At 46.4% G+C, this 72,089-nt stretch overlaps 1 protein-coding gene across 1 annotated transcript; it reads right to left on the bottom strand.

Moving 5' to 3' along the window:
• Positions 1 to 41,121: 41,121 nt before the first annotated feature.
• On the bottom strand, positions 41,122 to 71,740 carry LOC143172173 (COUP transcription factor 1-like). The gene is given in 5 exon segments (XM_076361426.1): positions 41,122 to 41,219; positions 50,019 to 50,258; positions 50,261 to 50,533; positions 71,301 to 71,691; positions 71,693 to 71,740. Coding segments are annotated over 5 exon segments (1,050 nt in total).
• Between the last annotated feature and the right edge of the window lie 349 nt (positions 71,741 to 72,089).

Here is a 72,089-nt window from a genome sequence, read left to right as displayed (position 1 = left end):
GAAATAAACTGTGCAGACTGGGAATAGCACAGACATTTGAAGTTCATTGAAAATATAGGAGGACATCATGTTTCCTGTTCTTGTGTTAAACTTAGCATATTGATTTGTATTGCACAGCTTGCAGCATAGAAATATGACATACAGATATGGCAAGGTAAGCTAACCATGTGAATTTGTTCAATACTGCGGGATTAGCAGGACTCAGAACTGTGCAAATACAGAGACTTGGCTTCTGTAAGTCTTTATGACTTAATTAAAATTACAAGTTTTTATTTTATTGGCTATAAATACATAAGCACAAATAATCTGCAGAATCTATCGCTTTATATGATTTCTTATTTTCACAAAGTAAACACTCTAACTTAGCCAGAGTACCTAAACAAGCAGAACTGGAATTAAAGTTAAGGATCAAATATGTAAAGATAAAAATTCAACAAATGTAGTTAGCTACTGTTTTTTAGATTAGTACATAAAATTCAGAAAGGGTATGCATCAGTGTACAAGGGAAGAGCTACGGATGTCATCTATCTGGACTTCTGTAAGGCCTTTGATACAGTCCCTCATAATATTCTTGCTGCTAAATTGGAGAGAGATGGATTTGATGGATGGACTGTTAGATGGATAAGGAACTGGCTGGATGGCCACATCCAAAGAGTTGCAGTCAATGGCTCAATGTCCAAGTGTAAACAATGAGTGGTGTCCCTCCCTCAAGGGTCCATACTGGGACCAATACTATTTAATATCTTCATCAACAACATAGACTGTGGGACTGAGTAAACCCTCAGCAAGTTTGAGGATGACACCAAACTGAGTGGTGCAGTTGATTTGCTAGAGGGAAGGGATGCCATCCAGAGGGACCTTGACAGGCCCATGGGAACCTCCTGAAGTTCAACAAGGCCAAGTGCAAGGTCCTGCACCTGGGATGGGGCAACCCCCAGTATCAATACAGACTGGGGGATGAATGGATTGAGAGTAGCCCTGAGGAGAAGGACTTGGGGATACTGGTGGATGAAAAATTGGATAATGAGCCAGCAATGTGTGCTTGCAGCCCAGAAAGCCAATTGTATCCTGGGCTGCATCAAAAGAAGCGTGGCCAGCAGGTCAAGGGAGGTGATTCTCCCCCTCTACCATAGTTGACCAAGGGAAGCCAGTAGATGGGGTTTTTTTGGATTTTAGCAAAGCTTTTGATGTTGTCTCTCACAGTATCCTTCTGGACAAAATGTCCAGCATACAGCTAGACAAGCCCATGATACATTGGGTGAGCAATTGGCTGACGGTGGGCTCAAAGGGTTATAGTAAATGGGGTTACATCAGGCTGGCGGCCAGTCACCAGTCGGGTTCCCCGGGGCTCAATTTTAGGGCCAGTGCTCTTTAATGTTTTTATAAACGATCTGGACGCAGGAATTGAATGTACCTTAAGTAAGCTTTCTGATGATACTAAACTAGGAGGAGCTGTGGACTCCCTCGAGGGTAGAGAGGCCTTACAGAGAGATTTGGATAGACTAGAGAGCTGGGCAATCACCAACCGTGTGAAATTTAGCAAGAGCAAGTGCCGGATCCTCCACCTGGGACGGGGTAATCCTGGTTATACATACAAATTGGGGGACGAGAGGCTGGAGAGCAGCCCCGCGGAAAGAGGTTTGGGGGTTTGGGTTGATGGCAGGTTGAATATGAGTCAACAGTTTGCCCTGGCAGCCAAAAGGGCCAGCTGTGTCCTGGGGTGCATCGAGCACAGCATAGCTCGCCAGTCGAGGGAGGTGATTGTCCCACTCTACACTGCACTGGTGCGGCCCCACCTCAAGTACTGTGTGCAGTTTGGGGCGCCTCAATATAAGAAGGACATCAAACTATTAGAGTGTGTCCAGAGGAGGGCGACCAAGATGGTGAAAGGCCTCGAGGGCAAGACTCATGAGGAGCGGCTGAGGTCACTTGGTTTGTTCAGCTTGGAGAAGAGAAGGCTGAGGGGTGACCTCATTGCAGTCTACAACTTCCTCAAGGGGGGCAGCGGAGGGGGAGGTGCTGATCTCCTCTCTGGTGACCAGCGATAGGACACGAGGAAATGGAATGAAGCTGCGTCAGGGGAAGTTCAGATTGGACCTTAGGAAAAGGTTCTTCACTGAGAGGGTGGTCGGTCCCTGGAACAGGCTCCCCAGGGAAGTGGTCACGGCACCAAGCCTGTCAGAGTTCAAGGGGCGTCTGGACGACGCTCTTAGTCATATGGTTTAGTTTTAGGTAGTCCTGCGAGGAGCAGGGAGTTGGACTCGATGATCCTTATGGGTCCCCTCCTACTTGAGATATTCTATGATTCTGTGATTCTACTCCTCTCTTGTGAGACACCACCTGGAGTACTGCATACAGCTCTGGGATCCCCAGCACAAGAAAGACGTGGACCTGTTAGAGTGGGTCCAGAGGAGGGCCATGAAAATGATCAGGGGGATGGAACACCTCTCCTATGAAGAAAGGCTGAGAGAGTTGGGGTTGTTTAGCCTGGAGAAGAGAAGGGTCTGGGGAGACCTTATTGTGGCCTTTCAATACTTAAAGGGGGCTTATAAGAAAGACAGACAGACATTTTACCAGGGCCTGTAGTGACAGGACAAGGGGCAACAGTTTTAAACTGAAAGAGGGTAGATTTAGATTGGACATAAGGAAGAAATTCTTTACAATGAGGATGGTGAGACTGGAAGTGTCTTACCCAGAGAAGTTGTGGATACCCCATTGTGCTGGTTTTGGCTGGGATAGAGTTAATTTTCTTCATAGAAGCTAGTATAGGGCTATGTTTTGGATTTGTGCTGGAAACAGTGCTGATAATACAGGGATGTTTTAGTTACTGCTGAGCAGGGCTTACACAGAGTCAAGGCCTTTTCTGCTTCTCACACCACCCCACCAGTGAGTAGGCTGGGGGTGCACAGGAAGTTGGGAGGGGACATGGCTGGGACAGCTGACCCCAACTGACCAAAGGGATATTCCACACCATATGATGTCATGCTCAGCAATAAAAGCTGGGGGAAGAAGAAGAAAGTAGGGGACATTCGGAGTCATGGCCTTTGTCTTCCCAAGTAACCATTACGCGTGATGGAGCCCTGCTTTCCTGGAGATGGCTGAACACCTGCCTGTTGTAGTGAATGAATTCCTTGTTTTGCTTTGCTTGTGCGCACAGCTTTTGTTTTGCCTATTAAACTGTCTTTATCTCAACCCACAAGTTTTCTCACTTTTACTCTTCCGATTCTCTCCCCCATCCCACCGGGAGGGAGGGAGGGAGGGAGGGAGCGAGCGGCTGTGTAGTGCTTAGTTGCCAGCTGGGGTTAAACCATGACACCCATCATTGGAAGTGTTCAGGGTCAGGTTGGATGGGACTTTGAGCAACCTGATCTAGTGAAAGATGTCCCTGCCCATGGCAGTGAGGTTGGACTAGATGATATTCAAAGATCCCTTCCAAGCCAAACCATTCTATGATTCTATAATTCTATGAAAACTGATTTTAGCTATAATCAGCTTCTTAACCTTGTGAGAACTAATGTAAACACCACTTACCAGTGATTAATTACGTTTGCTCTGTTACATACAGCAAAGTGCAAAGCTAAAAGTGTACAACTACAATAACACGTTGTGACCAGATTATTCAAGGGCATTGCAGCCATCTGAGTTTTATCTGCACTCTTTGACTTCTTTTTTAAAAATTTAAATTGGATTATGAGCAGTGAGCATCAGTTCATCACTTTTAAGCCTCATTCCTCTGTCATACTGCTGTCTCATCTTCAATTCCACTTAAATACAGCAGGAGAGAGTAAGTGTTGATTGGACTGATATAGTCTTGGATTTGTTATTTTTTAACTATTTCAGATTAACTTTATCCTAATTGTTTATCTGTAATAAATCATACCTGTTCCCTTCCTCTATGATGAGCATCTTCCAGAAAGTTTTGTAAACCCTTCTGGTCAATATATAATTTCCTTATCAGACACCAGTCTCTAGGTGGGATAAATGGGATACATTTTTTTTTTTTCATATTATGCATATACATATTAGGCAAGAACCAAAAAGCTGAGATCCAAAACTGACTCTCTGCAAAACCCATGTGTCCTAATTTCCAGTGTGCTTTGGTTCATACACTCCCTGTAGTTTACCAGAAAATTTGCATTTCCATGAACTTCAAAACTTTTAGGAGACTTCTAAGACCATGATGTTTCAGTGTATTTTAAGTGTCCCTCATCTATGCTGATCCATGATGTTTATGTAAGGGAGCCTTGATCTACTTGTACTCTTATATGCTTGCTACTTGGAGGTAGCAAGTTGCCTCTTTCTGGATCTTCTACTTTGTAGAAAGTACACTTATCTTACTCTTTCTATATCCCAGAATTTTTTGTAAGCAGTACCTCTACTTATTAACATTCTTCTCCTTTAATCTGTTCAGAGATGCATCCATAATGAATTATAATTATGAACAGGAACACTAATACAGGTGTTGTGGGGGCGGCCTCATGCTGCCTGCATGCTTGACCAATTTGTCACAGGGCAGCCATGGATCTGGAACACGAGGATCAATTTGAATACTTTTAATGCCTTTTGCCTGCACACTTCCCACCAAATTTCATCATGGTGTGTTGTGACAGTCAATAGATTAGCAGGGGTGTGGTTATGCCAGGGAAATAGATGAGCCCTTGCTTAATTCAGATACTTATTTTATTAACTAAGATTAATAAAAGAATAATAACTAAAGTTAGTAAAGCAATAATACTAAACAAAACACTTTATACAAGAACAATAATAAATAATAACAAAACACATGTGCATGTGCGCACACACATCTTGCTCACACGTGACCCATTGTGTGTATATCTACAGCCTAGGCCATGGCTACTCCAGGCAACTGATGATCCCGCACGCCAATCCAAACAGGGGCAGGGCACCTGGGCTTGCTCACATCACTAATATGGATGGGGTTATGCAGACCACGGTCTAAGTCAGGGTACAGCATGCATCTTTCTTTGTGCCAGGCCCAGCAATGAGGACGAGGTTCCAGTGCTTCCTCTTTGACACGGGAGTTGGCTTTACTGGTGGCTGTTCCACAGGTGTCTTTGGAGAATCTTCCTCCCCACCAGGTATGCTTTACCATGCTACGTAGGTTGCCCAGTCAAATATTACTTTTGATTATACCATCTAATCATTATCCCTTTCTTCTACCATTGAAGATTACTTCCTCAGGTTACATTAGAAAAAAGAAATTGTATGATCTCTGGAAGCAAGGTCAGGCTTCACAGGAAGATTACAGAGCCGTGGTTTGCATATGCAGGGAGAAAACATATAAGGCCAAAGCAAAATTAGAGCTGAAACTGGCCAGTGTTGTGTCACACAACAAGAAAGACTTTTACGTTACTAGCAAGAGGAGGTCCAAGGAAAACATTTGACAGATGGTTACCTGGATGCTGAAATTGTAAGGGACCAGCTGTATCCGTTGAATGTTCACAAGTCCATGGGGCCTGATGGGATTCATCCCAGAGTACTGAAGGAGTTAGCGAGTGTTACGGCAGGACCCCTCTCGATCATCTACCAAAGGTCTTGGGAGTCTGGGGAGGTCCCTGCTGACTGGAAGCTAGCCAACGTTATTCCAATTTATAAGAAGGGTGTGAGGAAACTACCCAGGAAACTACAGACCTGTTAGTCTAGCCTCATTTCCTGGAAAACTTATGGAGAAGATCATACTGGGTGCTCTTGAAAGGCATTTAAGGGACAATGCAATCGTCAGGCACAGTCAACATGGGTTCACAAAGGGAAAGTCCTGCCTAACTAATTTGATATCCTTCTACAATAAGGTCACCCGCCTAGTGGATGAAGGGAAGGCGGTGGATGTAGTTTTTTCTGGATTTTAGTAAGGCTTTTGATACAGTCCCTCACAGCATCCTTCTGGACAAGTTGTCCAACTGTGAGATGAGCAGGTACATGGTGCGCTGGGTGAAGAACTGGCTGAAGGGCAGGGCTCAAAGGGTTGTAGTGAATGGGGCTACATCTGGCTGGTGACCAGTCACCAGCCGTGTTCCTCAGGGCTCAATTCTAGGGCCAATTCTGTTCAATATTTTGATCAATGATCTGGATGCAGGACTTGAATGCACCCTTAGCAAGTTCGCTGATGATACCAAACTGGGAGGTGCTGTTGACTCTCTTGAGGGACAGGAGGCCTTGCAGAGGGATCTGGACAGATTGGAGCATTGGGCAATCATTAATAGGATGAAATTTAACAAGTCCAAATGCTGGATTCTGCACCTGGGACAGAGTAATGCCGGGCACAAGTATAAATTGGGAGAGGAGCGGCTGGAGGGCAGCCCTGCAGAAAGGGATCTGGGGGTGCAGGTTGGCAGCAGGCTCAACAGGAGTCAGCAGTGTGCCCTGGCAGCCAAGAGGGCAAACCGCATCCTGGGGGTGCATCAAACACACTATAACCAGCCAGTCAAAAGAGGCGATTATCCCCCTGTATTCAGCGTTGGTGCAGCCTCACCTTGAGTACCGTGTGCAGTTCTGGGCCCCACAATTTAAGAAGGCTGTTAAGGTACTTGAATGTGCCCAGAGGAGGGCAACAAAGCTGGTGAAAGGGCTGGAAGGCATGTCCTATGAGGAGTGGCTAAGGACTCTGGGGTTGTCTAGTTTGGAGAAAAGGAGGCTGAGGGGCGACCTCATTGCTCTCTACAGCTTCCTGAGGAGGGCAAGTGGAGAGGGAGGTGCTGATCTCTTCTCCCTGGTATCCAGCGACAGGACGCGTGGGAATGGTTCAAAGCTGCGCCAGGGGAGGTTTAGACTGGACATTAGGAAGCATTTCTTTACTGAGAGGGTGGTCAAACACTGGAACAGGCTTCCTAGAGAGGTGGTCGATGCCCCATGCCTGTCCGTGTTTAAGAGGCATTTGGACAATGCCCTTAATAACATGCTTTAACTTTTAGTCAGCCCTGAATTGCTCAGGCAGTTGGACTAGATGATCATTGTAGGTCCCTTCCAACTGCTCTTTTCTTTTCTGTTCTTTTCTGTTCTACACTAATCTCCAGTACTAATCTCCAGGCAGAGTTGTTTACCTCTTCATTTTGCTTTTTGGTCACTACAGTCCCTAAACTACAAATGTTTACTTCCTTCTGCCAGTCATGCTCAAGGTCAGAATTATTTTCCTTTTCTTAAAGCCAGTAGCTATAAAGTTTACTGTATACATATTTGTCTCTGGCAAGGTTATAGTTTGTTGAGACAAAACTGGGCAGGCTGCTAGCTTTTGAGTGTCAGAGAGCGAGCAGATTCACTTAGCTGACTTTACTAAAACTCCAGCACGATGGTGAGTGGATCCTCGAGATCTGGACTGGAAAGTGAAATAGCTGGTCAACTTCTGAATATGTTAGGGATTCAGTCTTCATTTCAGACTTGTTTTTCTCCAGGAAAGGGATATGCATAAAGAAACTGAGAGGCTGACTGTGACCCCTTCACGTTTCTTGCAAACCTTTTAGAGTTTCAGCTTTTAACTGTACAAATAATCTTATGTTCTGGTGGCTCTTCAAAATCTGCCGATTTTCATGCGTAACTGGATAACTTCTGACCATGCTACATTCTAAATATGCATTTCCTGCAGGAGAAGTGCAAAGGAGGTACTGCTACCATAAAGATAACCCCATCTATTGATTGCAAATATTTTCTAAGGTTTCACATGGACTGTGTTTTGCTTATATAACTGTCATGTAACTCTTTTTCCAATCTACTCTCTAACCATCACTGTCCCCTTGGTTTGATCCATAGTAGAATGAAAAAACTAATTTTAGATATTTGTAGTAATATCACCATGACATTGGTTACATTTTCTGAATTGATAGAATGCTTTGTCTCTAACATAACGAGATGTCATCATTCTGAAGCAACAAGATATTTTTTTGTCTTTTTCTCCACATTAAAAAAAAGTAGGATCAGACACTCTGTTCTGGTCCAGCTGTCAAATTCAGGAGGAAAAGATTGCTGAAACAGGTCTGCAAAATCCACCAGTCTCTACATTTAGGACTAGATGTCCTCATGCCTTCTTATTTCCTCAACTCATTCCAATTACAAGGAGGTTTTATACAGTTTCTGCCACATGATTATCTGCTTTACTCCAGAATTATTATCTAGGGATTGTTTGTATTTGGCTAATTGTGTAGGGTAGTATAAAACAATGAATAGCAGTAAAGAAACAGAATTAGAAAAGTGTTTTATTCCTCCAGAAGGAAACTTTGGGGCACCCTGTTCAATAGTTTGCTTAGAATCATAGAATCATAGAATCATTGAGGTTGGAAAAGACCTCTAAGATCATCGAGTCCAACCGTCAACCCAAAACCACCATGCCCACTAAACCATGTCCCTAAGGTTCTGGAGCACACGGCACAGGCGCTCAGAAGCAAAGAAAGGTAGTGCTTCTGTTTGTTAGTCGCACTGCTGCATCAGTACTACTTGTGCCTTGACAAGTAGTCCCTCTTTGAGGGACAGCCTTTCTTCCTTCCTATCAATTGCCATAAAACATGAAAGTGCTACTGCTTCTGACTGCTAGAAGATACTGCATGTGATAAACTATTATGATTACAGAAATAATATATTTTAATTCTGAACTAGTAGAAGTGGGACCCTAAAGAAGAGGACTGTAGCTTGTATAGAGATGAATTTATTAGAGTTTTCACAAAACGGATCATAGGAGCTGGAGCCAAATGATAGTTCCTTTTTTCTCCCAGAGAATAAATTTCTAGCCTTTTCAGCAGCAGATAGAGAATGATGCATTCTTGCGGAAAAGACAAACCTTTTGCTGAAATGTCTAAATAAGCCTATAGCTTGCAATACAGACTTCATTTTTTTTAAAGATATAATAAAGACTATACAATACTGTCGTGGTTTAACCTCAGTTGGCAACTGAGCACCACGCAGCTGCTCGCTCACTCTCCCCTGCCCCTGGTGGGATGGGGGAGAGAATTGGAAGAGTAAAAGTGAGAAAACTCGTGGGTTGAGATAAAGACAGTGTAATAATTGAAATAGAATAAAATCCGAAGAAGAAGAATATACAAAGCAAGTGATGCACAGTGCAATTGCTCACCACCCGCCGACCAATGCCCAGCCAGTCCCCGAGCAGCGGCCCCCCCGGCCAGCTTTCCCCAGTTTATGTACTGAGCATGACGTCACATGGTATGGAATGTTTCTTTGGCCAGTTTGCCTGTGCCCCCTCCCAGCTTCTTGTGCACCTCCAGCCTTCTCAGTCGGTAGAGCATGGGAAGCTGAAAAGTCCTTGACTAGTGTAAGCACTACTTAGCAACAACTAAAACATCAGTGTGTGATCAACGTTATTCTCATACAAAATGCAAAACACAGCACTGTGCTAGCTACTAGGAAGAAAATTAACTCTATCCCAACTGAAACCAGGACAAATACAATCAGGCAAAGCTGCTTAAATAATGTAATATAGAAATATTTTTTAATATTTGCAAAAATAATGCATGGATAAAAATTTTTAGTTTTGATTTCTGACATATGTATATTGAGTAATATTATTTATTGGTTTTGGCAGGATACAGAGAACTGACAGTTATTGATAACAATGTTCTCCCCAATTTGATGTATAATAGTAAAAGTAGGTCTGTTAGAAAGTACTAACCAGAAAGATACTATCCATTGTCATTGTTTCTAATGTCTACAAGGTCCCCAGTCAGGGAATAAAACAAATATCATATTGCTTAGGTGGCCAATCACATGCTGCAAATAACAACTAAGTCTTATTACAATGTTTATGAAGAATCTATTTATTAATTAATTTAAATACATACATACAGCTGTACTGGGTCTGGCTGGGATGGAGTTAACTTCCTTTGTACCAGCCCATATGGTGCTGTGCTTTGGATTCGTGGCTGAAACAGTGTTGATAACACACCAAAGTTTTGGCTATTACTGAACAGTGCTTGCACAGCATCAAGGCTTTCTTTTTTTCCCCCCACTCTGCCTCCTTGCCCCAGCAAGTAGGCTGTGAGTGGGCAAGAGGTTGGGAGGGGACACAGGTGACCTGAAATGAGCAAAGGGCTATTCCATACCATATAACATCATGCTCAGCAATAAAACTAGGGTAGCAGAAGAAGGAGGTGGGGGTTTTTTTGTCTTCCAAGGTGGCTGTTGCTTGGAGACTGGCTGAGCATCAGTCTGCTTGTGGGAGGTGATGAATGATTGCCTTTGCATAATTTGTTTTTTCCCCCACTTTCTTTCACCTATTAAATCATAGAATCATAGAATAGTTTGGGTTGGAAGGGACCTCTAAAGGTCATCTAGTCCAACCCCCCTGCAACGAGCAGGGACATCTTCAACTAGATCAGGTTGCTCAGAGCCCCGTCCAGCCTGACCTTGAATGTTTCCAGGGATGGGGCATCCACCACCTCTCTGGGCAACCTGTTCCAGTGTTTCACCACCCTCAGCGGAAAAAATGTCTTCCTTATATCTAGTCTAAATCTACCCCCCTTTAGTTTAAAGCCATTACCCCTTGTCCTGTCGCAACAGGCCCTGCTAAAAAGTCTGCTGCCATCTTTTTAATAAGCCCCCTTTAAGTACTGATAGGCTGCAATGAGGTCTCCCCAAAGCCTTCTCGTCTCCAGGCTGAACAACCCCAACTCTCTCAGCCTTTCCTCATAGGAGAGGTGTTCCATCCCCCTGATTATTTTTGTGGCCCTCCTCTGGACCCGCTCCAACAGGTCTGTGTCTTTCTTATGCTGAGGGCTCCAGAGCTGGATGCAGTACTCCAGGTGGGGTCTCACCAGAGCAGAGTAGAGGGGCAGAATCACCTCCCTCGACCTGCTGGCCACGCTTCTTTTGATGCAGCCCAGGATACGGTTGGCCTTCTGGGCTGCGAGCGCACATTGCTGGCTCATGTCCAGCTTTTCCTCCACCAGTACCCCCAAGTCCTTCTCGGCAGGGCTGCTCTCAATCCCTTCATCCCCCAGCCTGTACTGATACCGGGGGTTGCCCCGACCCAGGTGCAGGACCTTGCACTTGGCCTTGTTGAACCTCATGAGGTTCACACGGGCCCACTTCTTGAGCTTGTCCAGGTCCCTCTGGATGGCATCCCATCCCTCTGGCGTGTCGACCGCACCACTCAGCTTGGTGTCATCTGCAAACTTGCTGAGGGTGCACTCGATCCCACTATGTCATTGATGAAGATATTAAACAGTACCGGTCCCAATACGGACCCCTGCAGGATGCCACTCGTCACCAACCTCCATCTGGACATTGAGCCGTTGACCACTACCCTCTGGATGCGACCATCTAACCAATTCCTCACCCACCGGACAGTCCACCCATCAAATCCATATGTCTCCAGTTTAGAGAGAAGGATGTTGTGGGGGACCGTGTCAAAGGCCTTACAGAGGTCCAGACAGACGACATCTGTAGCCCTTCCCGTGTCCACTGATGTAGTCGCTCCATCCTAGAAGGCCACTAGGTTAGTCAGGCAGGACTTGCCCTTGGTGAAGCCATGCTGGCTGTCTCGAATCACCTCCCTGTCCTCCACGTGCCTTAGCATAGCTTCCAGGAGGATCTGTTCCATGATCTTCCCAGGCACAGAGGTGAGACTGACTGGCCTGTAGTTCCCCAGGTCTTCCTTTTTTCCCTTTTTAAAAATGGGGGTTATGTTTCCCCTTTTCCAGTCAGTGGGAACTTCACCGGACTGCCACCACTTCTCAAATACGATGGATAGTGGCTTAGCAACTTCATCCGCCAGTTCCTTCAGGACCTGCAGATGGATCTCATCGGGTCCCATGGACTTGTGCACCTTCAGGTGCCTTAGATGGTCTCGAACCTGATCTTCTCCCACAGTGGGCGGCTCTTCATTCTCCCAGTCCCTGCCTTTGCCTTCTGTGGCTTGGGTGGTGAGGCTCGAGCACTTGCCAGTGAAGACCGAGGCAAAAAAGTCATTGAGTACCTCCGCCTTCTCCGTATCCCGGGTAACCAGGTCTCCTGTTTCATTCTGGAGAGGGCCCACATTTTCCCTCGTCTTCCTTTTATCCCCGACGTACCTATAGTGTGGGGGTGAAAAGCGGCACGGACTCCGGCAGGCACGGCAACCAAAGACCTTTATTGCTTTTTGTTAGCATCTTTTATAGCAAGCAGAAGTACACACGCGCTACCTGCAGCTTGCAGATAGGTTATAGCCTTGTGTTCACGCGCATCTATGCTCTAGCAGATTGGCCCGTTCTTCCTGATCATGCGAAATGCCTTCATGGTCTTTATCTTGTTTTTCTCCTTCCAGCTGCACATTCCTTTCTCCGTTGTTTTCTGCTTAAGTGCCTTGTCATGCCAGGTGGTACAGTGTTTGCTCATTAAAATCAAACTCAGGAATGTCCGTTAGTGAGATTCCCATCCCCACACCTCCCCCTTTTTGTTTTACTAGAAACACTGCTGAAACAGATCTTTCAATCATTTTTCACATACCTTGTAACAGACACAGCACACAAACCAGGATGCAAAGGAACACTACTACGCATATCCCTCCTAGCTTGGCTAGTCCTTTTAACCAGCCACTTAGACCCCATTTCCCGAATAATTTATCCAACCAGTCCCAGGGGTCTTCCACTCTTAGTTTCTGTACTCTTTCCTTTAACATCTGAATGCTGCGGTGAATTGATTCCGAATGATCAGATAGGTTCATACAACACATTCCCTCCAACTCTTCACACCCATGGTCTTGCACTAAAAGCAAAAAATCTATCGCTGCTCTATTTTGCAAAGTAGCATGTCGTATAGAATCTACATCCATTAGTAATCCTGTTAGTGCTTCAGAGGTTGCATTTGCCCCTGTACTCGGCACTGGTGAGGCCGCACCTCGAATACTGTGTTCAGTTTTGGGCCCCTCACTACAAGAAGGACGTCGAGGTGCTGGAGCGTGTCCAGAGAAGGGCAACGAGGCTGGTGAGGGGTCTGGAGAACAAGTCTTATGAGGAGCGGCTGAGGGAACTGGGGTTGTTCAGCCTGGAGAAAAGGAGGCTGAGGGGAGACCTCATCGCTCTCTACAACTACCTGAAAGGAGGTTGTAGCGAGGTGGGTGTTGGTCTTTTCTCCCAAGTAACAAGCGATAGGACGAGAGGAAATGGCCTCAAGTTGCGGCAGGGGAGGTTTAGATTGGATGTAAGGAAAAATTTCTTTACTGAAAGAGTGGTTAAACATTGGAACAGGCTGCCCAGGGAAGTGGTGGAGTCCCCATCCCTGGAGGTATTTAAAAGACGTGTAGATGAGGCGCTTAGGGACATGGTTTAGTGGGCATGGTGGTGTTGGGTTGACGGTTGGACTCGATGATCTTAGAGGTCTTTTCCAACCTCAATGATTCTATGATTCTATGATTCTATGATTTGATTGTTTCGCTAGCCAACATCCTAATTTATTTAATGTGACCAAACTCTTTGCTGCTGCGACACCTGGAGCCAAGATTGCAACCGCAGCTATAGTGTTCCGGTTCCATAGGTCGACAGCATCATCACATTGTGAAGTGTAGGCATGTGCTCTGCACTTACTGCGCGTTTTAGGGGTGCCCCTTCTGTGGTCTAGGATCATAGATGTGTTTGGCATTAGTAGAGTTAATCTTCCCAACGAACACGGCCCACCTTTAATATGAGAGGGAATGCCAGGCCAGACTCGGGAAACATTGGCCCCTGAATAATTGAAAATAATTGAAATACAAACACCAATCTATTTTTATGGACCCTAATAGCTCGAGTTCCTGAGGTTCTATTGGCAAGTGATTAAGATGTGGTAGGCATCCATCCCAATTGTCAGTGGCGTGTCGTCCCCCCCCCGCAGGCCTCCTTGAAAGGGCTAGTCAGGCCCAAGTCCCAATTATCTAAAGGAAGCCCCACTAGGCAGGTAGAAAAGGGGTTGCCGGGGGAAGATATCGACAGGCAGATGGAATCTTGTCCTGTCTGATTGGCCAGTTACCCAAACATTTTCCTTCGGCTGTGAGGGTACCCATAACGCAGCAACCGCACACAGTGATACTAGCCACAAGACACACCCCCCATACTGGCGTCATGGTTTACATTCTCTTTTTGTTCCGTTTCCACCCAAATCGTTTGTCACACTGTCGTTTGGTACTTTCCCAGTCCGTTTCCCACACAGCCCACAGCTGGGGGACACAATGTGATCTCCCACACACTAGCTGTAGAATCTGTGGTTCGGCGCTCCCGGTGGTATGCCCTTTACAACTTGTGCACCTTCCTGCCCGGAACTGAGAGTGACAATACCAGTTTCTTTTGCAATTATCGCATTTACACAAAGTCCATGCGTGATGTGTTGATCCGGGACACTGGAGGCAGGGAATTCCTGTCACCTCTTGATATTCAGTTGACTGTTCTCCGCCGCCTGGTGTTCCCAGTCCATGGCTAATGGCAACCCACTTGGTCCCCTATATACCCCGGCACGGCCTGGCCCACTAGGTGGTTCCCCGAATATCGAATGAGATACTTTGTGTAAGTCCCAGTAATCTACTTCAAACCATTGATGCATCTGTGGGCTCCTTGGGCTCCTTGTCCAGATACGGTCGAACGCAGCGGGCAGGTATCCACCGGGGTCCACGATCTGTGGAAACACAAGCATATCCTCTCCCCCATGTTATAAGATCATAAGGGCCTTCCCATTGGCTATTTTCCAATGACTTGACCCACACCCGAGCCCTTTCTCCTACCGGAGAAGCTGAGTTACAAGATGTAAAGTGTCTCGCTATTACCGTGTTAGGGCTGTCAACTGCTGTCCTGTCTTCCCTTATTGTAAGATGATTTAACACATATATTGCTTTATGGAGGCGGGCTTGCGGTGATTCCCCTAGCATTCCCCCTTTTTGTTTTTGTAGTAGCTGCTTGAGAGTGAGATGAGCCCACTCAACGATACCCTGGCTCTGAGGGGAATAAGGGATACCAGTGATATGTCGAATGCCCCATTGTGCCAAAAAGGCCTGCGTTTTTGCGCTTATGTACCCAGGCCCATTGTCCGTTTTGATCTGGTGTGGAACCCCTAGAGCAGCAAAGGCCCCTTTCCAGTGCCGTAAAATATCTTTGCTTTTTTTTCCGGTCTCTGCGGTCGCCCATAGAGCTCCGGAGAACGTATCGATGGAAACGTGTACATACTTTTGTTTGCCAAATTCTCCGATATGAGTAACATCGGATTGCCAAATCTGTAGGGCCTTTTCTCCTCGGGGATTTACCCCTGTTTGGGGTATGGGAACTAATTGCTGACAGTCAGGACACATTTGTACAATACTTCGTGCCGTGTCCCAAGTCAACCCAAATTGTCGACGCAGCATTCGGGCAGATTGATGGAAAAACTCGTGCGACAATCGGGCTTGTGTAGAAACGTCTGGTACAGGGATTGTCCATACGGGGGCAGCGAGATGATCAGCTCGCGCATTCCCTTCTGATATAAACCCTGGGAGAGAGGTATGACTCCTCACGTGGAGCACATAATACGGGTTTACGTGGCGATTCAACAAGTCCCACACCTGTTTGAACGTTAAAAACACAGGTTCGTTATCAATTTCTTTGAGCCAAGCCTTTTCCAAGCGCCTGACAACGTTGGCGACGTACTGAGAATCAGTAACCAAATTTAATGGCATCTGCCATTGGTGAAAGACCTGAATTACTGCATATATTTCCACCAGCTGAGGACTTCCTACAACATGGTGAACTTGATGTTTCCATTCCCCTTTTTCGCACCACACTATAACTGCCTTACCTGTTCGTCCTGATCCATCGGTGAATAAGGTGGGTCCTTCGACAGGTACCTCCTTACTCAACGATTCAGGAATTATACTAATTTCCTCATTAAGGGAGAATAATTTGTGAGATGGATAGTGAATTAGAATTTGTCCCTTAAAGTTTTCCAGCGCTATCTGTAGTTCTAGGCTATTAGCCTCACACCAATTAAGGTGGTCTTTAGTCAGTGGGAGATAAATTGTTTTAAGATCTGTGCCCGTTAATTCCAAACATCGCGCGTGTCCTTTTCGCACAAGCATCGAAAACATTTCCACCCTCGTCACTATCGTTTTTGGTGCTTGATGCGGCAGGAATACCCACTCAATGATGGCTAAGGGGTCCTGGGTACCCTTGCTGTCCCATTGGCCTAAGAGGCCCACTGCTTGTCGGGACTGATTTAGGACATACAAGTTAACTCCCAATCCTTCAATTACGCGTTGTGCTTGCCTTTCGGTAAGCGCCTGTGATATTTTTCCTAGCGCTTGTTTGGCCTCTGTCGTTAATTCTCGTGGAGATGTCAACTCAGGATTACCCTTTAACAACTTGAACAGTGGGTTTAACATGTCATTATCTATTCCCAGCAATGGGCGTACCCAATTGATAGTCCCTACTAGTTTTTGCAAGTCATTCAGTGTTTTAATGTTAGATTGCAAGGTTATGGGTTGGGGCTGTATCGTACGTTCTAAAATCTTCCACCCCAAGTACTTCCACGGGGCTTGCACTTGCACCTTTTCAGGAGCTATTTGCAAGCCGTATGTCTTTAACCCCTGCAACATATCTTTCATAACTGTGATGAGTTCCTTTGGGTCTCGTCCAGCGATTTAAAATATCGTCCATGTAGTGATAACAAATTAAGTCAGGATATTTGTTTCTTATGGGTGACAACGCACGTGCAACATACATTTGACATATTGTGGGACTGTTTTTCATGCCCTGGGGCAACACCGTCCAATGATATCGCAACCTAGGCCCTTGATGGTTTACAACTGGTAGGGAGAAGGCAAATCTGGGAGCATCTTCCGGCGCTAAGGGAATCGTGAAAAAGCAGTCTTTCAAATCGATAATCACAATGTCCCATTGACGAGGTATCAATGTTGGTGAAGGCATACCTGGTTGCAGTGTCCCCATATCTTGAATCACGGCATTTACTTGCCGTAAATCATGTAGAAGTCTCCATTTTCCACTTTTCTTTTTTATAACAAACACTGGGGTGTTCCAGGCGCTGGTGGTGGGAACCAGATGTCCTTGACTCACTTGCTCGTCCACTAACGTTCGCAACGCGTCGTCCTTTTCCTGTGATAGGGGCCACTGATCCACCCACACTGGCTGATCGGTGAGCCATGTGAGTCGAACGGTGGGCCGAGCGCCAGTGACCCCCGCTAAAAATGTTGATGCGGATCAGCAGTGCCAATCACTAGTCCCCAAGTGCTCAAGACATCTCGTCCCCACAGGTTTAATGGCGCAGGAACCACAAAAGGTCGAATAGTTGCAACCTGTCCTTCCGGGCTTACAATCTGTATTAAGTTGGCACTCTGCCTGGACGTCGACAGGCCTCCGATTCCCACTAGCCCCGTGTTGACCGGGATGGTTTCCCATGATCCAGGCCACTTTGCAGTACTGATGATAGTAACGTCTGCCCCTGTATCTATCATTCCCTTCACTACCAGTTGTTCCGGTTTGCTGCCTTTATTCTTTAGAGTGCAGGTCAAAGTGGGCTGAGTTCTTTGGACAAGCTGAGTCCAAAAAATATTTGGTTCACCTGTGGACCCAAATCCACCAGCTCCCCGGGAAATAGGATCCCGATTACGAACCATGCTCTTAAAAGGAACTAGCTGTGCAATCCTGCTTCCAGCTGGAATAAATACTGGAGGAGACGGGGTCCATAGCAACGCTTGCAGCTGTCCCGTATAATCAGAGTCGATAACCCCAGGTAACACAAACAAACCCTGCATAGTAGCACTGGACCTCCCCACCAATAGGGCACTCAGCCCCTGGCCAAGGGGGCCTCTCACATTGAGGGGCACCCTGTGCACAGTCTGATTGTTTATAGAGAGGTTGGTGGCTGTGGAGACATCCACTCTGGCACTGCCGATGGTTCTGGCCTTGAGGTGATCCAGGCCTGCTGAGACAGCGGTCCCATGGGGTTTTGGGGTTGGGGATTTTGGGGTGGCATTTGTGTCAGTGCGCGCCCCTGCCTCGCGCTCGACTTCCCGTTTCCCGACAAGGGTCGACCGCGGAGATCGTATTTCGACCGGCATTGATTAACATAGTGCCTCCCCTTGCGGCAGCGCGGGCAAATACCAGGGGGGCTGCTGAATTCCTTCCGATCCTCCCTTTTGTACAGGATTCTCAGGACATTGCCGTTTAAAATGCCCCGAGTTTCCACAGCGGAAACACGCTTTGTTGCCGGGATGCAAAGCAGCGGCTAAACAGGCTGCAAAAACCTCATTCTTATGTGTAATTGAACCCACACGATTGCACGCGTCAAGCATGTCTATTATGGTCGGATTTCGCAATGTCTGTAAGACTCTTTTACAGTCCTCATTGGCATTCTCTATAGCCAATTTAATAAGCAATGCCTCTTTGGCTTCAGGATTTTGTATTTGTTTTTGAATAGCTTCTTGGAGCTTGTCGATAAAATCCATATAAGGTTCGTTGGTCCCTTGCTTAATGCTAGTAAAAGATTTTACCGGTCGTCCTGTGTCAGGGACCTTTACCATTGCTTGAAACGCAAGGTCCGCTGATTGTCTTAAAATTTCAGGCGCCAGCCGTGCCTGCAGTTGCGGCGTATTGATAGGGTCCTCCCCCATTAACTGAGCGAGTCCCGCGCCCCGTAGCGGGTCTCCCGCTCGCCGTTAAAAGCAGTAGCCGAATCAAGGGGAATTCCCTTTCATTTTAGCCATGAAAGCAATAGGCGGAGGGTATGGTCATCATACTTAATTCCACACTTTTCTAACAGCTTCTTAATAGTACATAGTATAGATTCCTCCTCCTTAGTTAGTTGCGATCCCATTTTAAGTTTCCCAGCTGCTCACCTCTGCTGCGACGAGGCGATGATTCAAAGTTCCAGCTCCAGCTCTTTCCTGAGAACGCTCTGTCTCCCGCTGGCTGCGACTCGTTCAGCTGGCTCCCCACCGGTGCTCTGCTCCAGCATTTTCGCCCCACGTTGGGCGCCATTTGTGGGGGTGAAAAGCGGCACGGACTCCGGCAGGCACGGCAACCAAAGACCTTTATTGCTTTTTGTTAGCATCTTTTATAGCAAGCAGAAGTACACACGCGCTACCTGCAGCTTGCAGATAGGTTACAGCCTTGTGTTCACGCGCATCTATGCTCTAGCAGATTGGCCCGTTCTTCCTGATCATGCGAAATGCCCTCATGGCCTTTATCTTGTTTTTCTCCTTCCAGCTGCACATTCCTTTCTCCGTTATTTTCTGCTTAAGTGCCTTGTCATGCCAGGTGGTACAGTGTTTGCTCATTAAAATCAAACTCAGGAATGTCCATTAGTGAGATTCCCATCCCCACACTATAGAATCTTTTCTTGTTGCCCTTGACGTCCCTGGCCGGATTTATTTCTATCAGGGCTTTAGCTTTCCTAACCTGATCCCTGGCTGCTCGGACAATTTCTCTGTATTCCTCCCAGGCTACCTGTCCTTGCTTCCACCCTCTGTAGGCTTCCTTTTTGTGTTGGAGTTTGCCCAGGAGCTCCTTGTTCATCCATGCAGGCCTCCTGGTGTTTTTGCCTGACTTCCTCTTTGTTGGGATGCATCGCTCCTGAGCTTGGAGGAGGTGATCCTTGAATATTACCCAGCTTTCTTGGGCCCCTCTTCCCTCCAGGGCTTTGTCCCATGGCACTCTACCAAGCAGATCCCTGAAGAGGCCAAAGTCTGCTCTCCTGAAGGCCAGGGTAGTGAGCTTGCTGTGCGAATTTGAATGAGATCAAATTATGAACTGAGTTACATAAAGCATTCTTTTTAACATAAGTTTCTATAATGACTGTTACCATGTATCCTTTGACATAGTACATTGGGACAATTGCTACTCCATACTTTAACTTGCCAAATAGGAGTTTCTTGGATACTCAGTTATCATCTATCTGAAACATGTTCCTGACTCACGGTGTCTTCATTGGTGTAATAACACCTTGACTGATACATACATAGGGTGTCCTTTCTGTATTGCTTCACCACTATTCAGCTTGTGAATAGTCCACTGATGTAGTCAAACTGTCCTTATCTTGACTCACATGTTTTCTTGCTTTTGCTCTTTCTATTGTCTCCCCCATCCCACTGGGGGAGTGGGGGCAGTGAGTGAGTAGCTGTGGGTGCTTGGCTGCTGGCCAGGGACAACTCACAACAACAGCAAATAGACTGAAATCTGGATTGCTTTGTGAATTTGCTATTCAGAAAAAAAAGGACAGATTTGTAACTAATGTTATTTATAATAAATGAACACTTTTTGCAGCACAATAAAACAGAAGAGAGTAAACAAACAGTGAAGTCTACCTTTTATTCATGTTCATTTCAGAACATCTTCAGACAAGTGATTTACAATAACTGAAATTAATAAAATAAATACTGGTGACCAATTTGCTTCTGATCTTATGGCTTCAAAATAATTATTTGCTGAGAACACTAGTATCTTTAACAGCAATTGTGTGGGCTCTTGCCAGCTTCATTTCCACTCTGTTTCCAGGAAAGAAAAGAATGAAGCACTCTTGCATTTGCTATTTTTTCTGGAAAGCCAAAGAATGGATTGGAATAATGATCTGTCTGAAAAAAAAAATTATGGACCAGATCAAAACAGTATTCCAAAAACCTTTTTCTTTTCCTCATGAGGTCAGATACCCAAACTCCTGGGAGTTTGGACAACGGGGATGCTTTAGTAAATGTGCGATGATAAAACTGACAGATTGAAAGTTTCTTTAAATGCTACTGTCCAAAATCACCAGCCATGCTTGAAACCAGTAATTTTTGACAGAACATACACTCTCAGTGTGTCTTTTAGCTACAGAGCAGAGAGCATATGCTTTAGTGTCAAAAAGGGTTTTTTGAATTTGTGTCATAACCTCTTTTATTATAGTTTTGAGTTCTTTTCTTATTTCAGTCTTCAAGGATTGTTGTGAAAGTCCAACATAACTGCAAAAAATTTCTGAAAGCCTATAGATTATTTAAGAACTTCTGAATATGTAATTGTTTCTCTACATTATAGACTCAGTAAACATAATTTACCCTGTGTGTGGGAGGTTCTTTTTTCTTTTTCTTTATTTTTTAAGATTAAATAAGGCATTTTAGCCCTAAAGAGTTTATACATGGTTGCTCTGTTAATTCAAAATATACATCCTCTTAATCAGCCTTGTATGATTTAATGAATCAGTCCTGAAAGTTTTGAGCACCCGGTTTCCCTCAGTTCTCAGATATCACTGGGACATGAGGATCCTGAGCACATTTTAGGAGGTGCCCAGCACCTTGTGGGATTTGACCAATACCCTGATTGAGCTAAAAGGCTCATCCATGCAGTCACAGAGGTCTTCAGCACACATCTCTGCTTTATTGGGGTGTCCTGAGTAATTTGGCTTGGTAACAAGAGTGCATGCTTTGCACGCAGTGACTCAAGCAAGAACAGCAACCGCTTTGGTTTCTTGGGGTCTGCCCAAGAAACCTCTCCCAGGGGCAGACCTCAGACTCTTAAAAAGCAAACAGTTAAAGGCACTTTAATAATCCTGAGGTAATTTGTCCCTCACAGCATCCTTCTAGACAAGTTGTCCAACTGTGAGATGAGCAGGTACGTGGTGCATTGGGTGAAGAACTGGCTGAAGGGCAGGGCTCAAAGGGTTGTAGTGAATGGGGCTACATCTGGCTGGCGACCAGTCACCAGCCGTGTTCCTCAGGGCTCAATTCTAGGGCCAGTTCTGTTCAATATTTTGATCAATGATCTGGATGCAGGACTTGAATGCACCCTTAGCAAGTTCGCTGATGATACCAAACTGGGAGGTGCTGTTGACTCTCTTGAGGGACAGGAGGCCTTGCAGAGGGATCTGGACAGATTGGAGCATTGGTCAATCGTTAATGGCATGAAATTTAACAAGACCAAATACCTGGGACAGAGTAATGCCGGACACAAGTATAAATTGGGAGAGGAGTGGCTGGGGAGCAGCCCTGCAGAAAGGGATCTGGGGGTGCAGGTTGGCAGCAGGCTCAACAGGAGTCAGCAGTGTGCCCTGGCAGCCAAGAGGGCAAACCGCATCCTGGGGGTGCATCAAACACACTATAACCAGTTTCTCCAGGAGAATGCTGTGGGAAATGGTGTCAAAGGCTTTACTAAAGTCCAGGTAAACAGCATCCACAGCCTTTCCCTCATCCACTAAGCGGGTCATCTTGTCATAGAAGGAGATCTGGTTAGTCAAGCAGGACCTGCCTCTCATGAACCCATGCTGACTGGGCCTGATCACCTGGTTGTCCTGTACGTGCCGTGTGATGGCACTCAAGATGATCTGCTCCATAACCTTCCCCGGCACCGAGGTCAGGCTGACAGGCCTGTAGTTCCCTGGATCCTCCTTCCGGCCCTTCTTGTAGATGAGCGTCACATTTCCTAACCTCCAGTCATCTGGGACCTCCCCGGTTAGCCAGGATTGCTGATAAATGGTTGAAAGTGGCTTGGTGAGCACTTCCGCCAACTCCCTCAGTACCCTTGGGTACCCATTCGGCCCCATAGACTTGTGTATGTCTAAGTGGTGTAGCAGGTTGCTAACCATTTCCCCTTGGATTATGGGGGCTTCATTCTGCTCCCCGTCCCTGTCTTCCAGCTCAGGGGGCTGGGTACCCTGCTTTAAATCATCATTAAGTAATTGTCAAATCATTGTTAGATCATTGTTAAATCACTGTTTAACTAACATTCAATTATTGCTTAATCACCATTTGATTACCATTTGATTTTCTTTCAATCGTTGATTAATTACCGTTTGATCATCATTTGATCATTAATAAATCCCTTTTAGTTAACCCCATAATGATGACTTTTCTTAATAATAACCTGCGACAATGACTTAAGCTGCTCTGGAGATGTGATCCTCAATCTCTTTCTCTCTTGTTTATGTGTGTGTGTTTGTGTCTGTGCATGTATATGAAAACTGTAGAGATAAACCCCCTCTCTTACACTGTTGTGAGAATACATATGTTTTAGAGAGATTTATTGAGTGGGGAGAAGGTTAAAATCCATTTTGGCACAGCCAACTGGAACAGTCAGCATTAAAGGAGCTGATGGGAAGAAGAATCAGTCAGCCAAAGATGTAGCTAATTTATTAGAAGTGGAAATTGGCATGGTTTGATGGATCCATTTCTCAAATCTGTATTTGCAAATTTGAAATACATTACTTTTTCTGCACGTTATACTTCATTGTCTTTTGATTTAATTCAATTTAAAGATCACGGATGATAGTTTTAGGTATTGATAGCAGTATCTGTTGTTTGCATATAAAGATGGTATGGTCATCTCAGGACATGAGCATGTTGTCACACCAGCTGTGAAGAATACTTTCCATAATGTACATAATGTACATATGTACATAATGTACATAATGTACATATATTTCCATAATGTACAGTATTGCAAATATCAGATGCTAATAACTATTTCCATCTCACTTATGGTTTTATCATGAGTTAGTGGTATTCTGTATTTTATTTATAGATGCCATAATTAAGTGATCAATGCATTTCTTTTTTGCATTTTGTAATATAAAATTCTTGAAAAAAGCTTGAAAAATTTTCAGCTAGACTGGTAAGGCTCCATATTGGGTTTATATGGTAAGGTTTTGGTAGCAGGGGGACTGCAGGGGTGAGAAAAGACTAAGGGCTGCCCCTGTGCAGGACAGAGCCAGTTCCAGATGGCTCCAGAACAGACCTGCCGCTGCCCAAAGATGAGCCAATCAGTGAAGCTGGTAGCGCCTCTGTGATAACATATTTAAGAAAGGGTAAAAAATGCTGCACAGCAGCTGGGAGAGAGAGGAATGAGAAAAAAAATGTGAGAGAAACAACTCTGCAGACACCAAGGTCAGTGAAGAAAGAGGGGAAGGAGGTGCTCCAGGCGCCAGAGCAGAGATTCCCCCACAGCCCATGAAGAAGACCATGGTGAGGCAGGTTGTCCCCCTGCAGCCCATGGAGGTCCATGGTGGAGCAGATATCCACACTGCAGTCCATGGAGGACCCCACGCCGGATCAGGCTCCTGGCAGGAACTGTGGCCTGTGGAGAGGAGCCCCCACTGGATCTATCTGTTCCTGAAGGTCTGTAGCCCATGGAGAAGACCCATGCTGGAGCAGTTCTTGAAGGACTGCAGCCTGTGGGAAGGACCCACTCTGGAGCAAGGGAAAAGTGTGAGGAGGAAGGAGCGGCAGAGATGAAGTGTTATGAACTGACCACAACCCCCCATTCCCTACCGCCTTATGGGGGGAAGAGGTAGAAGAGTCAGGAGTGAAGGAGTGAAGTTGAGCCTGGGAAGAAGGGGTGGGGGTGGGGGAAGGTGTTTTAGTTTTGTCTTTGTTTCTCACCATCTTACTGTATTTTTAATTGGAAATACATTAAATTAATTTTCCCCAAGTTGAGTCTGTTTTGCCCATGACGGTAATTGGTAAGTGATCTCCCTGTCCTTATCTTGACCCATGAGCTTTTTCATCCTTTTTTCTCCCCCATCCTGTTGAGAAGGGAGAGTGAGAGAGCAGCTTGGTGGGCACCTGGCAGCCAGCCAAGGTCAATCCACCACAGGCTCAGAAACAAGAAGATATATAAGAAAAACTCTAATTTTTTTAATGTTATGATTTGATTTTTAAGTCATTGTCATTGTTACTTGGTGAATTTTCAGAAGTTCATGTAGACAGAAATGTCTTGGCCAAAGCTGGAAACAGGGAATTGAGTTCAGATTTCTAAATCAGGGCATACTGCCCAAGAATGAGTGAGCGTGTAGAATATTCTCTTCACCTCAGCCTACCATTAATGTCCTGAACTTAGATGGGCAATGAGAAGAGGGACAACACTGTACATGTTCACATTCCAAAATGAGAGCCATCTGTTTCACTTACTGGATAATAGAATGTTTCATGCAAATAGTAACTCACTAGCAATTGCATTATGCAGTTAGATATTGAAGACAAATCTTACAAAATTCATTCTAAATTTTTCTTTTTGTTGTGCTAGACAAGATGAATATGCAAATACATTAATAGTGTGAAAATTTTGTCCTTTGTCCCAGGCAATATTTGGAATAAAGAAACTGTGTCAGGGACTTAGAGAGTAGATAGTAGGATGCAGAGCTTTTCACTTCTGTTATCAATGGCCATCCAACAGCAAATCTAGTGTTATTTCTGACTGATAGGTGTTAGTGGCTTATATGAAATTAATTTCTTTCAATGGACAAGTGTCTGACTTCATAATTCATGGTCTCAGCCATGAACATATATGGGTATAGACCTGTGACTCTCAAGCTGCAGTGACTGTAGATTGTAACTGTGCCACATGTCTGCCCAGTCCCTTTGCCATCTACCCTCTCTTTATCAAAGACTATAGAAGGGTATGTATTGTCCCATAAGCTGCCTCAGTTGACAACCTTAACCTGCAAAGAAAGTGCATTTGTGCTAACATGCTGGGAACATTCATTTCTGCTACTTCTACCTCAGGGGCAGTAATTCCAGCAGAGGGGCAGGACAAGCATCAGAGAGCAGCAGTGCTTTAAACCCCTACAACTAAATCTGCTGGAAGTTCATGTTGGAGCCCTGAAATATGCTCCCTAGCCTGGAACTGGGTTTAGAGCATATTTAGACATATTGTCAGTGTACATAAAAAAGATTATACTAAGACTGCCTATTCTGCAACTGTTTTGAGAACAAGGTATTTCAATTTCTAGGATTATAAATTGGTTCTTAATTGTTTACAATACAGACACAAAGAATATAATTTGTAATGTTAGCAATCCATTTGATGATAGTCACCAGTTTCATTTCTTTACATTTTTGTAGTTACATTCATAACTTACTACTATTCTTACTTCATCACTCTTTGTGATGAAGAACTTAAAATTGCACAGTGACTAGTGATGGTCATGGTCAATTCTGCAGAACTTCCCCACCCTCCTCTTGGTCTAGTTTGTGAAATTTTCTACCCTTTGTCCAAAACATTCCTTATTTAATTACAGTTTTGTTTCCTGATCACTCCCAAAATCTTAAGGTGCACCAGTAGACAAAAGCGCTGCCTCCCTAGAGGCATTTGACAACAAATATGGACCACTTTTTTTAGTGGCTCATAATGGAGAGATTAGATCCTTAGGTTAGATTAGATCATCTAAATATGTGATAGAAAGTTTAGATAATTTCTGCTCTTGCCACTTGTAACTTCAGAGCTGGATTAACACAGAGCTGTTACAAGGTAGATTTGATTCTATCAGATAACTAAGTCCATTAGTTTTGTCAGTTCCATGTTTGTGCCCTGTCTGTTATGTGGTGTTCTGTACTGAAACATTACTTCCTCTTGATAGAGTTAGTCTGTTTGCCCTGTTTAAACGAGTGTTGAATATTTCAAAGTGGACTATCAAAGTGGGCTATCAAAGTGGACAAAGCCATGAGAGATCATTTGTGAATTGAGCCATACAGAATTTAAATAGACTACATTTAAGCACTGGGTTTTTGTGAGATGTGCCACATGTCAGCAGAATAGATTGGAGAGTGAGAAGGCAAGAGGCATTCTACCTAGTTCAGCAGACCACAACTCACACTAAAAGTGGTGATATTAATTAGTAGTTTGTTTTGGGGCTATTTATTTTGCAGAAATCTGTAACTCTAATTGCTTCTTAAAAGTGACAGTGGGTTAAAATTCCCATTGCAGAATTCCTGATCTCTGCTTCTTGCAGTCCTGTCACACAAAGACATTAAATCAGGGATACAGAAGCTGGGGGGGGCATGTTGTATAAGCAGTAGGTGTTCTTGTGTGTTAGTGTCAAAGTTTAAGATGTCCAGACTGCAGAGCCCTACAGTCCAATACAGACCAAAAGACACGGGGTTGGTACCTAACAGTGTGTCTGAGAGGGGGAGATAGGAACAGGGATCCACTTCTACAGGTCCACTCCCTGGTGCTTTTCCAGATGGGTATGGGGTTGGTGGTGGCACAGGACTTTTGAGCAATGCACCACACAGGGAAGCTTCAGTTTGTGCAGCGTATGGACATAGTATTAACCCAGCTCCATGCATATATTAGATAACTTCTGTGACAGTTGCACACATTTCCTATTCCATTGTGCATAGAATTCCCAATACATCCACCTTATCAGGCTTTCCTGAGGCTTTGGTCCTGGTTGACTGGGAGCGTGTCCCTCTCCTTTGTATTGCCATGGGAGCCAGCTAATAGGCTCTTATTTGTACTGTCTTTGGCATGTTAGGGCCTGGATTTGGGTTCAGGCCTATTTCCAGTGCCATGGTATGAAATTAAATAATAATTTTAGTGTTGGGGAATTTGAGTTTGAGTTGCTTCTGTGTATGTGACTTTGTAAGAGGATTTTGGTGCTAGAGCTGTGCTGTTTTATTTGGCTTTCAGTGGCAGATGTGTTAAATTCTGCACATGTACCTCATCTGTGTTGTTTAATTACTGTCATGCCTCATGGTACAGGTGTGTCAACATGCCTCTCTATTATTCCTGATCCTAGTAATTTTTTTCTTCACTAGTCACATGAGCCAGCTAGGGCTGTGAAGCTGGCAAGTTGGATATCTGCAGGAAGAGGATTGTGATTTTAAAAAAAACTTTAGCCAAACCATTCAGGTAGTCCATTTATGTGGACTTTTTTCTAAAGCTGTCTGCCCATTTCTGAAAGGAATAGAATAGACTATTTCAGTTGGAAGGGACCTACAACGATCATCTAGTCCAACAGCTTGACCACTTCAGGGCTGACCAAGTTAAAGCATGTTGTTAAGGGCATTGTCCAAATGCCTCTTAAACACTGACAGGCATGGGGCATCGACCACCTCTCTAGGAAGCCTGTTCCAGTGTTTGACCACCCTCTCGGTAAAGAAATGTTTCCTAACGTCAAGTCTAAACCTCCTCTGACGAAGCTTTGAACTATTCCCACGTGTCCTGTCACAGGATACGAGGGAGAAGAGATCAGCACGTCCCCTCTCCACTTGCCCTCCTCAGGAAGCTGTAGAGAGCAATGAGGTCGCCCCTTAGCCTCCTTTTCTCCAAACTAGACAACCCCAGAGTCCTTAGCCGCTCCTCATAGGACATGCCTTCCAGCCCTTTCACCAGCTTTGTTGCCCTCCTCTGGATGTCTGAGTGGTACTGTCCATACCAGAGGCTGATGCTCTGTTCTTGGGGCAGAAAGTTGTACAGCTGTATCAGCTAGCAGCAGGATGGTGCAATGACATGGTTTCCATACTGGTAATAGCTCGCATGGACCTAGCTTTTCTGTCTCCTCACAATAGTTAATTTCATTTCTATTTTCCATGTAAACATATGTAGAGTTACCTCTGCCTTTTCTGCACCTGAAGGCTAAAACAGGTCCTATATTAGCCTACAGCATCCACAGATACATGCCACCTGAATCAAATAACTAGGCACCATGTTCAAATATCTTACACTCCACCTAAGAACCGGTGCCTCCTGATGACAAGCCTTCTCAGCCTTCAGAGGTACCTCATCAATAGGCTTAGGGACTTAGGTGGAATTTAGGTTGTTTGAATGTACCCCCTAATTTATCTGTTCTTTGCTTCCCCATCCCTAAAACAGGGATATTACTACTCTTCTGTGATAATAAATGTGATACAGATTGTGGGACATTCAGATATTATAGTAATGAAGGTATATGCATACCCAAGACAGAAAGAGCTAGAGTGTAGAAGATCTTTTTATTTTAGCTAGGATGTTTCTTTTGGAAGAAGGATTCGCATTAAGAAAATGGCTTTAGCAAAATCTTGGCCAACTGCTATGAAAACATCAATTGACATTCCTTAGACAATTGCAAAAAATGCTAGAGGGAGATCAAATTCCTATCATTGCTAGTAACAGGAATGCACAAGATGCAAGAACCCAGAAGAAGAGATGCTGCAAAAAGTCTGGGCCTTACCATATTGGGATTATATATCTGCTGTAGTGGAACTGAAACATCAAAAATGTTTGAAAGTATATTTGAAAATGTGTAACCTGTGGCAGACTGTAATATTTACAAATGAGAAACTGAATAAGTATTTACTACTGTGATCATTTATAGCAAACAAGTAAACCGCATGATGTCCTTTGAAACAGTAAAATAAATTTTAAAAATCTATAATTTTAATCAAAAGTTTGTTTCAGTCATCGGAATTCTGTTATTGCTGCTTACAAACATTAAAGTCAACCAGAACATCAGTAGCCTGCAAGATCAATATTTTTAATATGTTTGCATTGCAGTGCTGCAGATTTTTGGATAATGGATCTCACCCACCCATATTGATTTCCATGGGAAATGTTAGTCTGATACTGAAACAATTAAAAAAAAAAAAGCCAGGGATTATTGTTTTGGAATTTTGAAGGAGGTAGAAATATAAAAATTGGTTATTGACTAAATTGCTTGGGGTGAATGAATCTTAGGCACTTGTAGCACAGAGTCTATAAACTAGAGCACTATAAACACATAAACTATTATATTCAATACTGTCCCAGTTCAGGGCAGGGCAAATTTTTTCTTTTCATTCTGTGTGCAGAAAAAACCTGAGAGCAATGACTACTCTGAACCTGCACAGCTGGCCTAGAGCTGGGCTGTCCTCACCTGTGCTCTGTTGCTGTCCTCCCCAGTCTCTGTGCTCCTTACTCAGCCCCACCTTCCACGTGTATTAGATGTTATGATTTTGCTTGCCTGGCATAATTCTTCTGTTTTAAGAGAGGATTCTCCTTGTTCCTGGGAATCATGCCTCTCTCTCATACCTGGTGTCCTGGTTTCGGCAGGGATAGAGTTAATTTCCTTCCTAGTAGCTGGTACAGTGCTGTGTTTTGGATTTAGGGTGAGAACAATGTTGATAACACACCCATGTTTTAGTTGTTGCTAGGTAGTGTTTACACTAGTCAAGGACTTTTTAGTTTTCCATGCTCTACCGACTGAGAAGGCTGGAGGTGCACAAGAAGCTGGGAGAGGGCACAGCCAGGACAGCTGGCCCAAATTGGCCAAAGGGATATTCCATACCATGTAACGTCATGCTCAGTATATAAAGCTGGGGGAAGAAGAAGGAAGGGGGGGATGTTTGGAGTGATGGTGTTTGTCTTCCCAAGTAACCGTTATGCGTGATGGAGCCCTGCTTTCCTGGAGATGGCTGAACACCTGCCTGCCGATGGGAAGTAGTGAATGAATTCCTTGTTTTGCTTTGCTTGCGTGTGCGGCTTTTGCTTTACCTATTAAACTGTCTTTATCTCAACCCACGCGTTTTCTCACTTTTACTCTTCCGATTCTCTCCCCCATCCCACTGTGGGGGGAGTGAGTGAGTGGCTGCGTGGTGCTCAGTTGCCGACTGAGGTTAAACCATGACACCTGGGCATCATTATGATAAAATAAAACAGTTCTCAGTCAGAGAATTTATTCTGCATTCCCAGTCAGGGACTGAATCAATTTACCTGAAGTAAGGCAAAGCATTACTAGCTAGAATACTAATTCTTCTTCACAGTTAAAAGAAACACCTAAGCAAAGAGATGCCTTTTGGTTACTGCTTTAAAAATGCTCTGAGCTGCTGTTTCATTCCACATTGGGAACTAGTAGCTCAAGTGTTTCTGCTAAAAGTAGGTACTACAGTATGCAAGCTAAATATAAAATATATTTTCACCTTAGCTATATAAATATTTAACAACTATATATTAATACAGTGATGATAACTTGGTGCCTGTGACAGTATGGGAAAGAGACATTGTGTTTATATTTTATTATTACAAAGCTTTACCTGTGGACTTTTTCTGATTTTCTGCTTTTTTTTTTTAATTTGTTACTGTATGCATACCTGGCAAGAAACAAAATGGAATACATCACAACTGCTGTGTACAGGTCAAAGTATGAGCAGAAAATGCTATGTGTGGAGCTCAGCAGAAATCTAGTAGAGCCAGGCTCAGTAAATTGGCTTCTCACTTTAACTACAGATGTCTGACAACAAGCAGGTTACTGTATCTACTAAAAACTCAATGGATTGATACCTTTTTGGAATAACTATTAATGAAGTCTAAAATTTCTCAGCCAACTTGTTAATAGGAATCTCATCATTGAGAAGTTACCTCTGTAGCTGCTCTTCAAGTCACATAATTTCTGAATAATTAACATCTTCCAAATTGCTAGAGCCACTTATTTAGGACAGAGATATGCTTTCACTTTTAGTAGCAATCCACGATGAATTGCAATAAGCAAACTGAAGGGGAAATTCAAATTGTAACTACTCAGCAATGGTAATTTGTGACCAAGGAATGATCTGGCATGGAGGGCAAGAAGGCCCAACTGCAGAAGGGGTTAAACTGGCTGGAAGCAGGAATGCCAGAGACAGAAGGACTCCCTGTAAGGGAGTGAAGTTTACTGAAGAGATAAGAAATGCTGCAGTGCTGTCTTGTAACAATACAACAACAAACTTGGAATATGAGTGCTCAGGGGCCACTTTTGGTAAACAGAACTGGTTCTGGGAGATGAACCCAACACCGGGTTAAGGCGCCCGATGCTGATGCTCACGATTGGTGCTGGTGCAAGTGTATATAAGGAATCAGGTTTGTGATGCATCTTTGCAGACTCCTTGTAGAACTGCTTTTGGCAGTAGGACTCTGTCCAGTGCATTGGTCATTAAATCTCTCTATATTTAAGCACAAATGTGTGTTTAATTCACCTCAAGGGGTACAATAAAAATTCCCCAACAAAACATAAGTTTAGGACTCCCCTTCTACATTGGGCAATAACTCTTTTTTTGCTGTTATTGTGTGGGACTCCTCACATTCCCCTATTTGTTGTACATAACAGGATTTGGGCTTATTTTGAATTGTTTTCCTTTTTATTTTGTCTAGACCAAAATATAGTTCACCTTTCAGATTTTTTCACAGTTTTCATTTTTTAAAAATCAGTATCAAAACAACATTTCAGAATAAAACTTTGCTTATTTTCCAGTTCTGCACTCCAGAACTGTTGAGATGTCTCTCTTCTATCATTTAAAAAGACCTAGTAGAAAGAAGAGTAATATTTCCAAGAAATGGAGAAGCAAAGCAAGATTATTTTCATTTGTAAAAGTCACTCTTTCTTATATCTTGAAACTTTTTAAAGTTTAAGTAGCTAATAAAACCGAAGATTTTTACCTTTTTTTCCCCCATCAGAAGCAAAGACTAAAATGTGCAGGAAGGGATACTGACAAATGAAGGTGAGAGCTCCTCCACTCCTGTGAATTTCAAATTTCATCTTTTCTTAGTGGGGAAAAAGGTTTAAAAAGAAAATGAAATAATAGTGGGTTTCCACCCAGAAAAAGTTAGAGAGCGCTGGAACAAAGGGGAATAAAATATTCCTGGTAGTTGCAAGTCATCTTCATGCTTGAGGTAGGAAGGAAGAGAAAGAACACTACTCAATAAGTAAGTAGGGTGAAGGTATTTTTCTGTGGCTGAATCTGAGTCATTATACACTTTTACACTGCTTTGGCTTTTTTTTATTCAGGACGCCAGAGTGAGATCTTGCCAGGAAGGCAATTGTGAATTAGATTTAAACGTGAGTAAACTGTCAGAGAAAGTCATGGGAATAACACAGTGCTGTTTCCTGGAATGACAGGATAGGCTGGCCACAGAATCCTAAGCACAAATTCCCACACACTCAGTTGAGAATATAACCCATATAAGGAGGAAATTATCAAAATGTACTACAGGGGTTTAGCTGCATAACTTGCCTTGACTTTAATGGGCATTGTGTGGATAAAACTTTAAGCAATGCCTTACAGATTTAGGATATATTCTTTTTGAAACATTTTTTTTAAATCACTGGGTTTTGCCTTTGTTTTCTGGATTGTATGATCATATGCAGAATTGATCATAATAGAGAAGGTTATTTTGATAACCTCGTGTTTCAATTACAAAGCTAATACAACCTGCGATGACTTTAGGAACACAAAAAAAAAACCAAAACAAAACATAGAATCTCTAAGACATAGGGTTCTTGAAAGACTCAAAAAAACTCAATTACTTTTTCACAGAGTATAAGCATGTTCCTCTGTTACCGTAAGTCGGCGGATGAAAAACTCTCTAAGACTCAATTTGGAGTTTTAGAAAGCAGGCATTCTTTATTGCGGCGCCGGACGCACAGGGGATCACTCCACCTAATGTGCGCGCCGAGCTGCTTAACTATAGGAGTTAAGTACAGTCAAAATATACATATTCATTAGTTTTCTGAGGCATGATTAACATATTAATGTTAGTTCATTAACATATGTAAAAGTCTTTACACATGCGCTCTTATGTCCATTGGTGGTCTTTCAGGGTCCTCTGGTGGTCGTCGATAGTCTTCCTCACCATGACCGCTAGTTGAACTCAGTTCTTGCGCATGCACAGTTCGTTCTTTGGCTCGGTTTGCACACTTTTACCTTCACAAACTAGCTGTCTTCAGCATCACTTTCTTATCTACAAAGTTTCAAGGTCTTCTGTCCTACTGAATGTTTAGCTTATCTATTCAGAGAGTATACCCCTACTGCACGGAGTAAACCCCTACTGAATGTTTGGCTTATCTATTCAGAGAATATGTCAAGCTTGGCTACATTATGTCCAGTGAAGAGAACCAGATGTCTCTTCAATATTCCTTTGTACTCGGTATCAATCCCTCCTTTTCTTTTGAGGATTCGTAGCTAGCAAGCTACAATCCTCATCTCATTAAGAGAGTTGACAAAGGTATAGTAGACAGGGTTAGTATATGTCAAGTTGGGTTATTCGTTTCATCATGTACCAAACCTTTGTATACAATATAACTACAAGTAACAGGCATACTACAGTTAGAGTTAGTAAGACTATAATTGGATGAAGCATAAGGTTAAACACTCCCGTTGCAGTCGGTGACCATCCAAGAAGAGTTTCCCACCAGTGGTGTTCTCCATCCTTCTTTACTCTTTCCAAGACATGGTGTATCTCTTCTGTATCATGGTGAACGGTGATTAGAGTTTTGCGTCCATTGTCTCGGGCCCGTTCTAGTAATTGACACAGGTCATTGTGTTGCAGTAGTTTCTTCACCAATGTGAGATCCATTCCGATGGGGGTAGGTAATAAATCTTCACTCAATGTATAATTAGATTGCAGTAATTGATAAGATGTAACAGGAGCTGAATAATTAAAGTCGCATCCTATAATGTTAGTAAAGTTACAGACACAAATATTTGAGTGATTGCTTGTATCTACAGTAACGCTATCCACAAATATACAGTCACAAGGGGTTCTCATACAAACACATCCTTTTCCAATATATATGAGTATAGTGTTAGGTGTCTCATCAGGATGTATTTCAAAGTGACAAACACTTTGTTCAGTGTCAAGACAAATGTCTTGGGCTTTATTGGTGTTACTCTCACAAATAAATCCTTGCTGTTCCCGTACAACGCATGCGTTAACATCAACAGTTTGCCATTTGTTTCCATTCTGTTGGGCCCATACTCTATGTTCTGATGGATAGAGTATAGTTCCATTGTGATTTAATCCTAATGCAATGATTGGGTATATGGTGTCTACCGAAGCATTGTGAATTGTTAAGACAAAAGCTGTGGCCTTATTGTTGATGGGATCAAAAGTGAAATTAACTAAGTACCACCAGGATTGGAATTCTTTCTCAAATTTAGTTGCATTATCCCAAATTACCTTTCGAATTTTGGTGGGTAAGGTGCCCTCTTCCCCTTCTCTTATAACTGCTGCTACCATAGATTGAATTAAGTTCTATTACTCCCAGATATTCTCTTAACTACTAGTTGAAGAGGTGATCTTGATTCCACTTTCCATTCTACAGGAGCTTTCTTAATTCGAGAGTAGTGAATCCACGGTCCTTTTCCTTCTAGTTTAACTGCTGTATGTGTAGTTAACAAGATTTGAAATGGTCCTTTCCATTTTTCTTGTAGTGGTTCAGAAGTCCAGGATTTAATGTATACCCAATCTCCGGGCTGGAATGGATGCGCTGGGGACTCAAGACCTAGAGATTTATTCAAGACTACATATTTATTTAGTTTTTGTAAAACTTTCCCAAGAGCAATCAAGTAATTTCTTGCATCATTCTCCCCTTGTATTCGCATCTCTCCTGGCAGTCCAGGCATTTGGTACGGTCGTCCATACATCAATTCGTATGGGCTGAAGTGTTGCCTACCTCGTGGCTGGACTCTAATTCTTAGCAAAGCTAAAGGCAAAGCCTGTGTCCAGTTTATCGAGGTTTCCTGACATATCTTACTTAACTGAGTCTTCAGGGTACAATTCATTCTTTCTACTTTACCACTAGATTGAGGCCTATAAGGGGTATGTAAATCCCAACTAATATCTAACAGTCTGCTTATTTCAGTAACTACTTTGGCTACAAAATGTGGACCCCTATCCGATGACATCCCTAAAGGTACTCCAAATCTTGGGATTATTTCTTTTAATAATATTTTTACTACTTCTTTTGCTTTATTGGTGCGACATGGAAAGGCCTCAGGCCATCCTGTATATGTATCCACAAGGACCAACAAATACTTCAGCCCTCCTTTTCTTGGCAATTCAGTAAAATCTATTTGCCAATACTCCCCAGGTGCCTGTCCCTCCATAGTTTTTCCAAATTGAATTTTATTCTGTGTTTTTGGGTTGTTTTTACAACATAACTCACATCTTTGTGTGACTGATTTAATAATTTCCACCATATTTCTGCTAATAACCGACTTCTGTAAATGTTTTAACAAATTTTCAGTCCCCCAGTGCACAGTGTTATGTTCTTCCTTTACTAAACTATTCATAAGGGAATGCGGTATTACTACTAAACCTGTAGGTGTAACTGCCCATCCGTCTTCTCGCCTTTCTGCTTGTAAAGTTTCGATTAATCTTTTATCTTGTTTATCGTAAATAGGGTTTTCTTGAAGGGAGATTCTTTTTCCTGGCACTATTGCTAATACATTTTCTTCTATGCCTTTTTCTGCAGCCCGCTTTGCGGCCAAATCAGCCAGCTTATTTCCTCGCTCCTGAGCGGTTTGTCCCGACTGATGAGCTTTACAATGCATAATAGCTACAGCAGCCGGAGCCTTTATGCTCTCCAGTAGGCTCAAGATCTCTTCTTTATGTTTTATCTCCGTACCTTGTGAGGATAATAATCCTCTTTCCTTCCAAATTGCTCCATGTGCATGTACTACTCCAAAAGCATATTTAGAATCTGTCCAAATATTCACACACTTATTTGCACTTAACTGTAGAGCTCGGGTGAGAGCTATCAGTTCAGCCTTCTGAGCTGACGTCTTGGTGGGCAGCGCTTGTGCTTCCACCACCATTTCGACGGTGGTGATTGCATATCCTGATACCCGCTTTCCTTCTTTCATAAAGCTGCTGCCGTCCGTGTATAGCTCCCAATCTGGATTCTGCAAGGGAACATCCTTTAAATCGGGTCTGCTTGAATAGACTTCCTCAATGGTCTGCAGACAGTCATGTTCCGGTTTGCCGCCTTCTTGTCGAGTTGAGAGAAACATGGCAGGATTAATCACAGTAGTAGTCTTTAAGGTCACATCATCTAGTTCTATTAGTACTACTTGGTATTTTAGCATTCTACTAGGAGACAACCAATGTCCACCCCTTCTGGTCCAATACTGTGGTCACCATGTGTGGAACATAAACAGTTATCTTTTGTCCCATAGTAAGTTTTCGAGCCTCCTGTATTAATAACACTGTTGCAGCTACTGCTCTTAGGCAACTCGGCCATCCTTGGCTCACCGGATCAAGTTGTTTAGAAAAGTAGGCCACAGCCCTTTTATATTCCCCCAACCGCTGGGTTAAAACTCCAAGGGCTATTGCTTGTCTTTCATGAGTAAATAATTCAAATGGCTTTTCTAAATTAGGCAGCCCCAGAGCTGGGGCTTTCATCAGAGCTCTTTTGAGTTGAATGTATGCATTTCGATCTTCATTTGACCATTGCAGGGAACCTTTTGATGACTTCAATAATTCATACAAGGGTTTCACCATCAGTCCATAGTTAGCAATCCATAAACGACACCATCCCACCATTCCTAAAAAGGTTCTCAACTCATGAACATTTCGAGGTTCTGGAAGCTGACAAATAGCTTCTTTCCTTTCATTACTTAATTGTCTCTGTCCCCTCAGAATTTCAAAGCCCAAATATATTACAGTTTCCTGTGCAATTTGGGCCTTTCCTTTTGACACTCGGTAACCACTAAGTCCGAGGAAATTTAATAAACTGACTGTCAATTCCAAGCATTCCTCTCGGGAGTTCCCAGCTATTAGTATATCGTCGACATACTGTAGCATTACTCCATTTCTATTTTCTTGTCTCCATAATTCTAATTCTTTTGCTAGTTGGTTTCCAAAGATTGTCGGACTATTTTTGAATCCTTGCGGTAATACAGTCCAAGTGTACTGGGTTTTCCTTCCAGTCTCAGGATTCTCCCATTCAAAGGCAAACAATTCCTGGCTTCCGGAATCAAGTGGGACACAGAAAAAGGCATCTTTTAAATCTAAAACTGTAAACCACCCCTGATCCTCAGTGAGTGCGGTTAATAGTGTATACGGATTTGCCACTACTGGATGTATATCTTGGACAATTTGGTTTACTGCTCTCAAATCCTGGACTAATCTGTAAGATTTTCCATCGGCCTTCTTAACAGGTAAAATCGGAGTATTATACTTAGATTCACATTCTCTTAATAACCCATATTTCAAAAACTTTTGTATAATAGGTACCAAACCAAGTTTAGCTTCTAATTTTAAGGGATACTGTTTCAATCTTACCGGTGTTGATCCTGGTATAAGGTCTATTCTTACGGGTTCAGCCCTCTTTGATTTTCCAGGTATTTCTCCTGCCCAGACAATAGGGATCACTGCATCTTCAACTTCAGTCGGGATTTTCCTTTTCACTTGCTCAATTTCCTGCAATAATAATATTGAAGCTTGGACAAATTTAGATTCAGGTATTGACACTTCTACTTCTCCATTCTTAAACTTTATTTCAGCTTCTAGTTTTTCTAGTAGATCTCGGCCTATTAAAGGTTTTGGTGCACCTGGTAGATACAAAAACTGATGCGTTACCCATTGTTTTCCAATTTTAAATTTTAGAGGTTTAAAGAAGGGCCGCGTCTCCGGCTTTCCTGTTGCACCAATAATTCTTACAGTATCATATCCTAACTCATGTTTCTTTGTATTCAAAACCGAATAAGTAGCTCCTGTATCGATTAAACATTCTATTTCAGTTTCATCTTCCCCCAGCTTAATTTTAACCAGAGGCTCTGCTGGGGAAGATTCCTCCGGTTTCCTTCAGTCTTCCATTTCTATGTTTATATTAAACATTAATATAATATAGAGGTTTCAGACTTTCCATTTTTTCGTAACAACGGACATTCTTGTTTCCAATGTCCCTCCTTCCTACAATAAGCACATTGAGTTTTTCCTAATGGGGGTCTAGAGTATCCCCTACTGCGACCTTCCCGATGTCGACCCCCCCCAAATCCGTCTCTTCTTTGGCCTCCTTGTGAACCACGAACTCCTTCCAATGCTGCGATTAGCCTAGCATTCCCTTTTTCTTTTTGCTGGTCTCTGTTTCTATATATTAACCAAGCCCAATCTAAAAGCTTTCCCAAATCTCTAGCATCTGCCCCTTGTAGTTTCTGTAATTTCCTGCGAATGTCGTCTGCAGATTGTCCAATAAATAAAGTTGCCAATTGACTCTTTCCCTCTTCTGATTCAGGATCTAGTGTTGTATATTTTCGGGCTGCTTCTTTTAACTTATTTAAGAAGTCTGTGGGTGACTCCTTCTTGTCTTGTTTAATTTCATATAATTTTGACCAGTTTATTGCTTTAGGTATAGCATTCCTTATCCCAAATAGGACCCATTTTTGATATTGAGTCAGTAATAATTTTTCTCCATTATCATTTGGATCCCATGCAGGATCAGCCGAAGGGAAATGATGCTCCAGTTGTCCCTGCAGTGTTCCCGCAGCTATTTGAGCTTCTACCTGAGTTCTAGCTGTTTTACAAATCATTTCCCTTTCTGTACTATCAAACAATACTTGCATGATAACTTCAATATCTTTCCAATCTGGATCCTGAGTTTTTATCATCATTTCAAAGGCACTGGCCACTCGATCGGAATCATCTCTATAATTGCCGGCAGCTATTTTCCAGTTGTTTAAATCTGTGATCGAAAAAGGCACTTTTACTACAACCGGACCCTCATTCCCTACTGCTTGCCTTAATGGAGCTTGCAACACGGTTCCCTGTCGGTTACGAGTTCTCCTTGCCACCGGCGTTGCCCTTGTAGCGCCTCTCTCAGACTCATCGTCCGATTCGCCCTCCACCCTGAAGGGCTCAAATCCGTGATTTTGGGATCTCTGCCTCAATCCCGGAGCCACTAACATCTCTAAATCCTCTTCCTGCTCTTTCTGAGTCAACTTCAAACATCTCTGTCCAATACTGCATGCCGAACAACACCTTTTTAACACTTTCCCTTTTTCTCTCTCTCGTTCATCCTTTTCCAATGCCAATACCAAAGGATCAGTTGGGGCCAAATTAATTCCACGCTTCTTTTGCCACTCAGGATGCTACCTCAATGTAAAGAACATATCAGCATACAATACCTCATCCCATTTTCCTTCCCTCCTTAGAAACAGCATTAGTTGTAACAGGGTATTATAATTCAAAGTACCATTCCTTGGCCACTTTTCTCCATCTTCTAGTTTATATAGTGGCCACCATTGATTACAATACTTAATTAGATCATCCCTTTTCGTGACCCCACCAGGGGATCCTGCAATTTGTTTCCAATGTATTAAAATACAACCCAAAGGTGATTTATTTAAAGTTCCCTCACCCGTGGATGATCCGGCACCCATTTTATACACAGGGAATCACACACACAGACAAGTCTTTCATACAACAACACAAATAACCAATCACTATAACAAACAGATGAACTATAACAAACAGACAAAATACTTGCAATAATCGACAAGTTCTTACAATATTTGTTACCGCGGTTGCTCTTAACATTTACCTTGAGCGGGAACTCTAATCCCTTTTAAATCAAACGGGGACTTTAACCCCTTCCAAACCAAATGGGGACATTTAACCCCTACCAAACGGGGACATTTAACCCCTACCAAACGGGGACTAGCCCCTACCCGGGTCCTAAACCCAACCCTGCGGAGCTTTCGCTGCGTCTGACGGGCAGGTAACCAAATTTCCGAAAGAATGCCTTATTACTCACAAAGCAGTAGTCTTCGCTCAGGGGCTCTTCGGTCCGGGGATCGGGAGAGGTCCTCTCCGAGAATCCCTCGGTGCCGGCTGAGGTTCCGCGATCCCAGGATCCGTCGAGGCTCAAGAGCTGTGTCCCATCTGGGTCGCCAAAACTGTTACCGTAAGTCGGCGGATGAAAAACTCTCTAAGACTCAATTTGGAGTTTTAGAAAGCAGGCATTCTTTATTGCGGCGCCGGACGCACAGGGGATCACTCCACCTAATGTGTGCGCCGAGCTGCTTAACTATAGGAGTTAAGTACAGTCAAAATATACATATTCATTAGTTTTCTGAGGCATGATTAACATATTAATGTTAGTTCATTAACATATGTAAAAGTCTTTACACATGCGCTCTTATGTCCATTGGTGGTCTTTCAGGGTCCTCTGGTGGTCGTCGATAGTCTTCCTCACCATGACCGCTAGTTGAACTCAGTTCTTGCGCATGCACAGTTCGTTCTTTGGCTCGGTTTGCACACTTTTACCTTCACAAACTAGCTGTCTTCAGCATCACTTTCTTATCTACAAAGTTTCAAGGTCTTCTGTCCTACTGAATGTTTAGCTTATCTATTCAGAGAGTATACCCCTACTGCACGGAGTAAACCCCTACTGAATGTTTGGCTTATCTATTCAGAGAATATGTCAAGCTTGGCTACATTATGTCCAGTGAAGAGAACCAGATGTCTCTTCAATATTCCTTTGTACTCGGTATCACCTCAGCCTCAGCATGAAATGTATATCCTAAATCTGTAATCCAATTGTATATGTTACAGGAAAAAAAACCCCTCTACTCAAGTGTACTGTGTTCTGCACAGGGAGACAGACAGATGGTGCAGGGTTCTTTCTGGATCTCAGTAAGAAAGGCCCGACAAAAAATGGCTTAACAATATAACTGCTTTAATAAAACAGAAAAAGAAGAGGAATATAGATAGCAAGTAAATCTTACGTCCCTTCAGATCCTGGGTACCCTGCGTTGGTGTGGCATCGGACAGACTCCAAATGGATTCCCCCCACGGCATGCTGCACAGAGCAGATTCTGTCTGTGGAGAGAAGCTCTCCCTTTTGGTCATTCGAGCTATTATATAATTTTCTTACAGGAAAACAGCTCTATTCCTAAAGGATATTCACATGAGAACTTCTTGCTGCACTTTTAGATAAAAGCAAAGCCACACAAGTGGCGTAATCGCCAGTACCAGGTGGGAACTGCCTGCAGGCTCCTCTGTTACAATGACCTGGCTGAGTTTACCTTGTGTCTAAGGGATCTGCACAGCATAACACAGGCCTTAAAGGCCATGTTGTATGTGCAGCATAGCATAGCATAGCACAGAACAGCACAGGCCTGGGCCTCCTCAGGTTAACTGTTATGTGGATCACTAGCTCCTCAATGTACAGTGGTCTACCGGTCAGGATCAATACATACTATGTGTATGTCTACATGGACACTGTCCTGGTTTCGGCTGGGATAGAGTTAATTTTCTTCCTAGTAGCTGGTACAGTGCTGTGTTTTGCATTTTGTATGAGAATAATGTTGATAACACACGGATGTTTTAGTTGTTGCTAAGTAGTGCTTACACTAGTCAAGGACTTTTCAGCTTCCCATGTTCTACCGACTGAGAAGGCTGGAGGTGCACAAGAAGCTGGGAGGGGGCACAGCCAGGACAGCTGACCCCAACTGGCCAAAGGGATATTCCATACCATGTGACATCATGCTCAGTATATAAAATGGGGGAAAGCTGGCCAGGGGGGCCGCTGCTCGGGGACTGGCTGGGCATCGGTCGGCAAGTGGTGAGCAATTGCATTGTGCATCACTTGCTTTGTATGTTCTTTTATTATTGTTCTTGTTATTATTACTATTTTATTTTATTTCAATTATTAAACTGTTTTTATCTCAACCCACGAGTTTTTTCACTTTTACTCTTCCGATTCTCTCCCCCATCCCACCGGGGGGGGGGTGGGGAGAGTGAGCAAGCGGCTGTGTGGTGCTCAGTTGCCGACTGAGGTTAAACCATGACAGTCCTTTTTGGCGCCCAACGTGGGGCTCGAAGGGTTTGAGATAATAACAGATTAACCAGAGCGCATTAAGGAATTTATATCTGTTAAAAGTTGTGGGTTACAATATTGATTCATCTGTTCTCGATATTAGTTTATCTGATCTGCACCATGCTCTTTTTTTTTGCTGTACATGTTAGAGATTGGTGTTGGTTTTTGCAGTTTGCTGTGGTCTGCAGTGATTAGTGATGTTTTGCCTGGGAGGTTTGTTATTAAAACACTGGCCTTGAGCTTAATCTGGTATTTGAGCTTTGTACTGAAGCCATTACTTTACTTTGGTACCACTTCGTGGAGATAACTAGCAATTATAGTCCTTCCTCTGAGAGGTTTTTTACGGAGGAAATACAGAATGGCAGTGTCACTACCTTCTTCTATGATGTTTCCTCCTTCATTACAGTAACTTTTCAGTATCTTGAACATCCTCGGGTAGTTAAGATACTTCTATTGGTATTTCTTTGGAATATTGTTTTGGTTTTGTCTAAGGTTAATAAGCAATTTAAGGATATCATCCAGAGATCTGCCCCAAGGCTGGATAGTTATGAGTGGCAGGGTGTGTGGGATAGCATGGGCAAGTACCTAGGACACGGGGCACCACCAGTGTTTTGGAACTTCACCCCTGAGCAAGTGCAGAATCCTGAAAAGTTAGTAGAATATTTGGACAAAGTATGCTGTCACCCTGGCAACTCCAGAGACACACAGATCACTGCAACGTGCTGGGGCCTGGCCCATGCCTACCGAGCCCTGTTCAACACCATTCAGTACCCTCAAAGGGAAGAGGAGGTCTCTGGATCTGATGACAAAACGACTACTGCGGCTACTCCGAACCGGCGACAGGCACTGCAGCTACTCCGACCCCAGCGACAGGCCCTGCGGCCACTCTGACCCCGGCGACAGGCACTGCGGCTAAACCAGAGAACCAACCTGTGCCGGTATCAGTTGCCCCTATACACAAGAAGAAATCTTGGAAGCGGAAGTCGGCTTGTTAAGTAAGGGAGGAAGAAGCTTCTTCTAAAAGGGAACCGGAGGAAGAAGTGGATGAGGCAGACTACCCCGGAGTAGGGCTATCACGAGAACAGGAGGAGAAGAGCCAGCCGCTGCTCGGGGAGGAAGAAGAGGAAGAACTCATAAACGAGGTGGTAACCACCGGATCCCTGTCCCCGAGTGAGCTGCGAGATATGCGAAAAGATTTCAGCCGTCATCCAGGTGAGCACATTGTCACCTGGCTGCTCCGATGCTGGGATAACAGGGCCAGTAGCCTGGAATTAGAGGGTAGGGAAGCCAAGCAGCTGGGATCCCTTTCCAGGGAAGGGGGCATTGACAAAGCAGTTGGAAAAGGGGCACAAGCCCTCAGCCTCTGGAGGCGACTCCTGCCAGGCGTGAAGGAAAGGTATCCCTTGAAGGAAGATGTTCTATGTCACCCAGGCAAGTGGACCACCATGGAGAGAGGTATCCAGTACCTGAGGGAATTAGCCATGCTGGAGGTGATTTATGATGACCTGGACAATGAGCAGTTATCCAAAGATCCAGATGAAGTCAAGTGCACACGAGCCACGTGGCAGAAGTTTGTACGGCGTGCACCATCGTCATACGCCAACTCATTGGCAGTGATGACCTGGAAAGACGAAGAGGAACAAACGGTGGATGAATTGGCTGGCCAATTCCAGCAACACGAAGAAAGTCTCTCTTCCTCCCTCGTCTCGGCTGTGGAGAAACTGTCCCGGGAGATCCAGCAACTCAAAGAGGATATGTCCTACTCCTCACCTGTACAGACCAGTATCTCGGCTATTAGAAGTCAGTGTCCCTCTGCTCAAGAGAGAGGATATAGTGGATACTCACCATGGGCCACCCTGTGGTTTTACCTACGTGACCACGGAGAGGACATGAGGAAGTGGGATGGAAAATCTACCTCGACCCTAGAGGCACAGGTACGTGAGTTGCAAGGAAAAACAATCACAAAAGGGGGTTCTTCCAGGAAAATTGCTGCTCCAGTTTCCAGCGGGCAGTTCCCCAGACAGAGTAGAAGGGCCGATCTTACTTCCGATCTTAATGAAGAGACTTCTGACTCGTATTTACAAGAAGTGAGTAATGAATACTATGACCAGGACTAGAGGGGCCCTGCCTCCAGCCAGGTGGAGGAAAGGGACAACCGAGTTTACTGGACTGTGTGGATTCGGTGGCCTGGCACATCAGACCCACAGGAGTAGAAGGCTCTAGTAGACACCGGTGCACAGTGTACCCTAATGCCATCAAGCTATAGAGGGGCAGAACCCATTCTGGAGTGATGGGGGGATCCCAACAGCTAACTGTATTGGAAGCCAAAGTAAGTCTAACTGGGAATGAGTGGCAAAAGCACCCCATTGTGACTGGCCCAGATGCTCCGTGCATCCTTGGCATAGACTCCCTCAGGAGAGGGTATTTCAAGGACCCAAAAGGGTACCGGTGGGCTTTTGGTATAGCTGCCTTGGAGACGGAGGAAATTAAACAGCTGTCTACCTTGCCTGGTCTCTCGGAGGACCCCTCTGTTGTGGGGTTGCTGAAGGTCGAAGACCAACAGGTGCCAATCGCTACCACAGCAGTGCACTGGCAGCAATATTGCACCGAGACTCCCTGATTCCTATCCATAAGCTGATTCGTCAACTGGAGAGCCAAGGAGTGATCAGCAAGACTCGCTCACCCTTTAACAGTCCCATATGGCCAGTGCGGAAGTCTAATGGAGAGTGGAGACTAACAGTAGACTATCGTGGCCTGAACGAAGTCACGCCACCGCTGAGTGCTGCTGTGCCAGACATGCTAGAACTTCAATACGAAGTGGAGTCAAAGGCAGCCAAGTGGTATGCCACAATTGATATTGCTAATGCGTTTTTCTCAATCCCTTTGGCAGCAGAGTGCAGGCCACAGTTTGCTTTCACTTGGAGGGGCGTCCAGTACACCTGGAACCGACTGCCCCAGGGGTGGAAACACAGCCCGAACGTTTGCCATGGACTGATCCAAACTGCACTGGAACAGGGTGAGGCTCCGGAACACCTGCAATACATTGATGACATCATCGTGTGGGGCAACACAGCAGGAGAATTTTTTGAGAAAGGGAAGGAAATAGTCCATATCCTTCTGAAGGCCAGTTTTGCCATAAAAGAAAATAAGGTCAAGGGACCTGCGCAGGAGATCCAATTTTTAGGAATAAAATGGCAAGATGGACGTCGTCAGATCCCAATGGATGTGATCAACAAAATAACAGCCATGTCTCCACCAACTAGCAAAAAGGAAACACAAGCTTTCTTAGGCGTCGTGGGTTTTTGGGGAATGCATATTCCAAATTACAGTCTGATCGTAAACCCTCTCTATCAAGTGACCCGAAAGAAGAACGATTTCAAATGGGGCCCTGAGCAACGACAAGCTTTTGAACAAATTAAACGGGAGATAGTTCATGCAGTAGCCCTGGGGCCAGTCTGGGCAGGGCAAGATGTAAAAAATGTGCTCTACACCACAGCCGGGGAGAATGGCCCTACCTGGAGCCTCTGGCAGAAAGCACCAGGGGAGACTCGAGGTCGACCCCTAGGGTTTTGGAGTCGGGGATACAGAGGATCCGAGGCCCGCTATACTCCAACTGAAAAAGAGATATTAGCAGCATATGAAGGGGTTCGAGCTGCTTCGGAAGTGATCGGCACTGAAGCACAGCTCCTCCTGGCACCCCGACTGCCGGTGCTGGGCTGGATGTTCAGAGGGAGGGTCCCCTGTCCACATCATGCAACTGATGCTACGTGGAGTAAGTGGGTCGCACTGATCACGCAACGGGCTCGAATAGGAAACCCCAGTCGCCCAGGAATCCTGGAAGTGATCATGGACTGGCCAGAAGGCAAATAAAATGAGGAACAAAATGCTCTGTTCACTGATGGGTCCTGTCGTCTTGTGGGAAAGCATCGGAGGTGGAAAGCTGCTGTATGAAGGTCTACACGACAAGTTGCAGAAACTGCTGAAGGGGAAGTTGAATCGAGTCAGTTTGCAGAGGTGAAAGCCATCCAGCTGGCTTTAGACATTGCTGACCGAGAAAAGTGGCCAGTGCTCTATCTCTAGACTGACTCATGGATGGTGGCAAATGCCCTGTGGGGGTGGTTGCAGCAATGGAAGCAGAGCAACTGGCAGCGCAGAGGCAAACCCATCTGGGCTGCCGCATTGTGGCAAGATATTGCTGCCCGGGTGGAGAACCTGGTTGTAAAAGTCCGTCACGTAGATGCTCACGTACCCAAGAGTCGGGCCACTGAAGAACATCAAAACAACCAGCAGGTGGATCAGGCTGCTAAGATTGAAGTGGCTCAGGTGGATCTGGACTGGCAACATAAGGGTGAATTATTTCTAGCTCGGTGGGCCCATGACACCTCAGGCCACCAAGGAAGAGATGCAACATACAGATGGGCTCGTGATCGAGGGGTGGACTTGACCATGGACACTATTGCACAGGTTATCCATGAATGTGAAACATGCGCTGCAGTCAAGCAAGCCAAGCGGTTAAAGCCCCTCTGGTATGGAGGACGATGGCTGAAATATAAATATGGGGAGGCCTGGCAGGTTGATTATATCACACTCCCACAAACCCGCCAAGGCAAGCGCCACGTGCTTACAATGGCGGAGGCAACCACCGGATGGCTGGAAACATATCCCGTGCCCCATGCCACTGCCCGGAACACTATCCTGGGCCTTGAAAAGCAAGTCCTATGGCGACATGGCACCCCAGAAAGAATTGAGTCAGACAACGGGACTCATTTCCGAAACAACCTCATAGACCCCTGGGCCAAAGATCATGGCATTGAGTGGGTATATCACATCTCCTGTCATGCACCAGCCTGAAAACATCTCAGTTATTATTTTAAATTTCAGTTTCAGGTTAATAAAAAGCATAGACATAGCATCAGTCAAATTATTTTTGGTTTGGGGTTTTTTTGAGGTTTCAATTGTTGTACTTTATTACTGATATATATCATGCATACAGTTAGTAAGACCTGATTGCATGACACAAAGTGATGGCAGTTCCACCACCAGGTTCTAATCTGTTCTGGCCCTTCTGTGCAAATATTAGCACAAGCGGCAGAAGTTGGAACAAGAGAATGATAGATGGGTTTTAGGGAAGCAGGATCAGTGGTGAGGTGGAAAAAAGACCAGGAAATGAAAATGTATCTCTCTGAAACACTTCTTTTTGTCAACTGGAAGCAAGAATCACTATCTTCAGAAAGGAAGAGTGGAAGGATAGTATCTGCTGAAACTAAGAATGAAAAATGCATAGTACTGGCTTCTGAATATTCGTTCCAGTTTTGTTACTGATGCCAGGTTGCTTCAGCCTTCCCATTTTAAGACTGCACAGAAAAAAAATTAAGACTGCATAGAAAACTCTCAGCAGCAGCAGCAGACTAGATGTTGCAATGCATGAAAATTTGTTTTCAAAAAACCCAGAAAAGTTATGCTAACTCTAGCAGTCAAACATCTGCCTTTGTATTATAACATTATCATGCTTGCAATGGCAAGTGTTTTGAATAGGACAAAGGCTCATTGTTACTGTCAGTCCTGTTTCACGCTAAATATTCATCTAGTCCTCTGTGGATGCCATTTTTATCAGGTATTCAAAACACCTTCCCTTTGCCGATCTGCCATTTTCCAACATATTACTGTTTCACTTATATGATTTCTGGTGAGACAAGCTCAGACCTGGCTGCTTTTCTCTCCATAACAAAGAAAAGAAATGTCTCTGGTGCCTATGCTGCAGAGGAAATTGATTCATGTGTAAATTATCAGTTGGCCTTTATTTGCTCAGCCTGTTGAGAGTACACATGCAGATAAAAGGCTCGGTGGGTCAGGGATTAGTATGTGCGGGTTTCTCCAGTGGCCACAATGACCATGTTAGAATTATTATCAAAGATTATCAGACTGTATTGGGTCTACGTGACAAGGTTTTGGTAGTGGGGGGCCAGCAGGGGTGGCTTCTGTGAGAAGCCAGTTCCAGCCGGCTCCAAGACGGACCCACCGCTGGCCAAAGTTGAGCCAATCAGCGCCTCTGTGATAACATATTTAAGAAAGGGTAAAAAATGCTGCGTGGCAGCAGCTGGGAGAGAGGAGTGAGAATATGTGAGAGAAACAACTATGCAGACACCAAGGTCAGTGAAGAAGGAAGGGGAGGAGGTGCTCCAGGTTCTGGAGCAGAGATTCCCCTGCAGCCCGCGGTGAAGACCATGGTGAAGCAAGTTGTCCCCCTGCAGCCCATGGAGGACCACGGTGGAGCAGATATCCACGCTGCAACTTGTGGAGGACCCCATGCCGGAGCAGGTGGATGTGCCCTGAAGGAAGCTGCAGCCTGTGGAGAGCCCACGCTGAGGCAGGCTCCTGGCAGGAACTGTGGCCCATGGAGAGGAGACCATGCAGGAGCAGGTTTTCTGGCAGGAACTGTGGCCTGTGGGGGACCCACACTGGAGCAGTCTGTTCCTGAAGACTGTACCCCATGGAAAGGACCCATGCTGGAGCAGTTAGTGAAAAACTGCAGCCCATGGGAAGGACTCACTCTGGAGCAAGGGAACAGCATGAGGAAGAAGGAGCGGCAGAGATGAAATGTTATGAACTGACTGCAACCCCCATTCCCCATCCCCCCTTCTCCGCTCAGGGGGAGGAGGTAGAAGAGTTAGGAGTGAAGTTGAGCCTGGGAAGAAGAGAGAGGTGGGAGGAAGGCATTTTAAGGGTTTTTTTTTTTATTTCTCACTATCCTACTCTGTTATTAATTGGCAATAAATTAAATTAATTTCCCCAAGTTGAGTCTGTTTTGCCCATGACGGTAATTGGTGAATGATCTCCCTGTCCTTATCTCGCCCCACAAGCTTTTTTATCGTATTTTCTCCCCCTGTCCTGTTGATGGAGGGGGAGTGATAAGAGCAGCTTGGTGGGCACCTGGTGGCCAGCCAAGGTCAACCCACCACAGGATTATAATCTTGGGGATACTCACAACTGGACCAGATCCTGCCAACTATGAAACTGTTAAGGGATGTTAGGATTGTGGCTGCCTGGTCCAGCCACTCAGGTCAAGGACTCCCTCCTTCCTGGCCGCTGGAGCCCAGTCCAGTGCCTGGGGACCTGGGGTCTCTGCCCAGGCTAAGGGACATAGCTGCCACTTTCCCATTTGCAGATTCAACCAGTAGCAAAGCTGAGCATGTATCCCAGAGACGTTGGAATATGGTCAAAAGGCAGTTCTTCAGAATTTTGATTTACCTTCTCCTACATGCTTCATCAGTTCATCTTGTCAGCACAGTGCTATTTTTTAGGCAATCTGTTAAAATTCCACTTTTTGTGTGATTTTGCGCGGTGGAAAGATTTATCTCTGCCCTATGGCATACCCCCTTAGACTTCCTCCTTCCATTACGTTATTATATTTTGGTCTTTCAAAAAAGAAAGATCGCATCAATTTTTTTACGATCCCAAATAACTTTGCAACTGTGAAGGTGGAACAGTTGCCGACCAGGGGAAATGAGGTAGCAGCAAGGCGCTGTTATTTATGAGTGAGTGATGCTGGTGCCCCCCTGTCCTGAACCCTGGAGGGCGGGCGTGCCTCGGGGAGGCCTGCACCCTCGCCTCTCCCTGAATGAGGCGGGGCACCGGGGGGGCCCTAGGAGCCCTGTGCCTGCTGCCCTGGCTCTGTGTGGCCCCGGGGGGGACTACCCCATCTCTGCGAGCCTGGGGGAGTGGCAGGGTCCCCCCTATCCCCATGCGTATCACTGTCCCTGTGGCAGCCTCCCCACCACCCGGGAGCCACCGAGGCTCACCTGAGGTGAAGAGGACGATGGCTTTGAGGCAGCTGTACTCAGCCGAGTCGACGTGCAGGTCCTTGAGCTTCTCCACTTGCTCCTGGAAGATGCGAATGTGGTCCATGAAGGCTACAACGCGGTCGGCGGATATGGGGGAGGCGTGGAGGCCAGCGGCGGCCAGGAGCGGGGCTATGTGGAGCGGCACGGAGCACTGCGCTGCATTGAGCATGAAGAGCTCGCTCCAGGTGAGTTGCAGCAGTCGGTGATCTGCAGGTCAGGGAAGAAGGGGATGTTGCGGGCCCACTCGACAGCGCTGAAGAGCAGGCAAGCGGCCAGCTCACAGATGTTCTTGATGCCCATGATGTTGTTGGACTGCATACACTGGTTACCATAGTGGGAGTAGGGGTAGGGTTCAGCCCGCAGCAGCAGCAATATGTGTCCCGAAAGAGCACTGCCTGTTGATGGGTCCCCATTGGTCAGCACGTACTGGCCTGGGTTCGGCTGGGTGAGCAGCATCCTTCCTCGCTGAACCGCTGATAAAAAGAAGGAAAGAAAGAGAGGAAATGTGAATCCATGAGGTTTGCAGGCATCGCTCCAGCCACGCTGCTAGACAGCCGGAGACTGTCTAGCATGTCAGGCTTCCTTCCCCCGGCACACGCACAGCCAGCCAGAGGCATGTGGAGCCAGGCAGGTTCAGCGCCGACCTGCATCGCCCCCGGCCCCTGCTCAGGCAGCCCCAGCCCAGCAGAAGCCAAGTGCTCCGCCCCTCTGACAGACTTCACAAAATAAACACAGATTAAAAATATTTTTAAGATGTCAAAGCGAGAAAGACAAATCCGCCCCCCTCCCCCTTTGCAACAAAAGGCAACCCCACGCATAAAAATAAAATCAAATAAATCCTCTGGGTAGTAAGAAAGTAGCTTAAAAATCACAGCCAGCTGTTAAAAATATAGCCAAGCTCTGTTGTGGATATCAGACGATTACCCTGGTAGCATTCAGATTTACAAGTGAAACGCTGTGCTTCTTTTAAAAAAAAATCATAAAAATAAATGCATCCATATTCTTCAAAAATATCACAACATCACCCTTAAAACCGGAACAGGTTAGAGCCCCCCAGCTCCCCACTCCTAACTTTATTACACAGAACAAGCTTTCCATACAGGATTCCTCTCCCTGCCGCCCAGCAAAGTTTTCCCTCCTGTCCTGGTTTCGGCAGGGATAGAGTTAATTTCCTTCCTAGTAGCTGGTACAGTGCTGTGTTTTGGATTTAGGAGGAGAACAAAGTTGATAACACACTGATGTTTTAGTTGTTGCTAGGTAGTGCTTACACTAGTCAAGGACTTTTCAGCTTCCCATGTTCTACCGACTGAGAAGGCTGGAGGTGCACAAGAAGCTGGGAGGGGGCACAGCCAAACTGGCCAAAGGGACATTCCATACCATGTGACGTCATGCTCAGTACATAAACTGGGGAAAGCTGGCCGGGGGGGCCACTGCTCAGGGACTGGCTGGGCATCGGTCGGCGGGTGGTGAGCAATTGTACTGTGCATCACTTGCTTTGTGTATTATTATTATTTTATTGTTATTGTTATTATCTTTTTATTTCAATTATTAAACTGTTTTTATCTCAACCCACGAGTTTTTGTCACTTGTGCTCTTCCAATTCTCTCCCCCATCCCACCGGGAGGGGGGGGGAGTGAGCAAGCAGCTGTGTGGTACTCAGTTGCTGACTGAGGTTAAACCATGACACCTCCTAAAAGGAAGAGAAAGATTAAATATTATCAAGGGAAAGGGGGAAACAAAACGAAAAGGTCCGAACTTACAATATCCAAACATTCAGGGGAAAAAAGGGGATGGTGTAATTAATATCTTTGGTGCGCTGTTGCCACTGAAAAAGCATGCAGTCAGTGAACGCACAAGCTTACAACTCCAAAACACTGGATTCATTAACCATCTCCACACAGAGCATAAGTATGTCTGTAGTCCCGAAAGCTGACCAAAGCTTTTTTTTTTTTTTTTTTTTTTAGTGTGTGTGTGTTTTACTTCATCTGTGCCAGCATTTTAAATGGCATGCTGTCCTGGTTTCGGCAGGGATAGAGTTAATTTCTTTTCTAGTAGCTGGTACAGTGTTTTGGATTTAGGATGAGAACAAAGTTGATAACGCACCGATGTTTTAGTTGTTGCTAGGTAATGCTTACACTAGCCAAGGACTTTTCAGCTTCCCATGCTCTACCGACTGAGAAGGCTGAAGGTGCACAAGAAGCTGGGAGGGGGCACAGCCAAACTGGCCAAAGGGACATTCCATACCATGTGACGTCATGCTCAGTACATAAACTGGGGAAAGCTGGCCGGGGGGGCCGCTGCTCGGGGACTGGCTGGGCATCGGTCGGCAGGTGGTGAGCAATTGTATTGTGCATCACTTGCTTTGTGTATTATTATTATTATTATTATTATTATTATTATTATTATTATCATATTATTATTATTATAATTTTATTTCAATTATTAAACTGTTTTTATCTCAACCCACGAGTTTTTCTAACTTGTGCTCTTCCAATTCTCTCCCCCATCCCACCGGGTGGGGGGGGAGTGAGCGAGCGGCTGCGTGGTGCTCAGTTGCCGACTGAAATTAAACCACGACAGTCCTTTTTGGCGCCCAACGTGGGGCTCGAAGGGTTTGAGATAATAACAGATTAACCGGAGTGTATTAAAGAACTTATATCTGTTAGTAGTTGTGGGTCACAATGTTGGTTTCTCTGTTCTCGATATTGATTTGTATAATCTGCATCGCGCTCTTTTTCCTGCTGTACATGTTAAAGATTGGTGTTGGGTTTTGCAGTTTGCTGTGGTCTGCAGTGAATAGTAATGTCTCGCTTGTGAGGTTTGTTTTTAGAACATTGACCTTGACATTAGTGTGGTATGTAAACTTCGCAATGAAGCCGTTACTGTACCACGGAGACCATTTTGTGGAGACAACTAGCAATTGCAGTAACTTTTCTGAGAGTTTTTTTACGGAGGAAATACAGAATGGCAGGGTCACTACCTTCTTCTATGATGTTTCCTCCTTCATTACAGTAATTTTTCAGTATTTTGAACATCCTTGGGCAGTTAAGATACTTCTATTAATACTTCTTGGGAATACTGTTTCGGTTTTGTCTAAAGTTGGTAAGCAATTTAAGAATATCATCCAGAGATCTGCCCCAAGGCTGAATAGTTATGAGTGGCAGGGTGTGTGGGACAAGATGGGCAAGTACCTAGGCCAATGGGCACCCCCAGTGTTTTGGAACTTCACCCCTGAGCAAGTGCAGAATCCTGAAAAGTTAGTAGAATATTTGGAAAAAGTATGCTGTCACCCTGGCAACTCCAGAGAGATGCAGCTCATTGCAACGTGCTGGGGCCTGGCCCATGCCTACCGAGCCCTGTTCAACACCATTCAGTGCCCTCAAAGGGAAGGGAAGGTCTCTGGCTCTGACAGTAAAACGACACGCACTGCGGCCACTCAGACCCGGGCAACGCGCCCTGCGGCCACTCCGACCCCAGCGACAGGCCGTGCAGCCACTCAGACCCCGGCAACAGGCCCTGCGGCCACTCAAACCCGGGCAACACGCACTACGGCCACTCCAACCCCAGCGACATGCACTGCGGCCACTCAGACCCTGGCGACATGCACTGCGGCCACTCCAATCCCGGCGACATGCACTGCAGCCACTCAGACCCCGGCAACAGGCCCTGCGGCTACTCGGACTCCGGTGACATGCACTTGCACTGCGGCCACTCCAACCCCGGCGACATGCACTGCGACCACTCCAACCCCGGCAACAGGCCCTGTGGCTGAACCAAAGAACCAGCCTGTGCCGGTATCAGTCGCCCCTGTACACAAGAAGAAATTTTGGAAGCGGAAGTCGGCTCGTTTAGTAAGGGAGGAAGAAGCTTCTTCTAAAAGGGAACCGGAGGAAGAACTGTACGAGTACCCTGGAGAAGGGCCATCACGAGAACAGGAGGAGGAGACCCGGCCGCTGATCGGGGAGGAGGAAGAGGAAGAACTCATAAACGAGGCAGTGACCACCCGATCTCTATCCCTGAGTGAGCTGCGAGATATACGAAAAGATTTCAGCCGTCGTCCAGGTGAGCATATTGTCACCTGGCTGCTCCGATGCTGGGATAATGGGGCCAGTAGCCTGGAATTAGAGGGTAGGGAAGCCAAGCAGCTGGGATCCCTTTCTAGGGAAGGGGGCATTGATAAAGCAATTGGAAAAGGGACACGTATCCTCAGCCTTTGGAGGCGACTCTTGTCAAGCGTGAAGGAAAGGTATCCCTTTAAGGAAGATGTCATATGTCGCCCAAGCAAGTGGGCCACCATGGAGAAGGGTATCCAGTTTCTGAGAGAATTAGCTGTGCTGGAGGTGATTTATGGTGACCTGAACAATAAACAACTATCCAAAGATCCAGACGAAGTCAAGTGCACACGACCCATGTGGCGGAAGTTTATAAGGAGCTCACCATCGTCATACGCCAATTCATTGGCAGTGATGACCTGGAAAGATGGAGAGGAACAAACAGTGGATGAATTGGCTAGTCAACTCCGGCAATACGAGGAAAGTCTTTCTTCCTCCCTCGTCTCGGCTGTGGAGAAACTGTCCGAAAAACTGTCCCGGGAGATCCAGCAACTCAGAGACGATAGGTCCTACTCCTCACCTGTACGGACCAGTATCTCGGCTATTAGAAGTAAGCGTTCTTTTGCTCAAGAGAGAGAATATAAAGGGTACACACCACGGGGCACCCTATGGTTTTATCTGCGTGACCACGGAGAGGACATGAGGAAGTGGGATGGAAAACCTACCGCAGCCCTAGGGGCACGGGTACGCGAATTGCAAGGGAAAACAATCACAGAAAGAGGTTCTTCCAGGAAAATTGCTGCTCCAGTTTCCAGCGGGAAGTTCCCCAGAGAGAGTAGAAGGGCTGATCTTACTCTTGATCTTAATGAAGAAACTTCTGACCCGTACGTACAAGAAATGAGAAATGAGTACTGTGATGAGGATTAGAGGGGCCCTGCCTCCAGCCAGGGGGAGGAAAGGGACAACCGGGTTTACTGGACTGTGTGGATTCGGTGGCCTGGCACGTCAGACCCACAGAAGTATAAGGCTCTGGTAGACACCGGTGCACAGTGTACCCTAATGCCATCAAGCTATAGAGGGGCAGAACCCATCTGTATTTCTGGGGTGACGGGGGGATCCCAACAGCTAACTGTATTGGAAGCCGAAGTGAGTTTAACTGGGAACGGGTGGCAGAAGCACCCCATTGTGACTGGCCCAGATGCTCCCTGCATCCTTGGCATAGACTACCTCAGGAGAGGGTATTTCAAGGACCCAAAAGGGTACCGGTGGGCTTTTGGTATAGCTGCCTTGGAGATGGAGGAAATTAAACAGCTGTCCACCTTGCCTGGTCTTTCGGAGGACCCTTCTGTTGTGGGGTTGCTGAAGGTCGAAGACCAACAGGTGCCAATTGCTACCACCACAGTGCACCGGCGGCAATATCGCACCGACCGAGACTCCCTGATTCCCATCCATAAGCTGATTCGTCGACTGGAGAGCCAAGGAGTGATCAGCAAGACCCGCTCACCCTTTAACAGTCCCATATGGCCAGTGCGGAAGTCTAATGGAGAGTGGAGACTAACAGTAGACTATCGTGGCCTAAATGAAGTCACGCCACCCCTGAGTGCTGCTGTGCCAGACATGCTAGAACTTCAATATGAACTGGAGTCAAAGGCAGCCAAGTGGTATGCCACAATTGATATTGCTAATGCGTTTTTCTCAATCCCTTTGGCAGCAGAGTGCAGGCCACAGTTTGCTTTCACTTGGAGGGGTGTTCAGTACACCTGGAACCGACTGCCCCAGGGGTGGAAACACAGCCCTACCATTTGCCATGGACTGATCCAGACTGCACTAGAACAGGGTGGAGCTCCAGAACACCTGCAATACATTGATGATATCATCGTGTGGGGCAACACAGCAGGAGAAGTTTTTGAAAAAGGGAAGGAAATAGTCCAAATCCTGCTGAAGGCCGGTTTTGCCATAAAACAAAGTAAGGTCAAGGGACCTGCACAGGAGATCCAGTTTTTAGGAATAAAATGGCAAGATGGACGTCGTCAGATCCCAATGGATGTGATCAACAAAATAACAGCCATGTCTCCACCAACTAGCAAAAAGGAAACACAAGCTTTCTTAGGCGTCGTGGGTTTTTGGAGAATGCACATTCCAAATTACAGTCTGATTGTAAACCCTCTCTATCAAGTGACCCGGAAGAAGAACGATTTCAAATGGGGCCCTGAGCAACGACAAGCTTTTGAACAAATTAAACGGGAGATAGTTCATGCAGTAGCCCTGGGGCCAGTCCGGGCAGGGCAAGAGGTAAAAAATGTGCTCTATACCGCAGCCGGGGAGAATGGCCCTACCTGGAGCCTCTGGCAGAAAGCACCAGGGGAGACTCGAGGTCGACCCCTAGGGTTTTGGAGTCGGGGATACAGAGGATCCGAGGCCCGCTATACTCCAACTGAAAAAGAGATATTAGCAGCATATGAAGGGGTTCGAGCTGCTTCAGAAGTGATCGGCACTGAAGCACAGCTCCTCCTGGCACCCCGACTGCCGGTGCTAGGCTGGATGTTCAGAGGGAGGGTCCCCTGTACACATCATGCAACTGATGCTACATGGAGTAAGTGGGTCGCACTGATCACACAACGGGCTCGAATAGGAAACCCCAGTCGCCCAGGAATCCTGGAAGTGATCATGGATTGGCCAGAGGGCAAAGATTTTGGAATATTGCCAGAGGAGGAGGTAACGCGTGCTGAAGAGGCCCCAATGTATAATGAACTACCAGAAAATGAGAAGCAATATGCCCTGTTCACTGATGGGTCCTGTCGTCTTGTGGGAAAGCATCGGAGGTGGAAAGCTGCTGTATGGAGTCCTATGCGACAAGTTGTAGAAACTGCTGAAGGAGAAGGTGAATCGAGCCAATTTGCAGAAGTAAAGGCCATCCAGCTGGCTTTAGACATTGCTGACCGAGAAAAGTGGCCAGTGCTCTCTCTCTAGACTGACTCATGGATGGTGGCAAATGCCCTGTGGGGGTGGCTGCAGCAATGGAAGCGGAGCAACTGGCAGCGCAGAGGCAAACCCATCTGGGCTGCCGCATTGTGGCAAGATATTGCTGCCCGGGTGGAGAACCTGGTTGTAAAAGTCCGTCACGTAGATGCTCACGTACCCAAGAGTCGGGCCACTGAAGAACATCAAAACAACCAGCAGGTGGATCAGGCTGCTAAGATTGAAGTGGCTCAGGTGGACCTGGACTGGCAACATAAGGGTGAATTATTTCTAGCTCGGTGGGCCCATGACACCTCAGGCCACCAAGGAAGAGATGCAACATATAGATGGGCTCGTGATCGAGGGGTGGACTTGACCATGGACACTATAGCCCAGGTTATCCATGAATGCGAAACATGCGCTGCAATCAAACAAGCCAAGCGGTTAAAGCCTTTTTGGTATGGAGGACGATGGTTGAAATATAAATATGGGGAGGCCTGGCAGATCGATTATATCACACTCCCACAAACCCGCCAAGGCAAGCGCCACGTGCTTACAATGGTGGAGGCAACCACCGGATGGCTGGAAACATATCCCGTGCCCCATGCCACCGCCCGGAACACTATCCTGGGCCTTGAAAAGCAAGTCCTATGGCGACATGGCACCCCAGAAAGAATTGAGTCAGACAATGGGACTCATTTCCGAAACAACCTCATAGACACCTGGGCCAAAGAGCACGGCATTGAGTGGGTGTATCACATCCCCTATCATGCACCAGCCTCTGGGAAAATTGAACGATACAATGGACTGTTAAAGACTACACTGAGAGCAATGGGTGGCGGGACGTTCAAACATTGGGATACGCATTTAGCAAAGGCCACCTGGTTAGTCAACACGAGGGGATCTGCCAATCGAGCAGGCCCTGCCCAGTCAGAACTTTTACGTACTGTAGATGGGAATAAAGTTCCTGTAGTGCACATAAAAAATATGCTGGGGAAGACAGTTTGGGTTATTCCTGCCTCGGGCAGAGGCAAACCCATCTGTGGGACTGCTTTTGCTCAAGGACCTGGGTGCACTTGGTGGATAATGCGGGAGGATGGGGAAGTCCGATGTGTACCTCAAGGGGATTTGATTTTAGGTGAGAATAGCCAATGATCTGAATTATGTGATGTTAAGTACTAATTATAGTTATAATAGTTATACTAATAATACACAGATATACTAATCATACTAATAATATTATATGCCATACTAATGTTATTACAATAAGAATCACCCAGACTAATGAAGAATAACTTCGGTGAAACCAAGCAAAGCACAGTGATGATGGTACCAGAACTGACTTCAACATGGAACAATCCAACACCACATACCATCTCCATTTTTCCTGCCCTGAAAGATTATTATGACAGATGGAGCCCGAAGTCATGGACTAAATGAACTCACCGAACATTTTAGAGGGATGGCCCACAGACGAAGGGAATGATATCTCTGTGTGTGTGTATATATATATATATATATAAAGGGGTGGTGATTAATGAAAATGTACTGGAAAATATGAGACTTGAGCATGACGCAGATGGTATAGAATAAGGGGTGGATATTGTCCTGGTTTCGGCAGGGATAGAGTTAATTTCTTTTCTAGTAGCTGGTACAGTGTTTTGGATTTAGGATGAGAACAAAGTTGATAACGCACCGATGTTTTAGTTGTTGCTAGGTAATGCTTACACTAGCCAAGGACTTTTCAGCTTCCCATGTTCTACCGACTGAGAAGGCTGAAGGTGCACAAGAAGCTGGGAGGGGGCACAGCCAAACTGGCCAAAGGGACATTCCATACCATGTGACGTCATGCTCAGTACATAAACTGGGGAAAGCTGGCCGGGGGGGCCGCTGCTCGGGGACTGGCTGGGCATCGGTCGGCGGGTGGTGAGCAATTGTATTGTGCATCACTTGCTTTGTGTATTATTATTATTATTATTATCATATTATTATTATTATCATTTTATTTCAATTATTAAACTGTTTTTATCTCAACCCACGAGTTTTTCTAACTTGTGCTCTTCCAATTCTCTCCCCCATCCCACCGGGTGGGGGGGAGTGAGCGAGCGGCTGCGTGGTGCTTAGTTGCCGACTGAAGTTAAACCACGACACATGCCATGTAAACAAAGGTAACTTAAGGAAACGATACGGCTACTCAGGCTTATTTCTACACACACACTCTTGCACACAAATAATTAATCTTTCCGGCATGCCATATTTTCTCAACTTTCTCTTTTATTCGAATTTAGCAGAGCACGTCCGTTCCCCACCGAGCCCTTCAAGTCTCCCGGGTTGGAAGTTTTTCCTGCCCTCCAGCCCATCTCTCCCTCTTTAATCTTTTTTTAAACTTGGAAGTTATTTAGTTATTTTTCAATTAACTGCAAGCATAATTGTAAGTTTGTTTGCTTATTTTCCCACATCTACCGACAGCCCCTGAAGCTACCAATGAAGTCGTCATATTTTCAAGGTCTTTCCAATCTGGAGCAGCTCCATTCCTTTTGTGTGTGTCAAAACCAGTTAAGGCGCTAGTAATCCCCATTCCGCAAAACTGCCTGTTTCGCTGATGTGACTCTAAGACACCTTTAACAACAGTCCCTGGATAAACTTTAACTGTAAGCCGAGAAATATATTTCGAGGAGAAAAGAGGGCAGGAAATCTTCCTATGCGAAAATGAGCTCTAATGCATAGAAAACCACAGCAACTCTTGAAAAGGAGAAGAAAAACAAATAAATAAAGAAGCACGTGGAAATGTTCAGGAGCCCACTGCCAGATGCAGACTACAAATTCTGCTAAAATGAGAAGGATCGGTAAACAGGTTATAAATTGCAATTTGTATGTAAGCTTTAAGGAGAGGATGGAGTTTGAATAAATAAAATGAGCAGCGTGCTAAAAATGGCTCAGTCACAAACTTTCCTCCATGCATGGAGTGAAAACAAGGCCAAATCTCATACAGAAGTACACCCCAGGGCACTGGGAAGCACAGGTGTCCTGGTTTCGGCAGGGATAGAGTTAATTTCCTTTCTATTGTTACGGTTTTGTCTAAAGTTGGTAAGCAATTTAAGAATATCATCCAGAGATCTGCCCCAAGGCTGAATAATTATGAGTGGCAGGGTGTGTGGGACAAGATGGGCAAGTACCTAGGCCAATGGGCACCCCCAGTGTTTTGGAACTTCACCCCTGAGCAAGTGCAGAATCCTGAAAAGTTAGTAGAATATTTGGACAAAGTATGCTGTCACCCTGGCAACTCCAGAGAGATGCAGATCATTGCAACGTGCTGGTAGCACGTGTTGGTAGGCCCATGCCTACCAAGCCCTGTTCAACACCATTCAGTACCCTCAAAGGGAAGAGAAGGTCTCTGGCTCTGACAGTAAAACGACACGCCCTGCGGCCACTCAGACCCGGGCAACACGCCCTGCGGCCACTCCGACCCCAGCGACATGCCGTGCAGCCACTCAGACCACGGCGACAGGCCCTGTGGCCACTCAGACCCCGGCGACATGCTCTGCAGCCACTCCAACCCCGGCGACATGCACTGCGGCCACTCAGACCCCGGCGACATGCACTGTGCCCACTCCAACCCCGGCGACAGGCCCTGTGGCCACTCAGACCCCAGCGACATGCACTGTGGCCACTCCAACCCCGGCGACATGCACTGCGGCCACTCCAACCCCGGCGACACGCCCTGTGGCTGAACCAAAGAACCAGCCTGTGCCAGTATCAGTCACCCCTGTACACAAGAAGAAATTTTGGAAGCGGAAGTCGGCTCGTTTAGTAAGGGAGGAAGAAACTTCTTCTAAAAGGGGGCTGGAGGAAGAAGTGTACGAGACAGATGACCCTAGAGAAGGGCCATCACGAGAACGGGAGGAGGAGAGCCAGCCGCTGATTGGGGAGGAGGAAGAGGAAGAACTCATAAACGAGGCAGTGACCACCCAATCTCTATCCCTGAGTGAGCTGCGAGATATACGAAAAGATTTCAGCTGCCATCCAGGTGAGCATATTGTCACCTGGCTGCTCCGATGCTGGGATAATGGGGCCAGTAGCCTGGAATTAGAGGGTAGGGAAGCCAAGCAGCTGGGATCCCTTTCCAGGGAAGGGGGCATTGACAAAGCGATTGGAAAAGGGACACGAATCCTCAGCCTTTGGAGGCGACTCTTGTCAAGCGTGAAGGAAAGGTATCCCTTCAAGGAAGATGTCATATGTCGCCCAAGCAAGTGGGCCACCATGGAGAAGGGTATCCAGTTCCTGAGAGAATTAGCTGTGCTGGAGGTGATTTATGATGACCTGAACAATGAACAACTATCCAAAGATCCAGACGAAGTCAAGTGCACGCGACCCATGTGGCGGAAGTTTATAAGGAGCTCACCATCGTCATACGCCAATTCATTGGCAGTGATAACCTGGAAAGATGGAGAGGAACAAACAGTGGATGAATTGGCTAGTCAACTCCGGCAATACGAGGAAAGTCTTTCTTCTTCCCTCGTCTCAGCTGTGGAGAAACTGTCCGAAAAACTGTCCCGGGAGATCCAGCAACTCAGAGAGGATAGGTCCTACTCCTCACCTGTACGGACCAGTATCTCGGCTATTAGAAGTAAGCATTCTTTTGCTCGAGAGAGAATATAAAGGGTACACACCACGGGGCACCCTATGGTTTTACCTGCGTGACCACGGAGAGGACATGAGGAAGTGGGATGGGAAACCTACCTCAGCCCTAGGGGCACTGGTACGTGAATTACAAGGGAAAACAATCACAGAAAGAGGTTCTTCCAGGAAAATTGCTGCTCCAGTTTCCAGCGGGCAGTTCCCCAGAGAGAGTAGAAGGGCTGATCTTACTCCTGATCTTAATGAAAAAACTTCTGACTCATACGTACAAGAAATGAGAAATGAGTACTGTGATGAGGATTAGAGGGGCCCTGCCTCCAGCCAGGGGGAGGAGAGGGACAACCGGGTTTACTGGACTGTGTGGATTCGATGGCCTGGCACATCAGACCCACAGGAATATAAGGCTCTAGTGGACACCGGTGCACAGTGTACCCTAACGCCATCAAGCTATAGAGGGGCAGAACCCATCTGTATTTCTGGGGTGATGGGGGGATCCCAACAGCTAACTGTATTGGAAGCCGAAGTGAGTCTAACTGGGAATGGGTGGCAGAAGCACCCCATTGTGACTGGCCCAGATGCTCCGTGCATCCTTGGCATAGACTCCCTCAGGAGAGGGTATTTCAAGGACCCAAAAGGGTACCGGTGGGCTTTTGGTATAGCTGCCTTGGAGATGGAGGAAATTAAACAGCTGTCCACCTTGCCTGGTCTCTCGGAGGACCCCTCTGTTGTGGGGTTGCTGAAGGTCGAAGACCAACAGGTGCCGATCGCTACCACCACGGTGCACCGGCGGCAATATTGCACCAACTGAGACTCCTTGATTCCCATTCATGAGCTGGTTCGTCAACTGGAGAGCCAAGGAGTGATCAGCAAGACTCGCTCACCCTTTAACAGTCCCATATGGCCAGTGCGGAAGTCTAATGGAGAGTGGAGACTAACAGTAGACTATCGTGGCCTAAATGAAGTCACGCCACCCCTGAGTGCTGCTGTGCCAGACATGCTAGAACTTCAATACGAATTGGAGTCAAAGGCAGCCAAGTGGTATGCCACAATTGATATTGCTAATGCGTTTTTCTCAATCCCTTTGACAGCAGAGTGCAGGCCACAGTTTGCTTTCACTTGGAGGGGCGTCCAGTACACCTGGAACCGACTGCCCCAGGGGTGGAAACACAGCCCCACCATTTGCCATGGACTGATCCAGACTGCACTGGAACAGGGTGAGGCTCCAGAACACCTGCAATACATTGATGACATCATCGTGTGGGGCAACACAGCAGGAGAAGTTTTTGAAAAAGGGAAGGAAATAGTCCATATCCTGCTGAAGGCCGGTTTTGCCATAAAACAAAGTAAGGTCAAGGGACCTGCACAGGAGATCCAGTTTTTAGGAATAAAATGGCAAGATGGACGTCGTCAGATCCCAATGGATGTGATCAACAAAATAACAGCCATGTCTCCACCAACTAGCAAAAAGGAAACACAAGCTTTCTTAGGCGTCGTGGGTTTTTGGCGAATGCACATTCCAAATTACAGTCTGATTGTAAACCCTCTCTATCAAGTGACCCAGAAGAAGAACGGTTTCAAATGGGACCCTGAGCAACGACAAGCTTTTGAACAAATTAAACGGGAGATAGTTCATGCAGTAGCCCTGGGGCCAGTCTGGGCAGGGCAAGAGGTAAAAAATGTGCTCTATACCGCAGCCGGGGAGAATGGCCCTACCTGGAGCCTCTGGCAGAAAGCACCAGGGGAGACTCGAGGTCGACCCCTAGGGTTTTGGAGTCGGGGCTACAGAGGATCCGAGGCCCGCTATACTCCAACTGAAAAAGAGATATTGGCAGCATATGAAGGGGTTCGAGCTGCTTCGGAAGAGATCGGCACTGAAGCACAGCTCCTCCTGGCACCCCGACTGCCGGTGCTAGGCTGGATGTTCAGAGGGAGGGTCCCCTGTACACATCATGCAACTGATGCTACGTGGAGTAAGTGGGTCGCACTGATCACACAACTGGCTCGAATAGGAAACCCCAGTCACCCAGGAATCCTGGAAGTGATCATGGATTGGCCAGAGGGCAAAGATTTTGGAATATTGCCAGAGGAGGAGGTAACGCGTGCTGAGGAGGCCCCAATGTATAATGAACTACCAGAAAATGAGAAGCAATATGCCCTGTTCACTGATGGGTCCTGCCGTCTTCTGGGAAAGCATCGGAGGTGGAAAGCTGCTGTATGGAGTCCTATGCGACAAGTTGTAGAAACTGCTGAAGGAGAAGGTGAATCGAGCCCATTTGCAGAAGTAAAGGCCATCCAGCTGGCTTTAGACATTGCTGACCGAGAAAAGTGGCCAGTGCTCTCTCTCTAGACTGACTCATGGATGGTGGCAAATGCCCTGTGGGGGTGGCTGCAGCAATGGAAGCGGAGCAACTGGCAGCGCAGAGGCAAACCCATCTGGGCTGCCGCATTGTGGCAAGATATTGCTGCCCGGGTGGAGAACCTGGTTGTAAAAGTCCGTCACGTAGATGCTCACATACCTGAGAGTCGGGCCACTGAAGAACATCAAAACAACCAGCAGGTGGATCAGGCTGCTAAGATTGAAGTGGCTCAGGTGGATCTGGACTGGCAACAGAAGGGTGAATTATTTCTAGCTCGGTGGGCCCATGACACCTCAGGTCACCAAGGAAGAGATGCAACATACAGATGGGCTCGTGATCGAGGGGTGGACTTGACCATGGACACTATTGCACAGGTTATCCATGAATGCGAAACATGCGCTGCAGTCAAGCAAGCCAAGCGGTTAAAGCCCCTCTGGTATGGAGGACGATGGCTGAAATATCAATATGGGGAGGCCTGGCAGATCGATTATATCACACTCCCACAAACCCGCCAAGGCAAGCGCCACGTGCTTACAATGGTGGAGGCAACCACCGGATGGCTGGAAACATATCCCATGCCCCATGCCACTGCCTGGAACACTCTCCTGGGCCTGGAAAAGCAAGTCCTATGGCGAAATGGCACCCCAGAAAGAATTGAGTCAGACAACGGGACTCATTTCCGAAACAACCTCATAGACACCTGGGCCAAAGAGCACGGCATTGAGTGGGTGTATCACATCCCCTATCATGCACCAGCCTCCGGGAAAATTGAACGATACAATGGACTGTTAAAGACTACGCTGAGAGCAATGGGTGGCGGGACATTCAAACATTGGGATACGCATTTAGCAAAGGCCACCTGGTTAGTCAACACGAGGGGATCTGCCAATCGAGCAGGCCCTGCCCAGTCAGAACTTTTACGTACTGTAGATGGAAATAAAGTCCCTGTAGTGCACATAAAAAATATGCTGGGGAAGACAGTTTGGGTTATTCCTGCCTCGGGCAGAGGCAAACCCATCTGTGGGACTGCTTTTGCTCAAGGACCTGGGTGCACTTGGTGGATAATGCGGAAGGATGGGGAAGTCCGATGTGTACCTCAAGGGGATTTGTTTTTGGGTGAGAATAGCCAATGATCTGAATTATGTGATGTTAAGTACTAATTATAGTTATAATAGTTATACTAATAATACACAGATATACTAATCATACTAATAATATTATATGCCATACTAATGTTATTACAATAAGAATCACCCAGACTAATGAAGAATAACTTCAGTGAAACCAAGCAAAGCACAGTGATGATGGTACCAGAACTGACTTCAACATGAAACAATCCAACACCACATACCATCTCCATTTTTCCTGCCCTGAAAGACTATTATAGCAGATGGAGCCCGAAGTCATGGACTAAATGAACTCACCGAATGTTTTAGAGGGATGGCCCACAGACTAAGGGAATGATACCTCTGTGTGTGTGTGTATATATATATATATAAAAAAAAAAGGGGGTGGTGATTAATGAAAATGTACTGGAAAATATGAGACTTGAGCATGACGCAGATGGTATAGAATAAGGGGTGGATATTGTCCTGGTTTCGGCAGGAATAGAGTTAATTTCCTTTCTAGTAGCTGGTACAGTGTTTTGGATTTAGGATGAGAACAAAGTTGATAACGCACCGATGTTTTAGTTGTTGCTAGGTAATGCTTACACTAGCCAAGGACTTTTTAGTTTTCCATGCTCTACTGACTGAGAAGGCTGGAGGTGCACAAGAAGCTGGGAGGGGGCACAGCCAAACTGGCCAAAGAAACATTCCATACCATGTGACGTCATGCTCAGTACATAAACTGGGGAAAGCTGGCCAGGGGGGCCGCTGCTCAGGGACTGGCTGGGCATCGGTCGGCGGGTGGTGAGCAATTGTACTGTGCATCACTTGTTTTGTGTATTATTATTATTATCATATTATTATTATCATTTTATTTCAATTATTAAACTGTTTTTATCTCAACCCACGACTTTTTCTAACTTGTGCTCTTCCAATTCTCTCCCCCATCCCACCGGGGGTGGGGGGAGTGAGCGAGCGGCTGCGTGGTGCTCAGTTGCCGACTGAGATTAAATCATGACAACAGGGAAGCAGAGATACATTAGAACATTTCCCCCTCTTTTTTTTTTCTTTCCTACTTACACATCTTTCATCTTTCTTTCAGGCTGGGAATAGATCTACCGAGAAGTATTGTGGGTTTAAAAATCATAGAATCATAGAATCATTAAGGTTGGAAAAGACCTCTAAGATCGAGTCCAACCGTCAACCCAACACCACCATGCCCACTAAACCATGTCCCTAAGCGCCTCATCTACATGTCTTTTAAATACCTCCAGGGATGGGGACTCAACCACTTCCCTGGGCAGCCTGTTCCAATGTTTAACCACTCTTTCAGTAAAGAAATTTTTCCTCATGTCCAATCTAAACCTCCCCTGGCACAACTTGAGGCCATTTCCTCTCATCCTATCGCTAGTTACTTGGGAGAAGAGACCGACACCCACCTCGCTACAACCTCCTTTCAGGTAGTTGTAGAGAGCGATGAGGTCTCCCCTCAGCCTCCTTTTCTCCAGGCTAATCAACCCCAGTTCCCTCAGCCGCTCCTCATAAGACTTGTTCTCCAGACCCCTCACCAGCCTCGTTGCCCTTCTCTGGACACACTCCAGCACCTCAACGTCCTTCTTGTAGTGAGGGGCCCAAAACCGAACACAGTATTCGAGGTGCGGCCTCACCAGTGCCGAGTACAGGGGCACGATCACTTCCCTACTCCTGCTGGCCACACTATTTCTGATACAGGCCAGGATGCCATTGGCCTTCTTGGCCACCTGGGCACACTGCCGGCTCATGTTCAGCTGGCTGTCAACCAGCACCCCCAGGTCCTTTTCTGCCAGGCAGCTTACCAGCCACTCTTCCCCAAGCCTGTAGCGCTGCATGGGGTTGTTGTGGCCGAAGTGCAGGACCCGGCACTTGGCCTTGTTGAATCTCATACAGGTGGCCTCGGCCCATCGATCCAGCCTGTCCAGGTCCCTCTGCAGAGCCTTCCTACCCTCGAGCAGATCAACACTCCCGCCCAACCTGGTGTCGTCTGCAAACTTACTGAGGGTGCACTCAATCCCCTCATCCAGATCATTGATAAAGATATTGAACAAGACCGGCCCCAAAACCGAGCCCTGGGGAACACCGCTCGTGACCAGCCGCCAACTGGATTTAACTCCATTCACCACAACTCTCTGGGCCCGGCCGTCCAGCCAGTTTTTGACCCAGCGCAGAGTACACCTGTCTAAGCCGTGAGCCGCCAGTTTCTCTAGGAGAATGCTGTGGGAGACGGTGTCAAAGGCCTTACTGAAGTCCAGGAAGACCACATCCACAGCCTTTCCCTCATCCACTAGGCGGGTCACCTGGTCATAGAAGGAGATCAGGTTGGTCAAGCAGGATCTGCCTTTCATGAACCCGTGCTGGCTGGGCCTGATCCCCTGGTTGTCCCGCACATGCCTTGTGAGCGCCTTCAAGATGAACCGCTCCATAACCTTCCCCGGCACCGAGGTCAGGCTGACAGGCCTGTAGTTCCCCGGATCCTCCTTCTGGCCCTTCTTGTAGATGGGCGTCACATTGGCAAGCCTCCAGTTGTCTGGGACCTCCCCCGTTAACCAGGATTGCTGATAAATGATGGAGAGTGGCTTGGCGAGCTCCTCTGCCAGCTCCCTCAGCACTCTCGGGTGGATCCCATCCGGCCCCATAGACTTGTGAGCATCCAGGTGGCGTAGCAGGTCATTGACTGCTTCCTCTTGGATTATGGGGGGTTCATCCTGCTCGCCGTCCCTGTCTTCCAGCTCGGGGGGCTGAGTACCCTGAGGATAACTGGTCTGACTATTAAAGACTGAGGCAAAGAAGGCATTAAGTACCTCAGCCTTTTCCTCAGCTTGGTGACAATGTTCCCTCCCCCCCCCCCCCGCATACAATAAAGGATGAAGATTCTCCTTGGCTCTCTTCTTGTCATTAATATATTTGTAAAAATATTTTTTGTTGTCTCTAACGACAGCGGCCAGATTGCGTTCTAGCTGGGCTTTTGCCTTTCTCATTTCCTCTCTGCATGACCTAACGAGATCCCTGTACTCTTCTTGAGTCGCCTGCCCCTTCTTCCACAAGCGGTAAACTCTCCTTTTTTTCCTGAGTCCCAGCAAGAGCTCCCCGTTCAGCCAGGCCGGTCGTCTTCCCCGCCCGTTCTTCTTATGGCACATGGGGACAGCCTGCTCCTGCGCCTTTAAGACTTCCTTCTTGAAGAACGTCCAGCCTTCCTGGACCCCTTTGCCCTTCAGGACTGTCTCCCAAGGGACTCTCTCAACCAGCGTCCTGAACAGGCCAAAGTCCGCCCTCCAGAAGTCCATGGTTGCGGTTTTGCTGGCCCCCCTCCTTACTTCTCCAAGAATCGAGAATTCTATCATTTCATGGTCGCTAAGCCCAAGACGGCCTCCGACCACCACATCTCCCACCAGTCCTTCTCTGTTAGTAAACAGCAGGTCGAGCGAGGCACCTCCCCTGGTAGGCTCACTTACCAGCTGTGCCAGGAAGTTGTCTTCCACACACTCCAGGAACCTCCTACACTGTTTCCTCTGTGCCGTGTTGTATTTCCAGCAGACGTCCGGGAAGTTGAAGTCCCCCATGAGAACAAGGGCTAGTGATTGTGGGACTTCTGCCAGCCGCTTGTAGAATGCTTCATCCCGCCTCTTCATCCTGGTTGGGTGGTCTATAACAGACTCCCAGCAGGATATCTGCCTCGTTGGCCTTCCCCCTCATCCTTACCCATAAACACTCGACCTTATCATCATCATCACCATCGTTGAGCTCTAGACAATCGAAACACTCCCTAACATACAGAGCCACCCCACCGCCTCTCCTTCCTCGCCTGTCCCTTCTGAAGAGTTTATAGCCATCCATTGCAGCACTCCAATCGTGGGGGTCACCCCACCATGTTTCTGTGATGGCGACTAAGTCATATCTCTCCCGCTGCACAATGGCTTCCAGCTCCTCCTGTTTGCCACCCATGCTGCATGCATTGGTGTATATGCACTTGAGCTGGGCTATCGATTTCGCCCCCAGCATTGGCATGCCACCCCTAGGCTCATCTCTAGTGAACCTGGTTTTATCCCCTTCCCCCTTTGAACCTAGTTTAAAGCCCTCTCAATGAGCCCTGCCAATTCATGAGCGAGAATCCTTTTCCCCCTGTGAGACAGCTGAACTCCATCTGTCTCCAGCAGGCCCGGTGCCATGTAAACCTCCCCATGATCAAAAAAGCCAAAATTCCTCCGATGGCACCAGCCCCTGAGCCACGTGTTGACCTGGTGTGTTTTCCTGTTCCTTTCAGTATCCTTCCCTGCCACTGTAGGGATAGAGGAAAACACTACCTGTGCTCCCGATCCTTCAACCAGTCGCCCCAGTGCCCTGAAGTCCCTTTTGATCGCTGCAGGACTTTTCTCTGCAACCTCATCACTGCCAGCCTGTATAACCAGCAGCGGGTAGTAATCAGAAGGCCGTACCAAACCAGGGAGCTTCCTAGTGATGTCTCTGACCCAGCCCTCAGGGAGGCAGCAGACTTCCCTGTGGGATGGGTCTGGTCGGCATATTGGGCCCTCTGTTCCCCTCAGAAGGGAATCGCCTATGACAATTACCCTCCTTTTTTTCTTAGCAGAGGCAGTCATAATGCGTGGGGCTGACTGCCTCACCCTAGGCAACCCCCTGGATGGACCTTCATCTACATCCTCATTTGCCTGGCCCTCAAGTTCCAGGGCCCCATATCTGTTGTGTAAGGGCAACTGGGAAGGTGAGGGAGGCCGGGCAGGGGTTCGCCTGGCACCCCAAGCAGGGACCTGTTTCCATTCCCCCCCTGTCACCTAGGTCCCCTCCTTCTGCCTGGTGGCAAGAGGGCAGGGGATCCTCTGCTTCTTGCGGAGCCTCCATCTGCTGCCTTTGCCTCAGGGATGGTAGGGTGTGGCTCCACCAATCTATCTCCCTCTCACACTCCCTGATGCTCCTTACCCTTTCCACTTCCTCCTTCAGCTCTGCCACCAGGCTGAGCAGATCATTCACCTGGTCACACTGCACACAGGTGTTATCTCTGCTGCCCTCCAAGTACAAGTGACAGGCTCAGGCACTCCCTGCAGCCAGAGACCTGGACAGCTGTATGCTTGTGTGAGGGCTCTGTCTGGGTCACCACATTCCTTCTGGCGATGGCTTTCGGCCGAGTGGAAACCATAGCTAGGTCCTCTTCTGAGAGGGCGACGACTACTAGTTGAGCTGGCCTCTAGAGCCAGGAGGGGGGGACTGCGCCTTGCCCGCTCGCCTTCCCTGCACGCCCTGCCTGCGCGAGCTGACGCGCCACGCCCTTCTGACGCGCCACGTATTGTTTGCCTGCCCTGTTCGCCGCGCTCCGGGTCACTCGCGTTCCCTGGGGGCTGCTCTTGTATGTGAGGGGGTTTGGCCGCCGTCCCTCCTGTCCCCGCCCACGCTGAGTCAGAGCTGCCGCTCGTCAGGAGCTCCCTCCTCCGGCTCGGGGAATGGGGGGGCTGGGGCACCCTCTCACTCCCTGCGCTTTTGCCTTCGCGGTTTTTGCCGCGGTTTTGCCGCTTTAGGAAGGGTCCCCCGGCGCGATCCTCCGCTCCGGAGCCCTTCGCCTCGGTGGCTTCTATAAATTATAGGGCGGAGTTGGGGGAGGAAGCCGAATGGAAGCACATCTCGTACAGAGAGGTGTATCTCTCCCCACCCACTCGGTCTCATGTCAACAATAGACAAAACCACATCCACACAGAAGCGCGCGCACACACACACACACGCACAGATAGCAGCTAAACAATAAATATTTAGTGAGCGATCATAATAATAAATTCTCAGCACAATGAGCAGGGAAGGGAAGAGTGTGGCGGTGCTGGGGAAGGGAGTGGGGAGGAGCAGGAGGGCAGTGGGCACAAACCCAAAAGCAAAAGAAAACACCGACCACCAACAACAATAACAACAAACCCTGGTGCAAAGCTGCCAGATGGAGTGCAGGCACAGGGAGAGATTGACATGTACAGTGTAAATATAGAGACCTAGATCGCCACGGAGAGCTGTAAATATATATATATATGCGCGTCTCACACACACACGTATACATCGCCATAGGGAGAGAGAGCGATAGTACAGTAGGGAAGAAATATTCACCTTCCCGCCTTATGCCCACTTTGAGGCACTTCTTGAGGCGGCAGTACTGGCACTGGCTGCGGTGGTGCTGATCGATGGGACAGTTCCTGTTGGCACGGCACGTGTAAGTTAAGTTCCTACGGACGCTCCTCTTGAAGAAACTTTTGCAGCCCTCGCAGGTGAACTGGCCGTAGTGCTTGCTGCTGGATTTATCACCGCACACCACACACTCGATGTGATGCTGGTTCTGGCCCGAGCCCTGCTGGCCCGGGCCCTTGTCTCCGGTCGAGCCCGGCGTGGAGGAGGGTCCCGGCTGGCTGGGAGTGTGCGGGGTGGCCGAGCCTTCTTGCTGCTGGGGCGGCTGCTCTCGGGCCGGCTGCGCTGCGGGGTGGGGGCCGTTTGGGGTGCCCCCCCGCCACGTCTTCCTGCGGATCTCGCCAGCTGCTAACTACCATTGCCATATCTCGGGCCCAAAGACGTGCTGAGGAGCGGCGCGTCTCACTGTGGGCTGCCGGAGAGAGAGACGGGGGGCCGGGGGAAGGCGGGCGGCCGGGCACCGGAGGCGAGCGGGGAGCGAGGGGACAGTGCCTGTCTCCTGACTCTGCCTCGGCTGCCGTCGCCGCCGCTGCCAGCTGGAGCCTCTCCTTCCCTTTTCTTTATTTTCTTTAATTTTTTTCCTCTCCCTATTTTTCTTTTTTTATGGAGGGGGAGGGGGCGATGAAAGATTTTTGGTTTTGCGCCCCTCCCCAAACCCCCGCCTCTCTTTCTCCCCTCTCTCCTCTCTCTCGCCTTTTCTTCCCCCCCCCGCCC

This window comes from Aptenodytes patagonicus, chromosome W, assembly GCF_965638725.1.
Source record: "Aptenodytes patagonicus chromosome W, bAptPat1.pri.cur, whole genome shotgun sequence".
In the NCBI taxonomy this organism is placed as follows: Eukaryota; Metazoa; Chordata; class Aves; order Sphenisciformes; family Spheniscidae; genus Aptenodytes; species Aptenodytes patagonicus.
Note: the sequence above shows the minus strand (reverse complement) of the source record. Positions and strands in the feature narration are given on the sequence as shown.